The sequence below is a fragment of the Rutidosis leptorrhynchoides genome, chromosome 3 (assembly GCF_046630445.1).
Source record: "Rutidosis leptorrhynchoides isolate AG116_Rl617_1_P2 chromosome 3, CSIRO_AGI_Rlap_v1, whole genome shotgun sequence".
Taxonomy (NCBI): domain Eukaryota; kingdom Viridiplantae; phylum Streptophyta; class Magnoliopsida; order Asterales; family Asteraceae; genus Rutidosis; species Rutidosis leptorrhynchoides.
The window spans coordinates 492,561,073-492,633,161 of NC_092335.1; the positions used below are offsets into that span (position 1 = coordinate 492,561,073).

General features: G+C 33.4%; 7 protein-coding genes across 7 annotated transcripts; 4 read left to right on the forward strand and 3 right to left on the reverse strand.

The window, feature by feature from the left end:
- Window positions 1-1,205: 1,205 nt before the first annotated feature.
- Window positions 1,206-3,055, forward strand: LOC139898200 (psbP domain-containing protein 1, chloroplastic). The gene is made up of 3 exons (XM_071880927.1): window positions 1,206-1,388; window positions 2,015-2,446; window positions 2,669-3,055. Exons 1-3 carry the CDS (start codon window positions 1,248-1,250, stop codon window positions 2,888-2,890), a joined length of 795 nt encoding a protein of 264 aa, XP_071737028.1. The 5' UTR covers window positions 1,206-1,247; the 3' UTR covers window positions 2,891-3,055.
- Window positions 3,056-3,177: 122 nt separating this feature from the next.
- On the reverse strand, window positions 3,178-5,601 carry LOC139898201 (Golgi apparatus membrane protein-like protein ECHIDNA). Its single transcript, XM_071880928.1, has 6 exons — window positions 5,481-5,601; window positions 4,807-4,863; window positions 4,512-4,715; window positions 4,327-4,386; window positions 4,024-4,150; window positions 3,178-3,462 (listed from the first exon to the last, which is right to left on the reverse strand). Exons 1-6 carry the CDS (start codon window positions 5,493-5,495, stop codon window positions 3,374-3,376), a joined length of 552 nt encoding a protein of 183 aa, XP_071737029.1. The 5' UTR covers window positions 5,496-5,601; the 3' UTR covers window positions 3,178-3,373.
- Window positions 5,602-10,382: 4,781 nt separating this feature from the next.
- Window positions 10,383-11,005, reverse strand: LOC139901765 (uncharacterized). The gene is made up of 2 exons (XM_071884443.1): window positions 10,492-11,005; window positions 10,383-10,402 (listed from the first exon to the last, which is right to left on the reverse strand). The coding sequence occupies exons 1-2, from the start codon at window positions 11,003-11,005 to the stop codon at window positions 10,383-10,385; spliced, it is 534 nt and encodes a 177-aa protein (XP_071740544.1).
- Window positions 11,006-11,158: 153 nt separating this feature from the next.
- Window positions 11,159-13,049, reverse strand: LOC139901766 (uncharacterized). Its single transcript, XM_071884444.1, has 4 exons — window positions 13,031-13,049; window positions 11,758-12,180; window positions 11,414-11,670; window positions 11,159-11,299 (listed from the first exon to the last, which is right to left on the reverse strand). Exons 1-4 carry the CDS (start codon window positions 13,047-13,049, stop codon window positions 11,159-11,161), a joined length of 840 nt encoding a protein of 279 aa, XP_071740545.1.
- Window positions 13,050-13,058: 9 nt separating this feature from the next.
- Window positions 13,059-15,598, forward strand: LOC139898202 (SUN domain-containing protein 1-like). The gene is made up of 2 exons (XM_071880929.1): window positions 13,059-14,232; window positions 15,140-15,598. Exons 1-2 carry the CDS (start codon window positions 13,180-13,182, stop codon window positions 15,407-15,409), a joined length of 1,323 nt encoding a protein of 440 aa, XP_071737030.1. The 5' UTR covers window positions 13,059-13,179; the 3' UTR covers window positions 15,410-15,598.
- Window positions 15,599-33,470: 17,872 nt separating this feature from the next.
- LOC139898203 (transmembrane emp24 domain-containing protein p24beta3-like) lies at window positions 33,471-36,345 on the forward strand. Its single transcript, XM_071880930.1, has 4 exons — window positions 33,471-33,744; window positions 34,895-35,081; window positions 35,256-35,363; window positions 35,999-36,345. The coding sequence occupies exons 1-4, from the start codon at window positions 33,535-33,537 to the stop codon at window positions 36,130-36,132; spliced, it is 639 nt and encodes a 212-aa protein (XP_071737031.1). The 5' UTR covers window positions 33,471-33,534; the 3' UTR covers window positions 36,133-36,345.
- A 10,226-nt stretch (window positions 36,346-46,571) lies between these two features.
- LOC139901767 (uncharacterized) lies at window positions 46,572-47,882 on the forward strand. Its single transcript, XM_071884445.1, has one exon. The coding sequence runs from the start codon at window positions 46,572-46,574 to the stop codon at window positions 47,880-47,882; it is 1,311 nt and encodes a 436-aa protein (XP_071740546.1).
- Window positions 47,883-72,089: the final 24,207 nt, after the last annotated feature.

Here is a 72,089-nt window from a genome sequence, read left to right on the forward strand (position 1 = left end):
TTCAAACTTCATATCTATATATTATATATTATAATAGTACAAATATTAATAATAATAATATTAATATTAATGAATAATGTTGAGGGTAATAATAATAATATTGATATAATACAATATTTAAACTTGTAATCATATATTATTAATTATGTAATATTTAATAATAATATAATATATATGTAATAACTTTTATTGAATGTTTAATATTTATAAATTTTATATATTATAATATACATATAATACATAGAAATTTTATTTTATATATATATATATATATATATATATATATATATATACATAGATTCATCTTTAATTCCACTAAATTATTTTGTATCTTATTTTACATATTTAAATCTAATATTTAAATTATATTTTATAATTTCAAATTATTATAAATACATATCTATACTATATACACATAAATGTTCGTGAATCGTCGAGCACAGTCAAAGGGTAATTAATTACATGAATATAGTTCCAAAACTTTTTGAGACTCAACATTATAGACTTTGCTTATCGTGTCGGAATCATAATAAGATTAAGTTTAAATTTATTATGTAATATGTTTCATTTGTACACAGAGTTTATCAAATTCAAATATGTGATTGAGCGCCCTTGTTTTTATTTTCTTTATCGTAACTTGTTTTTTCATTTTTTATTTGTCGTTCCTTTAAGACTGTTTAGAGCCTTAGTTGTGGTGTTGTGAGTTCAAATTAAGTATTTTGTTTAATTGAACTCGGAAGTTCTTTTCGGTTCTTTGTATTTTTTTTAGGCTTCATTGTTTTGATGAAGTTTTTCAAGTGGTTATAAGAGCTTATGGTTTTAGGTTTCTTTGTATTTCTACTTATTGGCCGAATGTTCATTCGGAAGCAATCTCTTTGTCTGTCAAAGAAAGAGAGATAACTTTCTCTACTTCTTAGAGTGTATCACTCTGGGTGAATAAATGACTTCTCGTTATTCAAAAGGGAAATGATTGTCTACATCTCACATTTCCATACACCACGCATGTGTTATTGGGTTTTGTTGTTGTTTTAAAAATATAATACAGAGTAATAATTTCTATTATTTAATTTATTATTTAAGTAAAAAAAAAAGTTTAGTTAAAGAAACACGTACACAAAAAAAGTCAAGACTCCGGTTCAACCGGTCAGACTTTAGAATGCGGTTTAAAACTTTCATTGTTGTACTAGTACTGCGAGTAGAATACAACAGAATTGATCCGGGTTCTTATCCTTACACAATCCACTCGGATGGCTACAGTCACCCATCTCAGTTTCAAAACTCCGGCCACCGTCCACCGTTCATTTCCGGCTCACTTCCTCTCCTCCACCGCAGCGCTTCCACCTTCCTCTCGTCCCTGTTTTACTATTTCTTGCAATCACATGCAATCCGTAAGTTCTGTCTCTTAACCATACAATTTTCCATCATTTATCTATTAGTATTAATATATTTGAATAACTGTATTTAGTATGAATGCACATTACGGTTGATTGGGCAGGCTAATAGGTGAAACATAGTGTTATTATTTTATCAGCTGATTTAGTTACTAGTGCTAGAATGTTAAGACTGAAAATTAAGTTACTGAACGCTGACCAAATTATTGATTTAAAATTTGAGCTGAACCATGATTTGTGATTGTGAAATTGTTAAACATTTGTAGGGATCATATAGACAATTTTGCTTTCCTGTGTATTAGTTTTTGTGTTAGTTTATCTGAGTAGAGGATTCAATCGTTTTCGCTTTAGATAAAATGCGTGAAATATATGTCAATCAATAACTGCATCAGGCATACTTTAAGGCTTATGTTTGAGGCATATACCGATATACAGCAACAACAACAACAACAACGTTACTTGATCGTTGTTGTTATGCCTCACTAGCTGTTTGGATTTGTCTGCCATTGTTAATCGGAGTAAAAATTTAAAAAATCTTGATGTGTTGATAAAAATATAATTTATGATAATAAAATCTCTGCAATAGCTCTTCATTGTTTTCTATTATTCTAATATATAATCAGGCTAAAGCTTTTGCAGTTCCGAGGAGGAGTATAATGGCGTTGATTCTGTCTAGTTGTGTTTTATCACAAACCGAGCAAAATATTGCTTTCGCTCAACAATCCGTAGAGTTCAGGGAGTTTATCGATACTTTTGACGGGTATTCGTTCAATTATCCTAAAAATTGGATTCAAGTTAAAGGTGCGAATGCTGACATATTCTTTAGAGACCCTTTTATTCTTGATGAGAATCTTTCGGTTGAGGTGTCCTCTCCTTCATCGTCGAAATATAAAAGTGTTGAAGATTTGGGCCCACCAGAAGAAGCAGGGAAAGCAGTTGTTAGACAGTATTTGACTGAGTTCATGTCTACTAGACTTGGTGTGAAACGTGAATCGAGTATTCTCTCTACGTCTTCTAGGACCGCTGATGATGGGAAGATGTACTACCAAATTGAGGTATAAGTCTTAAAATTTCAAGTTCACATATGATAGTAGATACAAATGTACTTTGTTTGACATTCATAAGGTCAGATTGACCTCGAAAGTAGAGGAACTGGCAAGATGGGTGTGTTAAGGCTCAAATGGGTACTTTATGTATGGGTCAAAATGGGTACTTTTTTGTATGGGTCAAAGGTATTCTATTTTGGTTACTGATGTTTTTTGGTTGATGGTTTGCAGGTGAACATAAAGTCATTTGCTAGCAACAATGAGTTGGCTGTTAACCCACAAGACAGAGTAGTACGTATGGAATGGAATAGGCGATACCTTTCTGTTCTAGGAGTTGAAAATAACCAATTGTACGAGTTGAGACTACAAGTACCTGAAAATGTATTTGTAGAAGAAGAGAATGATCTTCGTAAAGTCATGGAGTCGTTTAGGGTTAACAAGTTATCTGCTTGATGACATTTTTAAAGTTTCTTTTTTTGTAATACTATTGTGGTTATGCTCTATTGAGTTTTTGAATTTTCTTATCATATGATAAAACTGTATCCTTTTGTAACTAGGCGTTGTATAATGAAGGGAAAAACAAATAAAAAGGAACTAAAAAAACTTGGTTGGCAATTTGGCATATGTAGAGTTTTAAGCGTACGACTATAATTTTTGACATTTGTACATTTAATTAATTTTCAGAATTAAATTATATAACTTCATTATTAGTGGCTGTGGAATTATATTTATATATAACTTCATTATTGTGAATGCAGTTAACAAGTTATAATTTGGTATGATTCAAACAATAAAATGAATTGTTCATCTCAAAACCAAACAAGAACAATTTTAAGTTCCGACTAATTATATCTAACACTACAATCGCGTTCAAGTTGTTTTCATATTAGTATATCACGTATACAATAACAAACCAAGGTCCCGTCTGTATCAAAATCAGACAACGCTAAATGCAGACTGCAGTGTTGATGAAAACCGGTTCGCAATAGTCTGGGAGGCAAACTGTTGAATCTGCTTCTTTGCATCTGAAAGAAGACAAATGCCCAAAAATAAATTCACAACCATACCAAATATACCATTGAAGATAGTTGTAACCTTATAATTATAATAAGTTATTACAATACAACTAAAAAAGAGTTTGACATAATAATTAAATTAATTATCCATAATTCTGTATTTTTTTACTTTCATTGAATTGGTTAAAAGCACGTGTTGTCCAACTAATCTACTGGGAACATAAAAAACACCCAACTAAAACAGAAACATGGATTGGGGCCATTGGGCAATTGTTAAAAATGGTCTGGGGTCAAATTGGGCAACTTTGAATAAGGGCCAGGTTGAGATGGAAACGTTTTCTATCTCCTGGAATAAAATGATTCAAGATTTTCAACACTTAACAGTAAGCATTAGGGAAGGTAGAATTGGGTGCTTTTAACCCATTTGACCCGGTAAAGAGAAAAACATATACCAAATGAAACGGATCATGTGAAGTCCATATGGGTATAACACAAAACATTCCAAAAGTTACACAGACAATATCACGATTTCTAGGGAACGTCTAATTATGTCAAAAGAGTTATACATACCTTTGCGGCATTTTGTAAAGCCCACAATATTTGCAATGCTGAGGGTCAAACAAACTCCAACAACTAGAAGATAATCAGCTTGAAACCTTACCAGAGAGAATATACCAAAGAAGATCCATACAACCGCCTGCAAAAAGACAATTGCTTAAATGCACTCTTTCAACTTCTATTTTTAAATGCACTCATCTTATTTTTAGTACAACAAGCATTGTTAGTATGATCTTTTTAGCTTGTTATCAAATTTTCTACATTAGACTGACTGTATTGTGTTGATTTTGCATTTCAATTCAATTTTCTACTTACAGTCAAGTAAAGAGTCCACCAGAACAGCCATGAATCCTTCTTGTTCATGCGAGCTAATGTCTGTTAAAGAAAGACATATATGAGACACAAACCACTGATACTATATGACCATTGATTAAGATTGTGTTTGGTGTTAGAATAAAAAACAAAACGTAAAATTACTAAAATAAATTGTAACTGCTCACCTCTTGGTCAAGAGATTCAAATTTCCACACACTCTCTCCATTGTCGTCAATTTCGTTCCACCACCTCAAACCAACTAAGATGCGACCACTGACATTTTTCACGACCCAGAAATCGAGAGCAGCCAGAAGAACAGTCACCACGAAAATTATGACAAAGCTATCAAAAAACAGAGCGGATAGTATATAAAATGCCAAAGCTCCAGCCTGCAATACCACAAAAGAATCAATATTCAATGTTATAAATGAAATGTAGTAACAAATGATAAAAAGAAAGAAATTCATATAACGATTTGACCTTAAAGAGCACGTGAAAGAAGCATATCCTTGGGTTCGCATAGTTTTCTCCTTGAGACTGAGAACAAGAAAACAATAAGCATAAAACTTGTAGCACATAAAGCAAAAATAAATTTTTTTTGTAAAAAAATCTACAAATTTTACACTGAGCTTTCAGATTTTGACTACTTGCAGATGAATTTTCACGCTTACTTTTCAGAAGGCACACAAAATGATACGAAATTATTTTTACGATCCAAAATTTAAAAACCAAAAAGTACAAGTTTTTGAGTATATGGCATATTATAATTACATTCAAAAATCTTAATCACTTTTCACCCCTTTTTTTCTACAACATGATGTTCATAAACCAATACAACATTCAAAATCAGTAATACATCATTACCTAAAACCGATTCTCGCAAACTTATCAGTGGTATTCATAAACCAATACTGCTTAATAAAAGATCTAGGGCTACAAAATTGAAATGACAACAAAGAAGAAACCTAGATTTTATTATTTCAACAACTCAGCTCATAAATTTAGTGAATCGCATGCTAAAAAATCAACACGTTATAGAAAATTAACATACATTTACCCTAACAATTTTGGATCTAACAGACAGATATTAACAATTAACAATAATATTATTACATGATTCTTAAGACAGTTAACTAGAGATTGTGAAATCAAACCGTATTCAGATCCATGATAACGAAGAATCAGCCTTCGATCCTCAGCAATTTCGCGGGATTTTAAACGCGTCTTCAACTACGATGCCAGAAAGAAATAAGGTTTTGGGGATGATATTCGGGGTTACGGATCTAGTTTTTGGATTTTTTAAAAAGGAGCTTTATTTTTTATTATTTACATCTACAGTCCTTCTAGTCTAGGTGAAGTATATTTTTGGTCCTTTGCACTTCAATCAAATGTTTGTATAATTCTGTTTTAGATTAACATTTACACTTGTGTAATAATATAAAAATTTTGACCCTTCAACACAAAAAAACTCATATTATAAATAGAATATGTCATGTGTAGCAACTTGAGTGTATGATTATGAGGTTAAAAAGGTAATATCACTTATATAATTTAGTAGAGTAACAAAAAAATGTGTCTAGATACGTATAAAAGTTTTATGTGTAGCAATTAATTATTAGTTTTAAAATAATGAAATTCAATTGTACAATAATTTTTGCATATTAATGAAATAAAAATCATCTAAATAATACGAGTGATTGTTAAATTTTAATTATAAGGAAATAATTTAAGAATGTAATATAAATGAAATTTATTTTTTATATACAACTTTATTAAAGGTTATGAATAACAACTAACAAATTAATATGGCTAGTAATACTTATGAAAAAATGGTTAATTTATATTTGTTAATGTTAACAATTTAATAATATATATGACGATTTATGGTAGTTAACAATTACTTTGGGAATGTTATATAAATAATAAATAATAAACATTAAAATGACCCGTGAAATCACATGTTTATCTAAACGAAACAGTTTAATAAGATATGTTTTAGGTATTAAGTGAACGTAAATGCTAATGTCATTTAGTTTAATGACCCGTGAAATCACGAATTCCGATAAGAAACTTGTCGTTATTTTTACAAACATATTGACGTACTTAACTTGATCAGAATAAATGAACTACATTTATTCTCTCACCACAATCTTTCAATTTTCATCACAATTACTATTTTTCTTGTCATAAAAGCATACACTACATCTTTTTTTAAAACATGTATTTCGTATATATATATATAACATAATTAATCCCTTAAAGAGAACTCACATTTCAATAATACTCCGTAACATAATAATAATTATTATAATTATTATGAGGTATTTTGTAAAAGATTGTACTATTTGTTTTAAAGTTTATACATATGGTCATGCATGTGTTTTATCATAAGGTTGTACATAATGCCTCAAATATTGTACATACGGTAATGAAGTGTTTTATCATAAAGTTGCACATTATGCTTCATATATTATACAATTAACATGTTAATTTTTTTATTAAATACAATTAATTATTTTAATGACATCATCACAGGGGTTTAAAATTTTCTCTATTATTTATGAATTTTTTAAAGCTTAAATAAGATTTATTTATGACATCATCATTTTAGAGATATAAATTAAATGTACAACACATGTCCTGTCAAACTTTTGATAAATATTCTCATATGAAAATTTAAAAGACAAATGTCAAACAGAGCTAAAAATCAATGGATTTAATAGCACTTGCACTAAAATCAAAATCATACTACACAACGGTATGCTTCTTTTTATATTTCAAAACAAAATTAGTAAAAACTTTTAAGCTTATGGAGTGTAAGTCTCATTTTAAAATTTAATTATTAATGTCTAAAGAAAAAAATGATAGATTTAGAAGCTTGGGTTTTTAATTATGGTAATAATCAATTCCTAAATTATTTTATTTATTTATTTAAGTTATTAAAATATTAATGACATCACCATGATTATTGTGAAGATGACATGTGTCAAATGATGAGTTAAAATAGAGTTAAAATGACATCATCATTTTAGCAATTTAATAGAAAGTATAGATCTTAATCATAAAATCTTATGTTATGATAAGAGCACTGGGTGTGGATCCAGTCAGCTCAGTGTCGGTTAACCCGCCGACGGTCGGACCACACCATCTCGGTGTCGGTCCGGCGTCTCAAGGGCCGAAGTCGTCTGCACGACGGTGGAGGTGTGAGTTTTGTGGGTCCCACTATTTGAAATCCTGAACGTTATCCGTCGACGATTTTTTTTTTTCAAACTTACTAATTTCATATATAAATTGAAGGAAGATATACAAGGAGATGATTATCTTTGGACGAGAATGGAGGCTGAAATTTGAAGAAGATGAAGTATCGTTTTCAATTTACATATTATAACCCTCAACTTACATGACATTTTCAAATCTTACACTCACTTATTCTTTGCAAAAAGTTTCAGTAACTTATTATTATTTTTTTTATATAAAAAGTAGACAATACATTTAATATAATTTTATGGTTTATATGAAAATAAATTGTCATTGTTGAGTATTTTACGTACATAGTAATAAATAATTTTTTTTAATTTTATTTTTCTTTTATATCATCAAATAGTGTTTCAATATATTCATGATAAATTAAAATAATAATAATAATAATAATAATAATAATAATAATAATAATAATAATAATAATAATAATAATAATAATAATAATAATAATAATAATAATAATAATAAATATAATAAAAATAAATATATTCTCTCTCCAAGACACTGAACTGCCCATCTTCCAAATTCCCCTGTTTTTTCACCAATGTCAGTTTTCAGTGTCAGTCCAGTCAGCGTCCAGTCATCAGCAAGACACTGAACTAACACTGAACTGACGCGTCACCACACTCAGTGCTCTAATGGCTTATAGTTAGACAAATCTAATAAATAAATAACTTGAGTACGATTATGATTAGGATTTATTAATGTTAATTAATTACTTTTTATTTTAAATGAAGGAACCCCATTTTTGGGAGGTGATCACACAACAACAACAACAACAACAACAACAATACACAATCCCACGAATGTAGGGTATGGGGGGGGGGTGTAGACAATCATTCCCCGAGCCCTAGATTAGAAGAAAGTCCCTACTCCACCCACGGGTATAGAACCCGTGGCTAGATAAGATCGCCCCTCCCTCTTCTCGAAGAGCCAAGAGATTGCTTCCTAAAGGACCTCCGGCCATGAATGCTCCTCCAAACGGAATAGTGCGGGCATACGTACCTATAAGAGTTATGTGCAGAAATAGCAACCATACAAAGTATCCATAAAATAAAACACATATAGCAGTCATGCACAACAGTAGGACAAAAAGCATGGATAATATAATGCGCACAAATATGTAAAACCAAGTAGACATGCAAACAATCAAAATACACAACCACCCAACCCATATTCCCACCCACACATAAGCATGTATAAATAACTATACCTAAATATGTATACATATAGAGCCATTCACAGGTATATATACCTAGGCACAGGTACAAGCATACAAATATAAAACTTAGATACATGCACTTAGATACATACATTCATATATATACAGATACAAACATATACACAGAACCTATATATAACCTGAATAAAAACATATAGATACAGAGGCATATACACTTATACATAATATATATTGAAGCTATATAATATATAGATATAATTATATAAGTGGTGGTAAAAAAATATATACTACACATTGAATATATACTACACATTGAATATATATATATATATATATATATATATATATATATATATATATATATATATATATATATATATATATATATATATATATATATATATATATATATATATATATATATACAAATTACTCAATTATACTAATTCTACTCCTCCACAAACTCCTATAAGAAGCCATGTCCTCCGTCAGTATAAGCTCTTTCATGTCGAGCTTCAATCTATCCTCCAATCTACGTTTGGGTCTACCCCTTCTCCTTACGCCCCCAACAACGAGAGTCTCGACTCTCCTAACCGGGGCTAAAAGTGGGCGCCTCATAACATGCCCAAACCATCTATGTCGACCTTCCCTCAGCTTGTTGGTTATGTTCCCAACTTTCAAGTTCTCCCTAAAAACTCCATTTGGTATCATATCTAGCATGGTCTTACCACACGTCCACCTAAGCATCCTCATTTCTGCCACCTCCATCCTCCTCTTTTGGTCTTTCGTCATTGGCCAGCACTCTGAGCCGTACAATATGGCTGGTCTAATTGCCACCTTGAAGAATTTCCCTTTCAATTTAAAGGGTACCTTCTTGTCACACAACACCCCTTTCGCTACCCTCCACTTCAACCATCCTACTCGTATACGATGCGTCACGTCCTCATCCATCCTTCCTGATTTGTGAAGCATCGAGCCTAAATATCTAAAGGACTCTTGTGAAGGTAAAATCTGATCCCCAATTCGGACATCCACTATATCCTCTTGTTCCTCTTCGTTCGTCTTAAAATCACATCTAAGGTACTCCGATTTAAGTCTGCTAATCCGTATGCCCTTTGATTCTAGGGCCATCCTCCATTGCTCTAGTCTTCTGTTAAGCTCATCCTGGGAATCTGAAACTAATACAATATCGTCTGTGAATATTAGGCACCATGGGATGTTATCTTGTATCCCGTGAGTTAGTTCGTCTAAGCTCAAAGCGAAAAGATATGGGCTAAGGGCCGATCCTTGATGTAAACCTACCTCTACCGGGAAAAACTCTGTGTTTCCTACCGTCGTACGTACCCGAGTCTTCGCCTCCTCATACATATATCTAATGGTTCTTATATATCTACTTGGGATGCCCCTAACATTAAGAGTCTCCCAAATCAGCTCCCGCGGGACACAGTCATAGGCCTTTTTCAAGTCTAAGAACGTCATGTGTAGGTTCTTTTGTTTTTCCCTATACTTCTCCATAAGGCTTCTAACGATGTGAATCACCTCCATCGACAAGCGTCCTGGCCTGAAACCGAATTGGTTCTCTGAAACTATTGTCTCGCGTCGTAGCCTCGTCTCAATCACCCTCTCCCAAAGCTTCATAGTATGACTAAGTAACTTTATGCCTCTGTAATTACTACATATTTGCGCATCTCCCTTATTCTTGTAAATGGGAATAACCTCACTGAGTCTCCATTCCATAGGCATCTTTGCACTTCTAAACGTCGTGTTAAAAAGGTTTGTCAACCATCTAACCCCATCTCCTCCTAGGCACCTCCACGCCTCAATCGAAATTTGGTCTGGTCCTACTGCTTTGTTTCTCCCCATCTTTCGTAGGGCAGATCTAACTTCCTCCTGGTTAATCCTCGTGCAGAAACACTTGTTTTGATATTCCTGAACCTCGTGGAGTTCCATGTTCCGCTCCGTTCTTTCCCTACCGAAGAGGGATGCAAAATACTCTTCCCATCTTTTCCTAATAAGGTCTTCTCTTACTATACTTTGACCTGCTTCATCCTTGATATATTTGACGTTAAATAAGTCCCTACCTCTTCGCTCCCTAGATTTAGCTATTCTACATATGTCATTGGCTCCCTCTTTAGAGTCTAGTTTCCTATATAAATCTTCATAAGCTTTATCTTTTGCAATTGCTACGGCCTTCTTTGCTTCTCTTTTAGCTTCTTTATATCTTTCTTCTACCATACTTCTCTCTGCAGGTGTCCCTTCCACAAAAGTAATGAGCTCCCTAAACCTCGTCTGCTTTAACGCGACTTTCGTTTGGACATCGTCACTAAGCCACCATGACTCTCTACTACTCTTATGGGCTCTCGACGTCCCTAATGCCACCCCTAAAGCTTATTTTGCCACCTCCCTGATAGTGGACGCCATGCGGTTCCATATCTGGTCTACGTCAGTAGGGGCTACATTATCCCCTTCTACACTCAATCTATCAGTCAAGGTCGCTCTAAAAGTCTCTGCCTTCGCTCCATGTAGATTCTTCCAAAGGATTCTATGTTACACAACCCTGGCCCTTCTGCCAACTCTTCCCCGGGTGACTAGGTCCATGACCAACAATCTATGCTGGGAGGAGCACGTCAAGGCCGGAAGGACCTTACAGTCCCTACATGTCCTAAGTTCCCCTTTACGAAGGAGAAAAAAGTCAATCTGTGTGCGACGACCCCCACTATGAAAAGTGGCTAACTGAGCATCCCTCTTCCTGAAGAAAGAGTTTGCTACAACCAACTCGTGGGCAATGGCAAACTCAAGAATTGAGCGCCCTTCTTCATTTCTAGGACCAAACCCAAAGCCCCCATGGGCTCCCTCGTAACCTTCTGCCTCCGCTCCTATGTGTCCATTCAGATCACCCCCTATAATCAGTCGATGATCCGTTAGGCACCCCCTCACTACCTTATCTAACAATTCTCAAAAAATCTTCTTTTCCGTATCACTTAAACCCGCATGAGGTGCGTATGCGCTAATTACCGTGAAAGTCTCCTCCTTAATAATTAGACTAACATACATAATCCTATCGCTAAACCTACCCACGTCAACAACGTTATCCTTATGTAGATTTCCCAAAAAGATACCTACCCCGTTCCGTGCTATCCTAGAACCCGAGTACCACAACCTATAGTCCTTAATATCTACCGCCCCTTCACCCTTCCATCTAGTCTCTTGAACACGCCCTATGTCCACATTACTCTTAAGGAAGGTATCCACGAGCTCAATCCTCTTGCCCGTCAAGGTTCCTATATTCCAACTACCCACTCTAATCCTACCAAGGGTGGCTACCCCACTACCGCCTCTAACCCGTCTGGGCCTACCCACCCCTAAACTAGGAGGACATGACCTCAAGTGATCATAGGTATGCGTAAGATCTATATTAACTTATACACCAAAAGATGACCAAGTACAATCTAAAAATAAGAAAAATATGGTTATGATAAATAAGTACTTATTGTTAATTATAATATTAAACACAGGAAATAAATAAAAATAGATGTATGTTATAGATACAATGGATTTCAAAAAGACAAGCAAGTATAATATGGATATAGTTATAATATATAACACTGATATGAATATAGTTATAATTATATGAATATAAAACAGTTGTATATATAATGGTTTACTCCTAATAAATATATATATATAAATATAGACAGGAATCAGAAATCAGTTAACACAAACGAGAGATAGAATTTTAACCGGCCGGAAAGATTAATTTCCGGTAAACAGGAAGCGTCGGCGGCGGCGTTGGGCGGTGGAGGTATTGCGGTGAAGCAAAGGGTGATAATTTCTTATGCGAAAAAACGTTCTTGGGCCAGGTACGAGGTCTGTGATTGTTCACTCGCCGGGATTTGGCCAGAAAAGCTTGTAAATTGGCCAAAAAAACCCAACTACGACTGTTGTTCTTGGCGGCGCGTGGGTTCTCCGATGCCGACGATACAGGTCTCGTTCTGAACGTTAGCTCTAATCAAGTTAAATAAAAGTGGCAGTGCCTTCTTAAAATCAATAGAATTGATGAATTTTGGAGGTGATCACACACAACTTTTTAATTAAATTTACAATTATGTCCATGCATTTATCTAGAAAGTTAAACTTCTATTATTATTATTATTATATTATATATTATTATATATTATTATATTATTATTATTATTATTATAAACATAAATAAGGGTATAATAGTCAATTAGTATCCCTCCCTTTTCAAAAAAGTATTACCATCCACTTTTCCTTTCATTTTCTACGGAGTAATACTTTAGTCGTCTCTGAACTTCAATTCAAATCTCCAAAATTAGGTTTCCATTTCATTACATTTCCCCAAATCACACAACTCAAATTCACCTAATCAAATTCAACCAATCAAATTAATGTCATCATCTACCGTCTCTGTCACCGCAAACCCTACCGGTGCTTCATTACGCAGACCAACCGAGAAAAAAACCGGTAGCGACGGAATCGATGCATTTCCGGCCAGTGGCGGAGATACCACCAGAGCAAATGATCCCGACCGTTCAATCAAACCAGGTACTGAAACAACTGCTGTAGAAAGATCTAAAGATACTGCTCAAAAAATTAGTAATCAGTTACCTACAAATTCAACTACCACTAAATTACGTAAACGAAACGTTGCGAAAAAGGTTACATCGAAACCGGCATGGAAAACTGCAGTGAGTGTGATTGTTAAAAATTTCGGTATTTTGGTTATATTGCTGCTTTTAGCTCAAATGATTCGTAGATTAGCCTTTAATCAAGGGAGTGGTTTGGATTTGGTTTTGAATCCTGGATTGGCTAGTATGGATTACGAAAGACGGATTGCGGAAGTGGAGAAGTTTTTGAAAACGACAACGAAAATGATGCAAGTTCAGGTTGAAGTTGTGGATCAAAAGATTGAGAAGGAGATTGCTGGATTGAAAAGTGAGTTGAGTAAGCGAATTGATAACGACCGTATTGAGTTTTCGAGTAAAGTTAGCGAAATAGATAAGAGGGTTGAAGGTGTGGAGAGATTTATGAGTGGTAATGAGTGGTTATCGAGAGATGAGTTCGATAAGTTTGTGGAGGAATTTTTGGTGAAGAAAAAGGGTGGTGATGGTGAGATGAAACTGGATGAAATTAGGGCTTTTGCTAAGGAAATTGTTGAGAAAGAAATTGGGAAACATGCTGCTGATGGACTTGGTAGGGTTGATTATGCAGTGGCAACGGGTGGTGCGTTTGTTTTGAAACATTCTGAAGCGTTTGTTGGTTCAAGTAGGATTAGTAGTTGGGTGACTGGAAATGTTAGAAGTGATGCTGTGAAGATGTTGCAACCGAGTTTTGGTCAGCCTGGTGAATGTTTTCCATTGAAAGGAGATAATGGTTTTGTTGAAATTAAGCTTAGAACTTCCATTGTTCCCGAGGCTATAACCCTCGAACATGTTTCTAAGGTATGATTTTTGACAAACTAGTAAGCTTATTGTTATTGTTTCTTGACTGCTTGTTTGTCCGTTTCATTTGATGATAGCTGTTGAGTAATTTGTGTAGACTGTGACTTGTGCTAATGCATTGTGCTGTTTTACTTAAGTGGTATGCCTTAGACAATTCTTAGGGGCTGTTTACTTTTTTCTGAATTTGCCTTTGTCTCCATTTGCCTCTTATTCTGGAGGTATGTCTGATTTTATGTCTCCTGGAAACAGACCAATTTTCACAGACCAATTTTAATTTTCAGATTAAGTGACAGATTAAGTGACAAAGAAACAACAATTTTACTTACTAAATTAAGAGTTGGACAGAAACAGACCATTAACTTATTAAGTGGTAAGTAAACAGGCCCACTAGTCTCTCCAAGTAATATTTTTTATTAAGATATTTCTTTAGTCAAATCTTAAAATAGGGATCTGGAATTACTATGCTTATAACATTGAATGAGAGATGAAAGATTTAAATGATTGGAGTTTTGAAATTAGAGTGTAATGCAGGATAGCTGGCTTATTTTCATAATCTTCTATGTTTGCATAATTTATAGCTGAATCTGATCAGTACATGCTTTTGGTGTATGATAATTGAACCAAGTTGAAAGACCTAAAAGAAATTTGCAAATGACGGTTCTGAATATCTGATCGGTACATACTTCCAGTACGCTTATTATTGTTTCTTGACTGCTAGTCAAGATCAAGATCATGATTATAATGAACTAGTAATACTGTAATCTTAAATTTCTATAATCATCTTAACAAAAATGTTTCTATACTTGTGGACTTGTGGTAATGCTTGTTGTACTAAAAAGTAAGAATCAATACTCTGGCTTTTGAAACGTACTTTGACTTTTTGTTGTTTTATTTTGACCTTGAACAGAGTGTGGCATTTGATAGATCAAGTGCTCCCAAGGACTGTAAAGTTTTGGGATGGTTGCACAATGAAGAAGATAAGCATCATTTACTGACGGAGTTCACATACGACCTTGAAAAGAGCATTGCCCAAACCTATAACGTGCTGGACACAGAAGCCTCCAACCCAACCGTTATCGATACGATTAGGCTAGAGTTCATGTCCAATCATGGTAGCCCTACACATACGTGCATATATCGTGTTAGGGTCCATGGTCATGATGCCAATGTTCAGTAACCAATCTTTCTGTTTGTACTTTGTTTATGCAGTTCTTTTACCTTTTGAGGTTCGATGGTGTCTATGTAAACTCATTTCATCGTTCGTTGATTTTTTTCGTTGTTTGAAGTTTTTTGAACTGATGGTACTGAGTGGCTAGATTAGTTCTTCTTTCTTAGATTGAAGTTGTGTATCATCTTCTGTTATTTTAGTTATGTGTTGCTGCTGTCATCTCACTTTAGAATATTTGTGATGTATATTTGAGTATTTGACATGGCAAATATTAAACGTGATACTTTATAAATTAGAGGAAACCATTACAAAATGGAAATTGAAGAGAAAAGGACTTGCAGAAGTTTTTTTAACATCACATATTCACATGTTACAAAGAGATGGAAAGTCAAATGTATATTAGGTTTATATTCACATGCAACAAAGAGATGGAAAGTCAAATTTATATTAAGTTTATGCCGTTACAAAAATGTATAATAGGTTTATATTGTTTACGTTTTTCAAAGACAATATTTTACTTAGTTTTATGTTGTATAATTGGATTACTTTGTAACCGTTATGTTGTATAATTGGATTACTTTGTAACCGTTTTTATTTTTTTTTCACTAATCATCTCAAAATGTGTAACTAATAACAATTCTTTGAAGTATATTAAGATGCCAATCGATGATGCACATAGTGTCATGGGCATGGCGTGCCAGTTCTTCAGCTTTGATGAAGAACAAGTCCACTCATCTTATTATCTTAATAATCTCCATGTTGGTTGGGATCATGATGGATCCGGGTCGAATGTTTCCCCATAAATCCGTGCAACCATAAGCTATAGGTCAGGTCCATGAACAACATGACTTTCACAACAATGATCATAGCTTTTTGTAACGACCCGGATTTTTTGCGATAGTTTTACACTTATAAGATTAATATCTACATAAATTAAACCTTACCAACATGATAAGCAATCCAAATTGTTGAGACGTATGTTTTCAAAGAGAGTTTTACACAACGATTGACCGTCTAGTTTGACCGATGATATCACGAACTATACAATATATGATAATTATACGTTTGTGTATATATATGTATATATACATATTTAACATGATCTAAGGATCTTTTAATATCTCATTTTGTATTAATAACAATAAGTTATAAGTATATTTTGAAACTACTAACTTAAGTTTTCAAAACGATAACCATACGTAACGTTATTTGACATAAATAAATATGACCTATAATGTTTATACATATATCGTATATATAATGTATTTAATCACTTTTAAAGGACTTAAATACATAAAACAATATAAGTGTATTCACAAAAGATAGCTATATTTGAATCCTCGTTCCGTTTTCACAAGATTTTCTATACGTATATCTAGAGTACATGTACTCGTATCATACCTAGCTTCTATACGTATTTACTATTGGTATATACACATCAAATCACCACCAACCAGCCCTTGTTCATGCCTTATGTATAAGGTAACTACTTTTGTTATTTAGTATGACAATTTCACATGATTAAAAGATCTTTTCACAAAATTACAAACTTATACACCTTTTACACCACCATAAATACATGCATCCATTTTCAATTTTTGGAATATTATTTCTCTAGCTAAACACACACACTTACTAGCCTCATGTCTCTCTAAGAACTCCAGCAAAAATCCTCTCAAGAATCACCTTAAACACCACCATAAAAAGATCAACAAAAACACTACAAAAATACAACTTTCAATTCAAGTTTATGTCTTAAGTTGCTTCCAATCTTTCATCCAATTTCATCACTCTTTTGGTTCTAAGTTTTTACTCCTCTTTTACAGCAATCTTGTCCAAGTAACTTGAGGTAGTAACTTTGTTCATAACCTTATTCGATTCATATATATATAGCTATCTTATTGTATGGTATACAATTTTAACAACAAGAACATAGTTTGAATGTTTTCAAACTTGTTTGCAAACTAAATAGATCCTTCTAACTTAACTTTTAAAATACTTCAAGACCTGTAATATAACATAAATATATGCTAATTTAACAAGGTATAACTTGGTTTTTCAAAAGAACACCTTAAAAACTGTTTTTACGACGTCGGAGTGCAACCGGGGGCTGTTTTGGGTTGGATAATTAAAAACTATCTTGAACTTTGAATTGGAGGTTTATATTCTGGAAAAATGATATTTCTTATGAATATGTTAACACATAAAAATTTCATGATTTAATTCAAAGTATAAGTATTTTTAGAAAAATGGTTATTAAATGATATTTTTGTAACAAAAATGATTAACTTCATAAGTTTCACTAAAGTTTGACCTATGACCTGTGATTTCGAATACAAACTAAGGTATTTACAGTTCATAGTCTTAAAGAGGGACTCGATCCAAGGAAGTGGCAAGTTGAACCAACGAAAATGGAGTTGTAACGAAGAAACTATGACCAAAACGAGATCGGATATCTAAGACTAGTTTAGCCACGAAAATAATTGGAGAAAAATTATATAAATCACATTTTTTTAAAATAACATGATATTTTATATATATGTACTCATAATTTAATTTTATATGGTTCAGGATCACCCGTAAACAATACGAGAAGATTAATCATAAGATCCCATGATTGTACGCAACACGTCATTTGACAACACCGGTACTTTATGTACGCAACACGTCATTTGACAACACCGGTACCGTGGGTCAAGATTAATCCCGACCAATACATATACGATGGGGGTTTTATTTATTTCATTGGGGGTTTATTAAACATCTAAATATGAGCCATTAAAATTGAATTACTAACATCGGACTGCTAACTACGGACTAAGGAATTATTAAAAGTATTAAAAGTATAACAAGTATATATATGTGACGATTGTTTTAAAAAGAAAAGGTATTGATATATTATGTATGGATAGGTTCGTGATATCAATCGGAGACCAAGTCAAAATATATATCTTCAAGGCAAAGTGAGTATATAGTCCCACTTTTAAACTCTAAATATTTCGGGATGAGAATACATGTATTTTATGTTTTACGTTATGGACACAAGTAACTGAAAAATATATTCTACGTTGAGTTGTACCACTGGCATACTTCCCTGTAGCTTGGTAACTAATATTTACAGCGGTATTGTAAACGCGAATCCTGTTGATAGATCTATCGGGCCTGACAACCCCAACCGGACTGGACGACCAGTATTCAACGGTTGCACAGTACTTCGTTTCATGACTACACTTGGTACAGTGTAGTAAGATTTCATAATAAAGGGAATATGCGACGTGATTAAATGTTAAGTATGGTTACCAAGTGCTCAACCACTTAGAATATTTTTATTAAAATGTTTATATATGAAATCTTGTGTTCCATTGTTATAACGCTGCTAGCATCAAACCTATATATCTCACCAACTTTATGTTGACGTTTTAAAGCATGTTATTCTCAGGTATGAATTAAGTCTTCCGCTGTGCATTAGCTCATGTTAAGGATACTACTTGGGACCTTTTAAGCCATGATACAAAGACATTGCATTCGAGTCATTGGAGTTCAATAGAGAATATTAATAAGTAAATGACAGATTAGGTCATTTGGATATTATGAAATGTTAGACGAAAATGTCAAATATTGATGTAATGATAGGTTTCCTTTTAAGAATAAATGCAACGTTTGTAAAATGTATCATATAGAGGTCAAGTACCTCGCAATGTTATCATATGTTATTGTATTCGTCCCTATGGATTGGGTCGGGTCGTCTCATGTGGTATCAGAGTGTTGGTCTTAGCGAACCAGGCCTTGCATTAGTGTGTCTAACTGGTAGTTGTTAGGATGCATTAGTGAGTCTGGACTTTGACCGTGTCTACATGCCAAAAGTTTTGCTTATCATATCTAGTCGAAAATCATCTGCTTATCTTCCTTAGGAATTGTCTGCTTAGTATTCTTAAGTCTAGACACGTCTTACTGCATTTAGTGCATCGATAGTGTATAGACAAAATTCGTATCCTAGCGTATCTGTTGCTATAGACATTGCCTGACGAATTTCAAAGATTCTCCGTAATTCACGGGATTTTGAGTATTATAAATACATATGTAAATTATGTATTGAAGAATACCAAACCCAACTCCTATAATCTATTCCAAACCAAAAATTCATTTCCCCGACTATACAAGATGAACTCCGCATCCAATTCGAATTCCTCCGACTCCGACAGCTACGCTGATATGGATTTCCATTCGGGCTTCGAAGGCAGCGTCATTGGAATGGATCAACCAATTTCTCATCATCTATTCTGGATGAATTGGGGATGGGTTCGTAGTATACTAAATTATTGGAGACAAGAAGAAGGTGATCCCTTTCACCCACCGAATTGCCCCATTGGCGACGAACCTGAAGCACTTACCGGCGAACCTGTTCGAGAAACCATTTTCTCTCTCATTTCTCGAGTATCTCGTCACGATTATATCCTATCCCATATTTCGGATCTTGTTCATTCGCTCACTCCAACCGCCAATCATCCTGGTGTACTAGCAGAAATTAACGAACTTCGCGCTCGTGTGACGGCTTTGGAGAACACGGTGCGAAGGTTACAAACACCAGCAGCAGCACCAGCAGCATAACCAGTACCGTTAACAACATCAACCTCGCAATCTTAAGTACCAGTAGCATCATCGACGTCAACAACATCATCAGCATCAACACCAACCGTATCATTACCACCACCAACAATCACATCCGCACCACGTACCTCAACATCATCATCTGAACTTCGAATATGATCTTTATTCTACATATCATTCTACACCGATTACCTCTTCTTTACGTATCGTTCTTCGTTCGACATGACGATTATGTAATCTCTAATGTTTTGGAGATTATGTAACCTAGTAATAACGATAAATCAAATGAGTTGAATATTTTATTGACTCATTAAATTCATAGTTACATCCGAAGAAAATATATATGCAAATATATTTTCATAAAGATTGTAATTAAAAATTTCTTTCGTACAAACTGTTAATGATGAAAATATTTTAACGGGTGGGTAGTACCCAAGGAATATTTAGAATTCACATTAACAAGTTACACTGTACATTCTTCGAATATGATTCAACGATCATTTATTATCCTACTTACAATTACCGATATACGTATCCGTTCACCCCAAATTAACCATTTCCATTTAAATTTCATATTTGGATTTTTACCTATCCGAATCCAACAAGTGGCATAATGAAGAAACATTGGCAAAATAAAAATTGTTAGAAACAGATGAATTAATTAATTGAAATTGTGATAGGATTACACGCTAACTGTTCCGGCTAACTGTTCCCAGCTAACTGATTAATATTTAATTTATCGCAATTTACATTCTTGCAATTTTAATTTCTGTACTTTACATACCGTCGGGACACATGTACAACAACACGTCGGATTAATTCTGAGACAACACGTTGTATAATGGGTCATGATATATATTTATTTATTTTACGCATTTTAAATAACGGGACACGTATAAAAGGTTTCGACTTATCATATTGACCCATCTATATATATATTTCAGAATAACCATAGACACTCTATATGTGAAGGTGGGAGTTGGCTATACAGGGTCGGAGTTGATTCCAAAATATATATATACTTTGAGTTGTGATCGACACCGAGACCGGTACACGGGTCACGATACGTATTAAGTAATTCGAATATTATATATTTAGTTCATATATGAATTTATTGAACCATTGGACAATCGGACTATTGGACTGCTAACTTTGGACAATTAAAAAATGAGTTAAAATGATGATTATTACATATGAAACTAAACAATCCTTCAAGTTTGCCACTTGATTCTATTTTAAACCTCATTTGTATCTTGACGATTACAATTCGCATTCACAACTTTTCATGATTCTTGAAAACATCTCAATCGAGAAGTTGAACCAGACGCACCTCATCTACGGAAGAAAGATTTATGCATACAGTTATGCACCTGAAAATTTTCGAACCCGAAGTTATAGTTAAAACGTATCCGCATCGAATTCCTTATCATCCATTAGCAAAAACAATCACGCGATTCCTTTTCAATTAACTAATTTTGTCACAGCTCCACTTCGATATCTCAGTAAGACTACTCTTATTACAATCTCGATATATATATATACGTTGTTCTTTCGCCATCGTTACCGGAGAACCTTTTATATTCCATCATATTACCATCAGCGTTTAATCATCTAAAAATACAATTCTCCTTAAACCATCTTGGTTTGATAACCAATGACCCAGATCCGATAACTTTGAAAATACTGACGAAGCAGCATGTTGTAGAAGGTCTTAATGACCAAAAGTTGATGATAAAAGAAGGAAGTGTTAGGAACGCTTGATAGAAAATTGGTACTGAAAACCGGATTGAGCAAACCATGAAGGAGACTCTGAACAAGTTACAAGGACTAAACTTGTACATAAAGAATTATGACGATTCTGTGAATCAAACACCTTGCTTCTGAATCAAACCCTTACGGGTCAATCTTCATCATCATCCTTCGACATTAGAAATTCCAAGATATTATCATATCTTTCATTATAAATATCCTCAATATTTCTGAAGATATTTTCACCACTATCCTTATCTGAAATCATTTATCTCTCTGTAATATCTGCGTTACAATATAAAGGAAACTGTGTTAGTTTCTAAATCCTTCAAGTTTAAAATAGGAATGTTCTGAAGCAGTGTTGGGAACTGATGCATGAATTAGTATAATATAATGAAACTTGATCAACTTCATTATATTACAGTAAGTCATGTTAAGTTTCTAATGGAATGTGATGATTCACAGTACCATCATCATGTGCCATGTTACACGGCTTTTACATTCTATCCAATTCCAAAACGTATTAAGAACAAATCATCTTGATAGTTCTATTTTCCTGGATATTCTGGTAATTTGACAAATCAAAATCGTGCCATTACCATTCCTTTCTTAGAGCATTAGCTATGTTCATTCTGAATTTTATACCTACGAATTCCGAACTATTGATCGCTTGACTCAAGGATGGGAAGAAGAAACGAAGGGACAAAGTCCCAAAATAGAAATTGGGGTATAGATCACAGCAAATAGGAGAGAGTATTAACTATGGATGCCAATGATTATGGAAAATAGAAGTAGGAGCATCGAAATATAAGGAAAGATATCAAACCCAATAACCATCCAGAAACTACAAACCGTGTATATCAATACGTATGGCGACGTAAAGACACGGGAGAATTAGAAACATTATAATTCCAAGAAAATCATAAAAGTGAATAGATTCTTCTAGCGGTAGATGAAAGAGAAGAATGAAAGATATGAAAGTTAGAAGTATAACAAAAATCAGAACGGGATGAAGCATTTTAAAGGATACCTTAAGGTATGAATTAGAGGAGGAAGAGTAAGAGATGTGAGGTATGGAAGTAAGAAAGGGAAGGAGGTGGATTTATAGTGAAATATCCGACAAAGAAATCGAAACAGATTATCGCATTAAATCAAAGGAGATCCTGTTTTCTAAATCATCGAAGAACCAAATCTTATTACATAAGATTTTCTTTAAATCCCTTAAATTCTGGAAATCAATCCTAATCTCGACATTGGTTAAAACAATTCCATATTCACTCATTTCATTCTTTTGTGATAGCTTCGCTCGTGCGCTTCACATGATCGAATCGTTTTATCCATATCTTCCAATAATTATAAAACCCTATCAATACCTCATATTCGTCATGAAAACATTCCTATTGTTATTTATGACAACCTCTACCAAATTTCGGGACGAAATTTCTTTAACGGGGGGGTACTGTAACGACCCGGATTTTTTGCGATAGTTTTACACTTATAAGATTAATATCTACATAAATTAAACCTTACCAACATGATAAGCAATCCAAATTGTTGAGACGTATGTTTTCAAAGAGAGTTTTACACAACGATTGACCGTCTAGTTTGACCGATGATATCACGAACTATACAATATATGATAATTATACGTTTGTGTATATATATGTATATATACATATTTAACATGATCTAAGGATCTTTTAATATCTCATTTTGTATTAATAACAATAAGTTATAAGTATATTTTGAAACTACTAACTTAAGTTTTCAAAACGATAACCATACGTAACGTTATTTGACATAAATAAATATGACCTATAATGTTTATACATATATCGTATATATAATGTATTTAATCACTTTTAAAGGACTTAAATACATAAAACAATATAAGTGTATTCACAAAAGATAGCTATATTTGAATCCTCGTTCCGTTTTCACAAGATTTTCTATACGTATATCTAGAGTACATGTACTCGTATCATACCTAGCTTCTATACGTATTTACTATTGGTATATACACATCAAATCACCACCAACCAGCCCTTGTTCATGCCTTATGTATAAGGTAACTACTTTTGTTATTTAGTATGACAATTTCACATGATTAAAAGATCTTTTCACAAAATTACAAACTTATACACCTTTTACACCACCATAAATACATGCATCCATTTTCAATTTTTGGAATATTATTTCTCTAGCTAAACACACACACTTACTAGCCTCATGTCTCTCTAAGAACTCCAGCAAAAATCCTCTCAAGAATCACCTTAAACACCACCATAAAAAGATCAACAAAAACACTACAAAAATACAACTTTCAATTCAAGTTTATGTCTTAAGTTGCTTCCAATCTTTCATCCAATTTCATCACTCTTTTGGTTCTAAGTTTTTACTCCTCTTTTACAGCAATCTTGTCCAAGTAACTTGAGGTAGTAACTTTGTTCATAACCTTATTCGATTCATATATATATAGCTATCTTATTGTATGGTATACAATTTTAACAACAAGAACATAGTTTGAATGTTTTCAAACTTGTTTGCAAACTAAATAGATCCTTCTAACTTAACTTTTAAAATACTTCAAGACCTGTAATATAACATAAATATATGCTAATTTAACAAGGTATAACTTGGTTTTTCAAAAGAACACCTTAAAAACTGTTTTTACGACGTCGGAGTGCAACCGGGGGCTGTTTTGGGTTGGATAATTAAAAACTATCTTGAACTTTGAATTGGAGGTTTATATTCTGGAAAAATGATATTTCTTATGAATATGTTAACACATAAAAATTTCATGATTTAATTCAAAGTATAAGTATTTTTAGAAAAATGGTTATTAAATGATATTTTTGTAACAAAAATGATTAACTTCATAAGTTTCACTAAAGTTTGACCTATGACCTGTGATTTCGAATACAAACTAAGGTATTTACAGTTCATAGTCTTAAAGAGGGACTCGATCCAAGGAAGTGGCAAGTTGAACCAACGAAAATGGAGTTGTAACGAAGAAACTATGACCAAAACGAGATCGGATATCTAAGACTAGTTTAGCCACGAAAATAATTGGAGAAAAATTATATAAATCACATTTTTTTAAAATAACATGATATTTTATATATATGTACTCATAATTTAATTTTATATGGTTCAGGATCACCCGTAAACAATACGAGAAGATTAATCATAAGATCCCATGATTGTACGCAACACGTCATTTGACAACACCGGTACTTTATGTACGCAACACGTCATTTGACAACACCGGTACCGTGGGTCAAGATTAATCCCGACCAATACATATACGATGGGGGTTTTATTTATTTCATTGGGGGTTTATTAAACATCTAAATATGAGCCATTAAAATTGAATTACTAACATCGGACTGCTAACTACGGACTAAGGAATTATTAAAAGTATTAAAAGTATAACAAGTATATATATGTGACGATTGTTTTAAAAAGAAAAGGTATTGATATATTATGTATGGATAGGTTCGTGATATCAATCGGAGACCAAGTCAAAATATATATCTTCAAGGCAAAGTGAGTATATAGTCCCACTTTTAAACTCTAAATATTTCGGGATGAGAATACATGTATTTTATGTTTTACGTTATGGACACAAGTAACTGAAAAATATATTCTACGTTGAGTTGTACCACTGGCATACTTCCCTGTAGCTTGGTAACTAATATTTACAGCGGTATTGTAAACGCGAATCCTGTTGATAGATCTATCGGGCCTGACAACCCCAACCGGACTGGACGACCAGTATTCAACGGTTGCACAGTACTTCGTTTCATGACTACACTTGGTACAGTGTAGTAAGATTTCATAATAAAGGGAATATGCGACGTGATTAAATGTTAAGTATGGTTACCAAGTGCTCAACCACTTAGAATATTTTTATTAAAATGTTTATATATGAAATCTTGTGTTCCATTGTTATAACGCTGCTAGCATCAAACCTATATATCTCACCAACTTTATGTTGACGTTTTAAAGCATGTTATTCTCAGGTATGAATTAAGTCTTCCGCTGTGCATTAGCTCATGTTAAGGATACTACTTGGGACCTTTTAAGCCATGATACAAAGACATTGCATTCGAGTCATTGGAGTTCAATAGAGAATATTAATAAGTAAATGACAGATTAGGTCATTTGGATATTATGAAATGTTAGACGAAAATGTCAAATATTGATGTAATGATAGGTTTCCTTTTAAGAATAAATGCAACGTTTGTAAAATGTATCATATAGAGGTCAAGTACCTCGCAATGTTATCATATGTTATTGTATTCGTCCCTATGGATTGGGTCGGGTCGTCTCATGTGGTATCAGAGTGTTGGTCTTAGCGAACCAGGCCTTGCATTAGTGTGTCTAACTGGTAGTTGTTAGGATGCATTAGTGAGTCTGGACTTTGACCGTGTCTACATGCCAAAAGTTTTGCTTATCATATCTAGTCGAAAATCATCTGCTTATCTTCCTTAGGAATTGTCTGCTTAGTATTCTTAAGTCTAGACACGTCTTACTGCATTTAGTGCATCGATAGTGTATAGACAAAATTCGTATCCTAGCGTATCTGTTGCTATAGACATTGCCTGACGAATTTCAAAGATTCTCCGTAATTCACGGGATTTTGAGTATTATAAATACATATGTAAATTATGTATTGAAGAATACCAAACCCAACTCCTATAATCTATTCCAAACCAAAAATTCATTTCCCCGACTATACAAGATGAACTCCGCATCCAATTCGAATTCCTCCGACTCCGACAGCTACGCTGATATGGATTTCCATTCGGGCTTCGAAGGCAGCGTCATTGGAATGGATCAACCAATTTCTCATCATCTATTCTGGATGAATTGGGGATGGGTTCGTAGTATACTAAATTATTGGAGACAAGAAGAAGGTGATCCCTTTCACCCACCGAATTGCCCCATTGGCGACGAACCTGAAGCACTTACCGGCGAACCTGTTCGAGAAACCATTTTCTCTCTCATTTCTCGAGTATCTCGTCACGATTATATCCTATCCCATATTTCGGATCTTGTTCATTCGCTCACTCCAACCGCCAATCATCCTGGTGTACTAGCAGAAATTAACGAACTTCGCGCTCGTGTGACGGCTTTGGAGAACACGGTGCGAAGGTTACAAACACCAGCAGCAGCACCAGCAGCATAACCAGTACCGTTAACAACATCAACCTCGCAATCTTAAGTACCAGTAGCATCATCGACGTCAACAACATCATCAGCATCAACACCAACCGTATCATTACCACCACCAACAATCACATCCGCACCACGTACCTCAACATCATCATCTGAACTTCGAATATGATCTTTATTCTACATATCATTCTACACCGATTACCTCTTCTTTACGTATCGTTCTTCGTTCGACATGACGATTATGTAATCTCTAATGTTTTGGAGATTATGTAACCTAGTAATAACGATAAATCAAATGAGTTGAATATTTTATTGACTCATTAAATTCATAGTTACATCCGAAGAAAATATATATGCAAATATATTTTCATAAAGATTGTAATTAAAAATTTCTTTCGTACAAACTGTTAATGATGAAAATATTTTAACGGGTGGGTAGTACCCAAGGAATATTTAGAATTCACATTAACAAGTTACACTGTACATTCTTCGAATCTGATTCAACGATCATTTATTATCCTACTTACAATTACCGATATACGTATCCGTTCACCCCAAATTAACCATTTCCATTTAAATTTCATATTTGGATTTTTACCTATCCGAATCCAACAAGTGGCATAATGAAGAAACATTGGCAAAATAAAAATTGTTAGAAACAGATGAATTAATTAATTGAAATTGTGATAGGATTACACGCTAACTGTTCCGGCTAACTGTTCCCAGCTAACTGATTAATATTTAATTTATCGCAATTTACATTCTTGCAATTTTAATTTCTGTACTTTACATACCGTCGGGACACATGTACAACAACACGTCGGATTAATTCTGAGACAACACGTTGTATAATGGGTCATGATATATATTTATTTATTTTACGCATTTTAAATAACGGGACACGTATAAAAGGTTTCGACTTATCATATTGACCCATCTATATATATATTTCAGAATAACCATAGACACTCTATATGTGAAGGTGGGAGTTGGCTATACAGGGTCGGAGTTGATTCCAAAATATATATATACTTTGAGTTGTGATCGACACCGAGACCGGTACACGGGTCACGATACGTATTAAGTAATTCGAATATTATATATTTAGTTCATATATGAATTTATTGAACCATTGGACAATCGGACTATTGGACTGCTAACTTTGGACAATTAAAAAATGAGTTAAAATGATGATTATTACATATGAAACTAAACAATCCTTCAAGTTTGCCACTTGATTCTATTTTAAACCTCATTTGTATCTTGACGATTACAATTCGCATTCACAACTTTTCATGATTCTTGAAAACATCTCAATCGAGAAGTTGAACCAGACGCACCTCATCTACGGAAGAAAGATTTATGCATACAGTTATGCACCTGAAAATTTTCGAACCCGAAGTTATAGTTAAAACGTATCCGCATCGAATTCCTTATCATCCATTAGCAAAAACAATCACGCGATTCCTTTTCAATTAACTAATTTTGTCACAGCTCCACTTCGATATCTCAGTAAGACTACTCTTATTACAATCTCGATATATATATATACGTTGTTCTTTCGCCATCGTTACCGGAGAACCTTTTATATTCCATCATATTACCATCAGCGTTTAATCATCTAAAAATACAATTCTCCTTAAACCATCTTGGTTTGATAACCAATGACCCAGATCCGATAACTTTGAAAATACTGACGAAGCAGCATGTTGTAGAAGGTCTTAATGACCAAAAGTTGATGATAAAAGAAGGAAGTGTTAGGAACGCTTGATAGAAAATTGGTACTGAAAACCGGATTGAGCAAACCATGAAGGAGACTCTGAACAAGTTACAAGGACTAAACTTGTACATAAAGAATTATGACGATTCTGTGAATCAAACACCTTGCTTCTGAATCAAACCCTTACGGGTCAATCTTCATCATCATCCTTCGACATTAGAAATTCCAAGATATTATCATATCTTTCATTATAAATATCCTCAATATTTCTGAAGATATTTTCACCACTATCCTTATCTGAAATCATTTATCTCTCTGTAATATCTGCGTTACAATATAAAGGAAACTGTGTTAGTTTCTAAATCCTTCAAGTTTAAAATAGGAATGTTCTGAAGCAGTGTTGGGAACTGATGCATGAATTAGTATAATATAATGAAACTTGATCAACTTCATTATATTACAGTAAGTCATGTTAAGTTTCTAATGGAATGTGATGATTCACAGTACCATCATCATGTGCCATGTTACACGGCTTTTACATTCTATCCAATTCCAAAACGTATTAAGAACAAATCATCTTGATAGTTCTATTTTCCTGGATATTCTGGTAATTTGACAAATCAAAATCGTGCCATTACCATTCCTTTCTTAGAGCATTAGCTATGTTCATTCTGAATTTTATACCTACGAATTCCGAACTATTGATCGCTTGACTCAAGGATGGGAAGAAGAAACGAAGGGACAAAGTCCCAAAATAGAAATTGGGGTATAGATCACAGCAAATAGGAGAGAGTATTAACTATGGATGCCAATGATTATGGAAAATAGAAGTAGGAGCATCGAAATATAAGGAAAGATATCAAACCCAATAACCATCCAGAAACTACAAACCGTGTATATCAATACGTATGGCGACGTAAAGACACGGGAGAATTAGAAACATTATAATTCCAAGAAAATCATAAAAGTGAATAGATTCTTCTAGCGGTAGATGAAAGAGAAGAATGAAAGATATGAAAGTTAGAAGTATAACAAAAATCAGAACGGGATGAAGCATTTTAAAGGATACCTTAAGGTATGAATTAGAGGAGGAAGAGTAAGAGATGTGAGGTATGGAAGTAAGAAAGGGAAGGAGGTGGATTTATAGTGAAATATCCGACAAAGAAATCGAAACAGATTATCGCATTAAATCAAAGGAGATCCTGTTTTCTAAATCATCGAAGAACCAAATCTTATTACATAAGATTTTCTTTAAATCCCTTAAATTCTGGAAATCAATCCTAATCTCGACATTGGTTAAAACAATTCCATATTCACTCATTTCATTCTTTTGTGATAGCTTCGCTCGTGCGCTTCACATGATCGAATCGTTTTATCCATATCTTCCAATAATTATAAAACCCTATCAATACCTCATATTCGTCATGAAAACATTCCTATTGTTATTTATGACAACCTCTACCAAATTTCGGGACGAAATTTCTTTAACGGGGGGGTACTGTAACGACCCGGATTTTTTGCGATAGTTTTACACTTATAAGATTAATATCTACATAAATTAAACCTTACCAACATGATAAGCAATCCAAATTGTTGAGACGTATGTTTTCAAAGAGAGTTTTACACAACGATTGACCGTCTAGTTTGACCGATGATATCACGAACTATACAATATATGATAATTATACGTTTGTGTATATATATGTATATATACATATTTAACATGATCTAAGGATCTTTTAATATCTCATTTTGTATTAATAACAATAAGTTATAAGTATATTTTGAAACTACTAACTTAAGTTTTCAAAACGATAACCATACGTAACGTTATTTGACATAAATAAATATGACCTATAATGTTTATACATATATCGTATATATAATGTATTTAATCACTTTTAAAGGACTTAAATACATAAAACAATATAAGTGTATTCACAAAAGATAGCTATATTTGAATCCTCGTTCCGTTTTCACAAGATTTTCTATACGTATATCTAGAGTACATGTACTCGTATCATACCTAGCTTCTATACGTATTTACTATTGGTATATACACATCAAATCACCACCAACCAGCCCTTGTTCATGCCTTATGTATAAGGTAACTACTTTTGTTATTTAGTATGACAATTTCACATGATTAAAAGATCTTTTCACAAAATTACAAACTTATACACCTTTTACACCACCATAAATACATGCATCCATTTTCAATTTTTGGAATATTATTTCTCTAGCTAAACACACACACTTACTAGCCTCATGTCTCTCTAAGAACTCCAGCAAAAATCCTCTCAAGAATCACCTTAAACACCACCATAAAAAGATCAACAAAAACACTACAAAAATACAACTTTCAATTCAAGTTTATGTCTTAAGTTGCTTCCAATCTTTCATCCAATTTCATCACTCTTTTGGTTCTAAGTTTTTACTCCTCTTTTACAGCAATCTTGTCCAAGTAACTTGAGGTAGTAACTTTGTTCATAACCTTATTCGATTCATATATATATAGCTATCTTATTGTATGGTATACAATTTTAACAACAAGAACATAGTTTGAATGTTTTCAAACTTGTTTGCAAACTAAATAGATCCTTCTAACTTAACTTTTAAAATACTTCAAGACCTGTAATATAACATAAATATATGCTAATTTAACAAGGTATAACTTGGTTTTTCAAAAGAACACCTTAAAAACTGTTTTTACGACGTCGGAGTGCAACCGGGGGCTGTTTTGGGTTGGATAATTAAAAACTATCTTGAACTTTGAATTGGAGGTTTATATTCTGGAAAAATGATATTTCTTATGAATATGTTAACACATAAAAATTTCATGATTTAATTCAAAGTATAAGTATTTTTAGAAAAATGGTTATTAAATGATATTTTTGTAACAAAAATGATTAACTTCATAAGTTTCACTAAAGTTTGACCTATGACCTGTGATTTCGAATACAAACTAAGGTATTTACAGTTCATAGTCTTAAAGAGGGACTCGATCCAAGGAAGTGGCAAGTTGAACCAACGAAAATGGAGTTGTAACGAAGAAACTATGACCAAAACGAGATCGGATATCTAAGACTAGTTTAGCCACGAAAATAATTGGAGAAAAATTATATAAATCACATTTTTTTAAAATAACATGATATTTTATATATATGTACTCATAATTTAATTTTATATGGTTCAGGATCACCCGTAAACAATACGAGAAGATTAATCATAAGATCCCATGATTGTACGCAACACGTCATTTGACAACACCGGTACTTTATGTACGCAACACGTCATTTGACAACACCGGTACCGTGGGTCAAGATTAATCCCGACCAATACATATACGATGGGGGTTTTATTTATTTCATTGGGGGTTTATTAAACATCTAAATATGAGCCATTAAAATTGAATTACTAACATCGGACTGCTAACTACGGACTAAGGAATTATTAAAAGTATTAAAAGTATAACAAGTATATATATGTGACGATTGTTTTAAAAAGAAAAGGTATTGATATATTATGTATGGATAGGTTCGTGATATCAATCGGAGACCAAGTCAAAATATATATCTTCAAGGCAAAGTGAGTATATAGTCCCACTTTTAAACTCTAAATATTTCGGGATGAGAATACATGTATTTTATGTTTTACGTTATGGACACAAGTAACTGAAAAATATATTCTACGTTGAGTTGTACCACTGGCATACTTCCCTGTAGCTTGGTAACTAATATTTACAGCGGTATTGTAAACGCGAATCCTGTTGATAGATCTATCGGGCCTGACAACCCCAACCGGACTGGACGACCAGTATTCAACGGTTGCACAGTACTTCGTTTCATGACTACACTTGGTACAGTGTAGTAAGATTTCATAATAAAGGGAATATGCGACGTGATTAAATGTTAAGTATGGTTACCAAGTGCTCAACCACTTAGAATATTTTTATTAAAATGTTTATATATGAAATCTTGTGTTCCATTGTTATAACGCTGCTAGCATCAAACCTATATATCTCACCAACTTTATGTTGACGTTTTAAAGCATGTTATTCTCAGGTATGAATTAAGTCTTCCGCTGTGCATTAGCTCATGTTAAGGATACTACTTGGGACCTTTTAAGCCATGATACAAAGACATTGCATTCGAGTCATTGGAGTTCAATAGAGAATATTAATAAGTAAATGACAGATTAGGTCATTTGGATATTATGAAATGTTAGACGAAAATGTCAAATATTGATGTAATGATAGGTTTCCTTTTAAGAATAAATGCAACGTTTGTAAAATGTATCATATAGAGGTCAAGTACCTCGCAATGTTATCATATGTTATTGTATTCGTCCCTATGGATTGGGTCGGGTCGTCTCACTTTTGGCATTTATATTCTAACAATATTATAGTTGGTATACCCCTTGTCAATGACGTGCCAATCTTTAGACCCCCACCGATCAAACTCTTACCATCAACTTCTAGATCCTCCTAGAAGGTAAGGTTCGCCAAACATCATTTGATATCAAGAAAAGTGTTGTGAATTTTAACGCATTCATAAACTTGTAAAATTATACAACGTATTATAAGAGATCAATCCTCTTACCCATCCTCGAGAAATTTTAATCGGAGTGTTGATGAAAATTTTACACGAAATAATCTTGAACTATCTTGTGACGTTAAAAAGAAAAATGTATAAATAAGTGAAAAAAGTTATAACAAAATTATTTACTGTGGTCATTCAGTCAATTTGGACGAAGTTACGTATAAAGGGGTAAAATAGTCTTCACGTGCCGTTTCTGAAAACAAGCCCTTGAAAGTTGAAACACGTCTCGTTGCAAATTCTGTGTGAATCTGAAACAAATCTCAGTAGACAAGATGGAGAAAACAATTAAAGTATATGCAATTTTAGGGTTTCTATTTCTTTCTGCTTTTACCGGCGATGTATCGGCGCTTTCCGTCACCGTCAACGACGTTGAATGTGTATACGAATATGTATTATATGAAGGCGATACGGTTTCAGGCAATTTCGTTGTGGTTGATCACGATATTTTTTGGAGCTCCGATCATCCTGGCATCGATTTTATCGTGAGTTTTTAGATCTTTGATTTTGATTTATTAGATTCACTTTTTATCTAATTATGCAATTTAGGTTTAGATTATTGAATTTTATGTTACAAGTTTGTAGATGTGAGCTGAAAATTTAGGGCTTTAGCTAACGATCTGCTCGGTTAGTTGTTAATTAAATAAAATTGTTACAAATTCTCATTTTTTTTTTTGTGTTATACATCTTATATATGAAGTAAAAATTGGATCTTTATATAAAAAATCATGCATATCAGGTCTTTTTAATTTTTGAAGCTGTTATTTATTTAATGAGCCAGCATAGGTTGGGAAATATAATTAATTTTTGTTTAGGGTAAGTGGATGTTTGCGATTGCTTATTGTTATGCAATCATCTGCTGAAAAAATAAGTTGGTGTCACCTTGCTGTTTTTTAAGTGCATATTTGCAAATAACCTTTTAAATGGTGTTTGGATCTGATTATCTGCTGTCAGGATAAGCAGATAAGCACTTATTTAAGCAATCTCAATTCCAAACACCCTAACTATTTCGTTCTAGACGCATATTATTTAGCTGTGTGAAGTTTATAAGAAACTTAATGGCAGCACAATCAACTATCTTATGCATATATTTGCTTGCTTGAAAATACAATGTCTGCTGAAACTAGTTTTCATACATGGTTCATGCAACTTCAGCTTGCAGATATGATTCTATAGAAGTTTAAAACTAGAAGAGTAGAATATTGCTACATCCTCCCAAACTTCCTCCAGGAAAAAAAGTGGGCTTGGATGTTTTAATTGTTTTGAATTTAGCCAAATGTTCATTAGGAAAGTTTTGTGGAAGTTCTGGAGATCACTAAAAATAAAAAATGATAACTATATCCATGGGAAAAAGACATTTAGGACTATGGAACAGTAACAAGTGTGATTGGTAATAGAAATTAGAAAATGAAATTTTAAAATGTTGTTGATTTGTAATTTGTAATTTGTAATTCCGGACTAATGTGACAGTAACAAGTATTATTATGTGTTGGATTTACCCTATACTTATCAATAGGCTTTGTAACAAACTCTTGTCGATTGGTACTTATAATTTGAATCCTTTGTATTCGTTTGTGTTGTGTCAAAGGAATTTAGTTTATACTCTCAATGGGTTGAGTATTTGGATTGTTTCAGGTGTCTTCTCCTGGAGGGAATGTAGTACAAACAATGAAAGGAACATCAGGGGAAAAATTCGAATTTAAGGCACCACGAAGTGGGATGTACCAGTTTTGCTTTCATAATCCTTACTCGACTCCAGAAACTCTCTCTTTCTATATACATGTTGGTCATATTCCAAATGAGCATGATCTAGCAAAAGATGGTTGGTAGAATACCTCTTATTTAGTACAACCTTCTTAAATTATTTGCAAATATGTTCATGCTATCATTTGTCATTATTCTGTATTGGTATTGACTTTTTTTATGTAAAACAATTAATTTGCGTTTGGGTAAGTTATATTATCTGATGTTTAAGATTATGTATTATTCTTTTCAGAGCATTTGGACCCTGTTAATGTGAAAATTGCTGAATTGAGGGAGGCATTGGAATCTGTCACAGCTGAGCAGAAATACTTGAAAGCACGTGATGCTCGACATCGTCATAGTAAGCTTCTTGAACTCATGAACACTAAATTTCTCTTTACTTTTTGGATTGTGAAATAAGCACATTTGTTTCATAAACAATGTGGTAACAGATGATATTTCTAATTAGTGAATCATCAAATTTGAAATGCATAAAAAAGGTTTGTCAACACTTAATAGTATACGCTTCTTATATGAAATTAAACTGTCCCGGTATTGGCTCATTGAGTATAATCATAAAGATCTGCACTCTGTTAAAAGAGAACCATGTGAAGTCATGCATATGTTTTGTTATTGTTATCAGTCTTGATGCTTAACGATTAAGCAAAAAATGTTCCTTAAACGATGTATCATTTACATGGAATTGCCTGCATGAGTAAAAAAGTCTAAATCTTGGAATTATAAAGTTATTAACACCATCAGTAATTCATGCCATATCATGAATAGGATAGTTAGAACATCAGTCTACACATGGGGCATTCTACATGATAAAGTTAAGACCATTGCTGTTAATGACATTTAACTAAAATACATATTATGCACCAATGATTATTCAAGACATGAAGAATGGCAGTATCAGGAAAATAAACTTGAACTGGTATTTTGCCCTTACAAAAATGGTTGATGAATGTTGGTTTGTGGTTTTATCTTTTGCAGCAAATGAGAGCACTCATAAACGGGTAATCTTTTACACAATTGGAGAGTACATTTTGCTGGCCCTTGCAAGTGGACTCCAAGTGGTTTACATACGTCGACTGTTTAGCAAGTCGGTTGCATACAACCGGGTCTGAGCTATAACCATAACACTGGCTCTGTACCTTTCTTATAGGATTAGAACTTGAGAAAACAATTCCTAGCATTTGTGTTGGTTCATTGTGATGTCATTTATCGCTATTAGATGTTTTTTTTATTTTTATCCTTTTGTTGTTTTAACTTATTTACAGACTCAAGTGAATGCAATATTACAAATTTAAAGTCAAAATCCCTCCTTCATTTTTACTTCAGATGGTTTGTTCTGTCTCTGTTTTGCTTGTTGAGGTGATTCATGTGCAACTGTCAATACCATCTTGCTTTCTGCAGCAATCTGAAAAGTGAAACTTTAAAAAAACTGTAGGTGGCAATATGGGTTATGGCAGAAAGTACAAAATTATAATGGATGTAACCATACTTTAAATGTGGTGGGAACTAGGATCCATAGTAGCAAGGAATATAAATTTGAGTAACCGTTTTTCTTCAGTGTTTTCTACCAAAAGGGTTTGTGGCTGCCTTGCAACGGACTGTTTTTTCTTGTTTTTTTTTTTTTCATTGTTTTTTTTCTTTTCTTGACAACAACAATACTCAATCCTACGAGGGACGTGATGTATAGACAACTTTTCCTCGTATTTTAAATTAGAAGCCACTATTCCACCCGCGGGTATAACACACGCGGCTAGGAAAATGGTATGTATGGTGCGTGTTTGGTTTCTAGAAAATTGTATGATGAAAAAATGATAAGAATTCTCTCCATTTATATAATAACACGAATGATTGATCATGTTTGTGAGAGGAAAATAAGGGCTCCATTTTGTTTATTCTCTACATTTTGGCCGGAATTGTACTTTCGCCGGCAACTGATACCGGAAAATTATTTTTCTGACTGGTTCTTGTTTCTATCCCTTTATACGCTCTTTTAAATTGTTTAACCCTTTTGTTTTTGGTACATCCTTTAAAGTCGAAGGTGATTACAATTTATATTATTATTATTATCATCTTTATTTAAACATAATAGTCTCCATTATAGTCTTTCCTGGTGTTTAATTTTTTATGCTACTTATATACTCCGTATTATATTAATTTTTATTATATTATTAGTTTTTAGAGCTAGTAAATTTGTATAACTTTAACGTAATTATTATCTGTATTATTAACTTTTATTTATTATTATTAAGTATTATTATTGTTATTCTATATTTTGTGTTTGTTTTTTTATTTATTTATTATTATTGTTACTGATATCCATAACACTAGTTGTATTAATTTATTATTATTTTTATCTATTCAACTACTTTGCCGGATTTGTCGTTTCATAGGGTAAGATAGACACTAGTCGTTTTCATGGTTACTTGAGGTCATGTCCTTTGGGCTCTGGGTCGGGTAGGTGTATAGGATCTAGAAGCGGCAATAGGTTAGTTGTAACATCCCGCATTTTTCCGTTAAATTATTTTAACGCCCGTCTTTTTCTTTTTAAATAATACCCTTCGTATCTAGATTCGTATCCTTTGTTAAGTAACATTTTAAATATTCTCGTTATCGGATTTTAATATCTCCCGTACTCCCGTGAAGTTTAAAATAATTCGTTCGGTTAATTCCCGCACCCGATTCATAGTTGAGGGACCAAACTTGCCAAGGGTTCAAACCTTTGACTAGGTCAAAGGGTCAAACCCTTTCCACCCTTTCATTATCACCTCCTCCATTTTATTACTTCCTCCATTTTCTCTCTAACTCCAAACACAAAGATTCATCATCCATTTATGATCTAGCGGGTATTTTGCAAAACAAATTACATATTTGAGCTCCTTGCAACTTTCTCTTCGTTTTGGTACCAACTTCATCTCATTTGGGTAACATTTCTAAAACACTAGATTTCTTAAATTCGTGTTCTTGACTTATAAAGTTGTTAATTAGCGTCTATGGCTCATTGTGATGTCGTGTATATAATTTGTATGCTCGATTCGTTGTTTTTGGTGTAACTAGTTCAATATGAAAATTACTTGCTAAATCCTTGATTTTGGATGGTCAAATGTTGTTAGATTGTTAAAGTGCATGTTTTAAAAGTGTTACTAGTATCATTAGCTTCGTTTTGATGTATATGTTGATTTAGGAAACTCCAAGAACATGATTAGTGATTTTGTGAACTTGGATTAGGGTTTGATAAGCTTTACATGAACTTTTGATGCGTCAAATGCTATGAGATATTGTTGTTAAGTGTTTTGTTGCAATGTGTGTTTGATTACCTTCGAAACGGCATAACATACATGTAAATTGGTTGCCCGAATCATAAAATGCGTTTTTGGAACTTGAACTTTGATTATGAATGTTTAATTGTGGTTTTTGGTTGTTATAAGTGGAAGTTTGATTGATGATATGTGTTTAGTTGCATTCCTCGTCAAAATACCTTTCCAACGATGTATGATAGGCGTTATAAGTGTTTGCGGGTCAAGAGTTGTGTTAGAATTGGTTTTGGCTCGTGCATAGTTTGAAAGACAGAAAAATAGCTGAACTACAGGTCGCGCGGCGCGCACCCTACCCCGCGCGGCGCGCCAAATGGCCTGGACAGATTCTGACCTCCATGTCCCTTTTAACGTGAAATGTTTGACTAGCTACCGACCTCCGATTCACATGAAACTTGTTTTAATATACTTGTATATGAATAATTAGCATGGAAAATTTGTCCGGGACCCGACCCGAACATGTTGACTTTTTCGTTGACTTTGACCCGACCAAGTTTGACTTTTTGTCAAACTTAACCAATTAATTATGCAATCTTCCTAACATGCTTTTATACTTGTATCTTGCATGAAATTGACAATTTGCTTCACATGCTATATTAATCGAGTCGTATTGAGCCATAGGACTAATTGAACATCTTTGACCCTTCGTGACTATCGTTATTGATACAACCTAATTGTTTAGGTCGAGACTAGCATTGTTCTTTGCACGTTTACTTGTTGAAGTACTATTTCACTCTTGCAATCAAAGGTGAGATCATAGTCCCACTTTTACTCTTTTTGAACTTATATTTGGGATGAGAAAACATAAACGATTCTTTTGAACTAAGTGAACACAAGAACGGGAAAACAAACATTCTACATACGAGTTTAGAACAAAAATCCTCAATTCGATTATCATTAGTTACACTTGCCGGGTGTAAGCGAGAACTTATGTTATATGGCCATATGGGTTGACAACCCTCATCTTTGACGGTTCGCTACCGTCTACGGATGAAATATATTTTCGAGAATCAGTGTTTGTTCTAGCACTATGGATGGGGTATACAATGGATGAAATGTTAAGCTTTGATAATTGGGTGCTCGTGAATATTAACTTTTAGAATGTATTACTATTATTTCAACTTTGCAAACCTTGTGGTTCGACTTACTTACTTTTACTCACTTACTTACTTAAACCTATGATTTCACCAACGTTTTCGTTGACAGATTTCTATGTTTTTCTCAGGTCTTGCACGATATGTGATACATGCTTCCGCTCATTATTTGATACTTGCATTGGATGTCGAGTATACATGCATTTCATGGAGCGTCTTATGACTTTACTTTAAACCGTGTCGCCTAGATTTCATTTGTACTTATAACCTTGTAACTTAACTTTTGGTGGAACAATTCTTTTAAACTTTGGAAACAATCTTTATATTGAAATGAAGGCGACATATTTTGGTCAAACGTTGTCATAAAGACTTATGACAAGGTAATGGGACCCATGTAGACGACGCCGTCACTTGACGATTTGTCGGGGTCGCTACAAGTGGTATCAGAGCTTTGGTTGTAGGGATTTAGAGTTCATTTGTGTCCACCCCGAGTCATAGGGTACATAGGTGGATCTAGACTACAACCGGCATATAGACTGAAGTAGGAATTATTTGACTAATTGTGCATTTATACTCGAACTCTTCTATCATATCTAACTCGTATTCGATCTTGATCTTACGTTGATAAATTTTGTTGATGCGCTACCTTGACTTTATGAAGTAATGTTAAATGCACATGAGAATCAGGGTAATATAATTTCCGGGATTATATTACGGTGATTCACATGGACGTTCCGACATTATGACATAGAGAATTTAAGGCGAGTCAAGGAAAATTTTCTCTCTATCCTTATTCCATGCCACGTTTAGTATTGTTGAAAATACTAACCAACGATATTCTTGTCTCATGAAGGAACAATGGCTCACCAAGGTCAACACAATACTCCTCTCGAAACTCTAGAACAAGCTCTTCAACGAATGATAACCACCGCCGTGGGTACGGCCGTGGCCGATCACTTTTCTAACAACAACAATCATGGAGCCGGTAATTCAATCGAAGGTTGCTCCTATAAGAACTTCATGAAGTACAATCCTCCCACTTTCGATGGAACCGGGGGACCGGTTGTTCTCACCCGATGGTTTGAACAAATGGAGATCGTTTTTAACACAAGCGGTTGTCGAGACCAAGATAAGGTCAAGTTTTCCACCCTCACTTTCACCGGTATTGCTCTCTCATGGTGGAACACGTATGTACAATTAGTGGGAAGCGATGAAGCCCACACACTCTCTTGGACCGAATTAAGAGAAAGAATGATCACCGAATACTTCCCGCGCGACGAGACTCGAAGGCTCGAACAGGGTCTAAGGAATTTAAAAACGGTCGGAAATGACCTCGAAGCTTATAATCAACGGTTTACCGAACTAGTCTCGATGTGTCCAAATCTCATGACTCCCGAATCCCTAAGAGTCAAACTTTACATGGATGGCCTCCCTAAGAGCATACAACACGGGGTAATGGCATCCCAACCCACTAACCTACAAGAGGCTTTAGCAAAGGCCCACCAAACTTTGGAAACGGTGAATGAAATGGAAGCACCGGCACCAATGGTCGAGAACCACCCGAGTAACAACAACAGAACATGGGGAGCCTCTCAATTTAGCAACCACAACAATAACAACAACCCCGCCAAGAAGCCTTTCACCTCCAACGACAAGAAAGGCTATGTCAGAAAACTACCTTTTTGTAACGAATGCCACAAGCATCACTTTGAAGGATGTGGCAGGTTTCGCCACCGGCGCCAAGGAAGTGGTCACGTCGCCAAACGTTGTAGAAGTACCACCCCCGTCGCTCGAATGATGCCCAACGCACACAGGACGGGTGCTTGCTTCGAATGTGGTCAACTGGGTCATTTTAGGAATGTGTGCCCAAAGAAGAAATCAACCCCAACGCACGCCGTTGAACTTTCAACATCAACGCTTAGGATGCCCGAGACGACGATGGACTAGTCACGGGTACGTTTCTTCACAACAAACCGTATATTTCATACTTATTCGATTCGATTACCGCTAGACGTTTTACAACCGAGACCTTGACTTGTACTCTTTACATTCCACCTTTTTCCCCTAGATACTACTTAGGCAATGTAAGCGACCAACGGAAAGATATTGTGTGTCTATAAATTTTATCGGAGGATATGCGTTAAGAAATTGGACTCGACACCTATAGAACTAAGGAGCTCAGAACCTATTCGTTAAGGAGAAATTATTCCCCTATAGTTATGTATAGAATATTGTGAACTAAGTAATTTTCGGTTGGAAACCGATACCCTCTTCCTCGTATCCATTACCTCCTGATTATTTGCGTGGATCCCTTGTATTCCAAATCGACTTCCGTTCCGGTTATCATCAATTGGGTGTTAAGGGAGACGATGTCTCCTAAGCCATTTTCTGAACTCGCAACGTTAGTTGTAAATCTCTCTTAGTACCGTTTGATTTATTTAGGACTCCGTCCGTATTCATGAACCTCCTAAACCACGTATGCAACTTATCTAGACGAATCTGTTATCGTATTTATATATGACATCTTAACTTATTTAAGTAAAGAAGGAAAACGAACAACATCACCATCTTACGCTCGAACTTTTGAGAAAAGAGCAACTCTATACCAATTTCTCCGAGTGAGAATTTCTGTTGAACGAAGTCCAATTTTCTAGACCATGATGTTAATGGTCAAGGCATTACAATCAATCTCGAAATCAAGCCACATGTAATCAGGAAACTCTACCAACTCGGACTTGTATTCGTAAAAATCTTAGATCTTGTCTGTTATTACCGAAGATTCATTTCTGACTTTTCTCGTGTTACACGACTTTTAAACTCGTTAACTCACTAAGGAAAACTTTAAACCTCTCCGTGTTCGAACCTTGAGCATGATTCTTCACACCAACAATTCTAGTTAAAATCGTATAGCAACAGATGGAACTCAAACATGGAAATATTTCTACTTGAACGCCGAAAGGCATACTCTCTCGTCTCAAAAATCAACATAACTAAAATTCGTTATTTTGCACGAAGAATTCGAATACTAAATTGTGGATCCGATCAATTTTCTCGTCATCCCGTACCACACTACCTACCTCTGTTATTTCACCGTCACCGTCTAATATTACTGGAATTTAAGATAACACACAATCCAACGATACTTCACTCTTCTTTGACTTAACGCCCTTGTGTTTCTGATAATCGGTCAACTATTATTCAACCCCGAACTATACAACTACGTGTACTACCTCGTTTCTCTTTCAGACTTCAACTTTTGACAACTAGAGGCACGTTATGGCAACCCCGAGATGTAAACTCATCCTATTCTAGGTCCTCGTTTCACTCCTATCTTTATCGCTCGCACTTCCGTTTAAGGGAACTCCTTGTAACATTTCTCCATGGATAGAGAAATTCCTCATATTACCTTAGTATTCGCCACGAGGGTGAATAGTCCTAACGAACATTTTTTTTCGAACCCTAACTGACTTGTTCAAACATATCTTAAGAGATCCTATTCTAACACGGTGTACCATTGCCAATTACCTCGGATCAAAATACTCGTATCGCTTCTAGTTTTGCAAGAAACCTTGGAAACCCACTTGGACATACGTACCGCGTATCTCCCACAACCGACGAACCGAGCAAACGTACGATTCAATCTTGGAAAGACATGTTACAGACTGGTATTGTCACCTTTAGTAGTTCCTTTTACGACGACAGCTATCACTCGTATATTAACGCAGCACTTCCGAAACCCTATATGACCGCTAATGTCATACCCCTGTTCATTTAATCAAAGCATCAACCACCGAAATCTGAACTCCATCAAGAAACAACAATTGAGATCGTTCAAGTCCGAGGAGGGCTAGAGACAACCCATGGTCGCCAGAAGAGTTATACCAAACTTAGATGAAAACCTCACAAATCCCAGTGTGTAATCGCGTAATATTGAGAAACCGCACCTTGGAAGGGTGTAATCCATTTTGGGAAATCGAGAAAGGCTATATCCGCAATATTGAACCTTTTGAAACCTTGGGGCGTATTGGAACCGCTTCCTACCGTTTAGAACTTCCGACTCAATTAAGTTTCCGTTTACCCTACATTTCGTGTAACAAACTTAGAAACGTGTCCTGCGGAACAGGAACGTGCAATCCTGCTAGATACATCAACTATCGATGACAAACTACTCTTCATAGGAAAACCAGTTGAAACCAGGGATCGTAAAAAAAAAAAAAAAAAAAAAAAAAAAAAAAAAAAACCTTAATACAACGTGAAACCCTAACTATCCAAATTCATGAGAACACTCAAGGACGTACCTTCACTTATTCATAGCATTGACATCTCCGGTCTCGAGTGAGAGGCATCGATTATTACTTCCAACTAAATTTCGGGACGAAATTTCTTTTGAGGTGTGGATAATGTAACATCCCGCATTTTTCCGTTAAATTATTTTAACGCCCGTCTTTTTCTTTTTAAATAATACCCTTCGTATCTAGATTCGTATCCTTTGTTAAGTAACATTTTAAATATTCTCGTTATCGGATTTTAATATCTCCCGTACTCCCGTGAAATTTAAAATAATTCGTTCGGTTAATTCCCGCACCCGATTCATAGTTGAGGGACCAAACTTGCCAAGGGTTCAAACCTTTGACTAGGTCAAAGGGTCAAACCCTTTCCACCCTTTCATTATCACCTCCTCCATTTTATTACTTCCTCCATTTTCTCTCTAACTCCAAACACAAAGATTCATCATCCATTTATGATCTAGCGGGTATTTTGCAAAACAAATTACATATTTGAGCTCCTTGCAACTTCCTCTTCGTTTTGGTACCAACTTCATCTCATTTGGGTAACATTTCTAAAACACTAGATTTCTTTAAATTCGTGTTCTTGACTTATAAAGTTGTTAATTAGCGTCTATGGCTCATTGTGATGTCGTGTATATAATTTGTATGCTCGATTCGTTGTTTTTGGTGTAACTAGTTCAATATGAAAATTACTTGCTAAATCCTTGATTTTGGATGGTCAAATGTTGTTAGATTGTTAAAGTGCATGTTTTAAAAGTGTTACTAGTATCATTAGCTTCGTTTTGATGTATATGTTGATTTAGGAAACTCCAAGAACATGATTAGTGATTTTGTGAACTTGGATTAGGGTTTGATAAGCTTTACATGAACTTTTGATGCGTCAAATGCTATGAGATATTGTTGTTAAGTGTTTTGTTGCAATGTGTATTTGATTACCTTCGAAACGGCATAACATACATGTAAATTGGTTGCCCGAATCATAAAATGCATTTTTGGAACTTGAACTTTGATTATGAATGTTTAATTGTGGTTTTTGGTTGTTATAAGTGGAAGTTTGATTGATGATATGTGTTTAGTTGCATTCCTCGTCAAAATACCTTTCCAACGATGTATGATAGGCGTTATAAGTGTTTGCGGGTCAAGAGTTGTGTTAGAATTGGTTTTGGCTCGTGCATAGTTTGAAAGACAGAAAAATAGCTGAACTACAGGTCGCGCGGCGCGCACCCTACCCCGCGCGGCGCGCCAAATGGCCTGGACAGATTCTGACCTCCATGTCCCTTTTAACGTGAAATGTTTGACTAGCTACCGACCTCCGATTCACATGAAACTTGTTTTAATATACTTGTATATGAATAATTAGCATGGAAAATTTGTCCGGGACCCGACCCGAACATGTTGACTTTTTCGTTGACTTTGACCCGACCAAGTTTGACTTTTTGTCAAACTTAACCAATTAATTATGCAATCTTCCTAACATGCTTTTATACTTGTATCTTGCATGAAACTTGACAATTTGCTTCACATGCTATATTAATCGAGTCGTATTGAGCCATAGGACTAATTGAACATCTTTGACCCTTCGTGACTATCGTTATTGATACAACCTAATTGTTTAGGTCGAGACTAGCATTGTTCTTTGCACGTTTACTTGTTGAAGTACTATTTCACTCTTGCAATCAAAGGTGAGATCATAGTCCCACTTTTACTCTTTTTGAACTTATATTTGGGATGAGAAAACATAAACGATTCTTTTGAACTAAGTGAACACAAGAACGGGAAAACAAACATTCTACATACGAGTTTAGAACAAAAATCCTCAATTCGATTATCATTAGTTACACTTGCCGGGTGTAAGCGAGAACTTATGTTATATGGCCATATGGGTTGACAACCCTCATCTTTGACGGTTCGCTACCGTCTACGGATGAAATATATTTTCGAGAATCAGTGTTTGTTCTAGCACTATGGATGGGGTATACAATGGATGGAATATTAAGCTTTGATAATTGGGTGCTCGTGAATATTAACTTTTAGAATGTATTACTATTATTTCAACTTTGCAAACCTTGTGGTTCGACTTACTTACTTTTACTCACTTACTTACTTAAACCTATGATTTCACCAACGTTTTCGTTGACAGATTTCTATGTTTTTCTCAGGTCTTGCACGATATGTGATACATGCTTCCGCTCATTATTTGATACTTGCATTGGATGTCGAGTATACATGCATTTCATGGAGCGTCTTATGACTTTACTTTAAACCGTGTCGCCTAGATTTCATTTGTACTTATAACCTTGTAACTTAACTTTTGGTGGAACAATTCTTTTAAACTTTGGAAACAATCTTTATATTGAAATGAAGGCGACATATTTTGGTCAAACGTTGTCATAAAGACTTATGACCAGGTAATGGGACCCATGTAGACGACGCCGTCACTTGACGATTTGTCGGGGTTGCTACATTAGTGAAGACGGTTAGGATTAGAGCGGGTAGTTGGAATGTGGGTACTTTGACCGGCAAACGTTATGAACTAGTGGAAACTTTACGTAAACGTAAAGTGGACATCTTGTGTGTTCAAGAGACTAGATGGAAGGGTCGTGAGGCGGTTAAGATCAAGGACTACAAGCTGTGGTTCTCGTGATCGAGAGTAGCTAGAAACGGCGTTGGGATTATTATTGGCCAACCCCATAACGAGAATGTCGTGGATGTGAGCAGACGGTGCGATAGGATTATGTCAGTTAGGTTGGTAATCTAGGAGGTGACCTACAGGGTCATTAGCGCTTACGCACCTCATGCGGGCCTTGGCGCAGCTGAAAAGAGACACTTCTGGGATTCGTTAGACGAGGTTGTGAGGATGTGCCCTCCGGACCATCGATTACTTATTGGTGGGGACCTAAATGGTCATATAGGAACGAATATCGAGGGATATCCGGGGGCCCATGGGGGCTTTGGGTACGAAGTAAGAAATGAGGAAGGGCTCTCTATTCTCGATTTTGCTGTTGCTCACGATTTGGTTGTTGCGAATTCGTTCTTCAAGAAGACGAACGCTCAGTTAGCAACCTTTCATAGCGGGGGTAATAGTACCCAGATTGACTATTTGTTACTTCGCAGAGGGGATCTTAGGACATGTGGGGACTGTAAGGCCCTGACTGACTTGACATGCTCCTCCCAACACAGATTGTTGGTCATGGATTTGGTTCTCAGGAGACGGGTCAATAGGAGTGTAAGACCCGTCCAACCTACAATCCTATGGAAGAAGTTGAACGGTGAGAAGGCAGAGACTTTTAAGACCGTAGTTGTAGAAAGAGTTGAGGCAGAAGTGGAAATGGTATCTCATGATGATGCGGACCAGATGTGGAATTGTCTGGCGTCCACCATTAGAGAGGCGGCCAAGAAAGCCTTGGGTGTGGCAGTAGGAACTTCGAGAGGACATAGTTCGGATAGAGAATCATGGTGGTTTAGTGACGAAGTTCAAAGCAAAGTCGCGCTTAAGCAACTAAGGTTTAGGGAGCTCATCACTTGTCGGGATTGGACCCCGACGGGTAGATCTAGGGTTGAAGAGAGATATAAAGAAGCCAAAAGAGAAGCTAAGAAGGTTGTAGCACGAGCAAAAGATAAGGCATATGAAGATTTGCATAGGAAACTAGACTCCAAAGAAGGAGTTAATGATATCTACAGGATAGCCAAAGCTAGGGAGCGAAGGCGTAGGGACCTAGATAACATCAAGTTTATCAAAAATGAAGATGGTCAAACCTTAGTAAAGGAAGACGAAATTCGGAAAAGATGGGAAGGGTACTTCTCATCCCTTTTCGCCGGAGGAAGACCTGAATGTCTCGAAGATCCGCAAGATTATGAGATAGAACAATCCCAGAACAACATAGATTGTGGGGGGATCAACCAAGAGGAAGTAAGATCGACACTACAAAAAATGGGGAGAAATAAAGCTGCGAGACCGGACCAGATCCCCATTGAGGCGGGGCGGTGCCTTGGCGACAATGGTGTTAGGTGGTTGACTTTCCTTTTCAATAAAACGTATCGAAGCTCCAAAATGCCTATGGAATGGAGAGTGAGCGAGACTATTCCCATTTATAAGAACAAGGGGGATGCTCAAACCTGCGGTAACTATAGAGGCATAAAATTACTTAGCCACACAATGAAGCTCTAATGACCCGTCCTAATCCATCCGGACGAATACATTACAATTGATTACATCGCGAGGTACTTGACCTCTATATGATACATTTTACAAATATTGCATTCGTTTTTGAAAAGACAATTTTCATTACATCAAAAGTTGACGGCATGCATACCATTTCATAAAATATCCAACTATAATTGACTTAATAATAATCTTGATGAACTCAACGAATCGAATGCAACGTCTTTTGAAATATGTCATGAATAACTCCAAGTAATATCTCTAGAATGAGCTAATGCACAGCGGAAGATTTCTTTCATACCTGAGAATAAACATGCTTTAAAGTGTCAACCAAACAGGTTGGTGAGTTCATTAGTTTATCATAACAATCATTTCCATTAATTTAATAGACCACAAGATTTTTATTTCATTTATCATAAACATCATCTCATAACAGGCATTTCGCAAACTGCATAGAGATAAAAATCATTCATACGGTGAACGCTTGATAACCGAACTAACAGGATGCATATAGAATATCCCCATCATTCCGGGACTCTCATCGGACATGATAATCGAAGTACTAAAGCATTCGTAACCCGAATGGGACGTGTCAAGGTCCATAGATCTATCTTTAGGATTCGCGTCAATTAGGGGTCATTTCCCTAATTCTTAGGCTACCAAGCTAAAAAGGGGCATATTCGATTCGATAATCCAACCATAGAATGTAGTTTCGATTACTTGTGTCTATTTCGTAAAACATTTATAAAAGCAGCGCATGTATTCTCAGTCCCAAAAATATATATTGTAAAAGCATTTAAAAAGGGAGAAAATGAAACTCACCTAATGTATTTTGTAGTAAAAATACATATGACTATATTGAACAATGCAGGGTTGGCCTCGGATTCACGAACCTATATCCTTTGTGTATATATTAATACATATCCTTGTAATCGAACATATATATATATATATATATATACATATATATATATATATATATATATATATATATATATATATATATATATATATATAGATACATATACATATACATATACATATATATATATATATATAGATATACATATACATATATATATATATATATATATATAAATATATATATATATATATTATTAGTGATAAAAATTTTATATTATTAATTTATATATCTCATTATTACTATATAGAAATGTACTTTTGTTATGTTATATATCAAATATTTTATATGTATGTATTTCATTAGTTTGTTAAAATAGTAATTATATTAATACTAAAATAATATTAGTAGTGATTAAGATAATGATAATGATAATACTAGTGTTAATAATAATGATAATAATATTAATGATTTTATTAATAATGATAGTTTTAATGATAATTCTTTTAAAAATGATAATATTAGTAGTTTTTAATAAATTAAGTAACTTAATAATAATGATAATGAAAATTATACTTTTTGATATTAGTACTTAGTACTTAGTAATACTAATTGTAACAATCTTATTACTTATGGTAATCTCTAAAAGTAATACTTTTGTAAAAATAATAATTTTAAAATGATACTAATATTACTACTAATAAAGATGATAGTAACTTTTATTATTTTCATTAATAATGATCCTCATATTACCTAATGACATTACTTACTAATAAAATGATAATATTATTAATCATAGTATTTCTGTGTACATAATAATCATGATAATTGATAATTAATACATATTAGTAATAATAATAATAATAACGGTAATATTTAGTACTAATAACGATAATTAATAATAACCTTAACAATAATAATAATACTTGTACCAATATTAATAATAATAATACTAATAGTACTTAGTGATATTAATTAGTAATAACAAAAATGAAAATAATATTAATCCTATTATTTGTATTAACCTAATCAATCAACAATCACTAATAATAATAACAATCACAATAATAATAATAATAATAATAATAATAATAATAATAATAATAATAATAATAATAATAATAATAATAATAATAATAATAATAAAATTTGAGAACTACCTCAACAAAAATAGATTCCAAAAACATAGCAGCCCCTGGACTCGAACCCGTGACCACATGCTAACTCGACACACCCTTAAACCATTCTTCCGTTTATTTCATTCTGATTTAATAATCCAACCAAAATATATAACCCGTTTGATAAGCTGTTCATCTTCTTCTTCCTTACAAACAGACCAGACCCAATAATCATAACGGCGAGTTTACAGGTTTGGTTTAGATGTGTTAATTGAATCTTATACGACCCTCAAACATTTCCAAATTAATAGCAAATTAAATTAAAACAAATTAAACAGAAACAACAGTCGCTGTTAACGAAAAGAATAATGAAGAACATAGAATTTGATTTCGATAATGAGACCGTTTTAGAGGAAATTTTCTAAATGAATTAGTTTTTAAATCGTGCATACAAACTTTAGAAACCGTCAATTGAACCAGAATCGTTAAAACCAATTCGAATATTACAATAAACAAAATAGTTGACTTTTAAAATTTCAATTTTGACTCGATAATTCGTGATCACTAGAAAGAATTGGGAGATCAAATCTTGCAGATAGTTTACACAAACGACTTCTAACATAACTACATTTTTTTGATTTTGGAAAAACGATTCATAATCAAGTTTGGTTAAAAACCAGACGGACAGAGGAGAAAGAAAAGAAAAGAGCTGCGTTCATCATTTTTTTTTCACTCGCTAATAAATAATGATAATTGATATAGAATTTGAATGTGTTAAATTAAATTCCCAAACTGAATGATTCATATATATTGAATGGATGAGTGTCGACAGTCTCTCACGAGCGTAACAGAAGTTCAGGAAGAAAAAAAAATTAAATAAATATAAAACAGTTTGATTGTACGCGTTTATCTGTCATTTATATGATATACAAATACAAATTAAATTATATTATTAGTTAATAAATATATTAATAAATATAATCCCATTAATATTAGTAATAATAATAATAAAAATAATAATAATACCATAATAATAATTATGAACATGATAATAATATTATTATTGATAATAATAATAATTCTAATTATATTATTAATAATGATAATAATGATATAAGTAATAATAATATATTAATTTATATATATATATATATATATATATATATATATATATATATCAAATTTCATATTTATATGTTGTATACATTAAAAATAATACTATTAATAATACAGATTTAATATTAATATTAATATTGACAATAATAATGACAGTAATAATAGTAATATTAATATAACAATCATATTTTTAATGTGTAATTATGTTTAACATATTAATAGTATATAATTGTACCATATATAACATATGTTGAATATTATTTATTCATTACATTATAATATATGTGTTTATATATTATATGTAATTGTCATATTTATTTATTTATATATATCTACTTGATATGTTATATTCATTTATTATAAAAATAATTTCAACATATAATATTTATAGCTCATATATATATATATATATATATATATATATATATATATATATATATATATATATATATATATATATATATATATATATATATATATATATATATTCTAATATACATATGATAATAATTATTATAGAATTCATATATATCTATACATAGTTTTATTTAAGTAACAACTTATTTTATATAATATTTACTTATTTAATATTTAATGGATGAATAATATTTTATCATTTCCAATACATACATTTATATGTAAATATATTTTAATTTAATTTCATATTCATTTATCAAATTGTTCGTGAATCGTCGAAAGCAGTCGAAAGTCAATTAAATATATGAACATCGTTTTAAAATTTTCTAGACTCAACATTACACACTTTGCTTATCGTATCGAAATCATATATAAAGATTAAGTTTAAATTTGGTCAAAAATTTCCGGGTCGTCACAGTACCTACCCGTTAAAGAAATTTCGTCCCGAAATTTGAGTGTGGTCGTCATGGATAACAATAAAAATGTTTTCATGACGAATATGAGTTGATAAATAGAGTTTTATCACCATTGAGTAATAAGGATAAAACGATTTGATTACTCGAGGCGTACAAGTGAGGAAATCACAAAAGAATGACATGAGTAAATGCAGATTCGCCTTAACTAGTGACGTAGTCATGGTCGATTTTCGGAAATCAAGGAATTTAAAGAAAAAACTTCGAAATCTATAAGATTTGATTCTTCAGCGAATATGGAAATTAAGATCTCTATAATTAAATGCGGTGATCTGCCTCGATTACTCTGTCTGATATTTTCATTATAAATTAAACTTTTTCCGTTCCATTATTCTCACCATTCCTATACTTTCCTTCTTAGTTCGTACATCCAAAAGATTGTGAAAATGATTAATTCAGTTTTAATCCTTGATATTTTCCTAATTATCATTTCTGTCATCCTTCTTTTTAATCTTTCACCAGAAGAATCTGTTTACTTCCACTATTACCTTGGGGTGATACTATTCTTAATTATACCGTATCTTTATATTGCTATTCGTATTAATATCTACGGTTTGTAACTTCCGTGTTGTTATTGAGCTTTATATTTTCTCTTATATTTCGAAGCTCTTTGCCTTTTTATTATCCTCTCAACCTCTAGTAAAGCGAGTAACGGTCCAGAATTCGTAAGTATGGAGGTTCGAATGAACTTAATGTTCTAAACAAGAAAGAACGTAATCGCTCGATTTGATTTGTTAAATTACCTGAATCACTGAGAATAGAACTATCAAGAATATACTTTCTTGATATGTTCAGGAGTTGAGCAGAATGAAAGAGTTATGTAACATGACACATGATGACGTTATAATCTGTGAATCATCATGTTCCATTTAGAAACTCAGCATGACTTACTGTAATATAATCACATTGATCAAGTGTCATTATATTATACTAACTCATGCATCAGTTCCCAACATTACTTCAATAACATTCATATTTTAAGCTCGAAAGTTTACAGAATATAGAAACTAACAGTTTCTATATGATGTAGCACTGATAGCACGAAGAGATTAATGATTTCAGATAAGAATAGTTATGAAAATATCTTCAGAAATATGGAGGATATTTATAATGAAAGATACGATGATATCTTGGAATTTCTAATATTGAAGGATGGTAAAAATAAAATAAAAATTTGTCCGCAAGAGTTTGGAGTCAGAAGCAAGGTATTCGCTAAAGATTTCATCAGAAACAGAATCATCAGGATTCTTAATGTACAAGTTTAGTCCTTGTGATTTGTTCAGAGGCTCCTTCGTAGTTTGCTCAATCAGTTTTTCAGTTTCAAACTTTTTCTGAGCTTTGCCAACATACAATTCTTTATCATCAACTTTTGGCTGTTGAGATCGTTTAAAGTTTTTGTTACTTCATTCAACTTTTCAAAATTCAGAGTATTAATTCGCAGACTGGGTGCTTTTCAGAATTTCAGAATGGAAGATCATAGTTCTAAGAGATAAATCTTATATGGATACATATAACTGTTGATGTGGAAACGTTGCGAGACTCACAATGCAGATTTTGCTGATTCCCGGTAATTGGTATGGCAATTCCTGTTACAAGATGCAGATGTGTACATGATGAGACTTCAATAGATAAATATAGTGATTTGTCAGAGGGATTTAAACCAAGGAGCGACGAGGTTGCTGGTACATCTGCTGGTTATATGGTGGAATATAAAAGGTTCCCCGGTAACAATAAAAGAGCACACATATATATCAAGGTTATAGTAAGGCTAATCCGACTGAAAAGTCGAAGTTGACTTGCTGGAGCTGTGACAAAATTTGCTACCTTGAAAAGGAATTGTAAAGTTATTTTGGGTAATAATAATGCTAAAGGAGCTAACACATATACGGGTTAAACGTTTTACTCAGGTTTCGAGTGTTTTCAAATGTATATCTATATTCATCATTCTTTTCTTCCGTAGATGGAGTGCGGTTGGTTCATCCTCTCGATTGAGGTGTCTTCAAGAATCATGAAAGTTTTGAACGCAGATTGTAATCATCAAGACACAAATGAGGGTTAAGATGAAATCAAGTGGCAAACTTGAAGAATTGTTTAGTTTCGTATGTTATAATTAATATTTTAATTCATTTTAATTGTCCAATGTTGGCAGTCCACACTTGATAGTCCACAGCTACTAACTCAATAATTCATATATAGTTTATAATATTCGAATTAATTAATACGTATTGTGACCCGTGTACATGTCTCAGACTCGATCACAACTCAAACTATATATATTATTGTAAAATCAACCTCAACTCTGTATAGCTAACTCCAACATTACTGCATATAGAGTGTCTATGATTATTCCAAATAATATAAATAGATGCATCGATATGATATGTCAAAACCTTGTATACGTGTCCCGATATTTAAAGTGCGTAAAATAAATAACAGAAATTAAATGACGATAAATAAAGTGCGTAAAGTAAATAACAGAAATTAAATGACGATAAATAAAATTGCGAGAATGTAAATTGCGATAATTAAATTGCGATAAATAAAATGTAATCAGTTAGCTAGGAACAATTAGCTAGGAACAGTTAGCGTGGATTCTTAACAAAATTTCTCATAGCTAATTTGTTTGTTTCTAACAAATTTTATTTTGTCAAATGTTTTCTTCATTATGCCACTTGTTGGATTCTGATAGATAAAAATCCAAATATGAAATTGAATAAAAATGGTTATTTTGTGGTGAACGGATTCGTATATCTGTGGATGTAAATAGGATAGTAGATGACCGTTGAATCAGATTCAAAGAATGTACAGTGTAACTTATTAATGTGAAATCTAAATATTTCTCGGGTACTACCTACCCGTTAAAATATTTTCATCATTAACAGTTTATACAAAAGAATTTTCAATTATAACCTCTATGAAAACATATATACATATATATTTTCTTCAGATGTAATCATGGATTTAATGAGTTAATATGATATTAAACTCATCAGATTTAAGGCTAGAACTATAGTACATAATCTCTAAAACATTAGAGATTATATAATCATCATGAAGGACGAAGATAGTTTATGTAGAATGATTTGTAGAACGATGATTATGCTTGAGGTATAGATTGCGAGGTTGAGACGTGTGATGATGTTGTTGTTATTGGTACTGGTTTATGCTGCTGGTGCTACTGATGGTGGTACTGTTGCTGTTGGTGCTACAAGTGTTGTTGGTGCTGAGGTTGGTGATTGAAATGTCCCGTTCTTATTGATTAAAAACGTTCCATATTAATTGATTTTGTTGCGAGGTTTTGACCTCTATATGAGACGTTTTTCAAAGACTGCATTCATTTTTAAAACAAACCATAACCTTTATTTCATAAATAAAGGTTTAAAAAGCTTTACGTAGATTATCAAATAATGATAATCTAAAATATCCTGTTTACACACGACCATTACATAATGGTTTACAATACAAATATGTTACATCGAAATCAGTTTCTTGAATGCAGTTTTTACACAATATCATACAAACATGGACTCCAAATCTTGTCCTTATTTTAGTATGCAACAGCGGAAGCTCTTAATATTCACCTGAGAATAAACATGCTTTAAACGTCAACAAAAATGTTGGTGAGTTATAGGTTTAACCTATATATATCAAATCGTAACAATAGACCACAAGATTTCATATTTCAATACACATCCCATACATAGAGATAAAAATCATTCATATGGTGAACACCTGGTAACCGACATTAACAAGATGCATATATAAGAATATCCCCATCATTTCGGGACACCCTTCGGATATGATATAAATTTCGAAGTACTAAAGCATCCGGTACTTTGGATGGGGTTTGTTAGGCCCAATAGATCTATCTTTAGGATTCACGTCAATTAGGGTGTCTGTTCCCTAATTCTTAGATTACCAAACTTAATAAAAAGGGGCATATTCGATTTCGATAATTCAACCATAGAATGTAGTTTCACGTACTTGTGTCTATTTTGTAAATCATTTATAAAACCTGCATGTATTCTCATCCCAAAAATATTAGATTTTAAAAGTGGGACTATAACTCACTTTCACAGATTTTTTACTTCGTCAGGAAGTAAAACTTGGCCACTGGTTGATTCACGAACCTATAACAATATATACATATATATCAAAGTATGTTCAAAATATATTTACAACACTTTTAATATATTTTGATGTTTTAAGTTTATTAAGTCAGCTGTCCTCGTTAGTAACCTACAACTAGTTGTCCACAGTTAGATGTACAGAAATAAATCGATAAATATTATCTTGAATCAATCCACGACCCAGTGTATACGTATCTCAGTATTGATCACAACTCAAACTATATATATTTTGGAATCAACCTCAACCCTGTATAGCTAACTCCAACATTCACATATAGAGTGTCTATGGTTGTTCCGAAATATATATAGATGTGTCGACATGATAGGTCGAAACATTGTATACGTGTCTATGGTATCTCAAGATTACATAATATACAATACAAGTTGATTAAGTTATGGTTGGAATAGATTTGTTACCAATTTTCACGTAGCTAAAATGAGAAAAATTATCCAATCTTGTTTTACCCATAACTTCTTCATTTTAAATCCGTTTTGAGTGAATCAAATTGCTATGGTTTCATATTGAACTCTATTTTATGAATCTAAACAGAAAAAGTATAGGTTTATAGTCGGAAAAATAAGTTACAAGTCATTTTTGTAAAGGTAGTCATTTCAGTCGAAAGAACGACGTCTAGATGACCATTTTAGAAAACATACTTCCACTTTGAGTTTAACCATAATTTTTGGATATAGTTTCATGTTCATAATAAAAATTATTTTCTCAGAATAACAACTTTTAAATTAAAGTTTATCATAGTTTTTAATTAACTAACCCAAAACAGCCCGCGGTGTTACTACGACGGCGTAAATCCGGTTTTACGGTATTTTTAGTGTTTTCAGGTTTTAAATCATTAAGTTAGCATATCATATAGATATAGAACATGTGTTTAGTTAATTTTAAAAGTCAAGTTAGAAGGATTAACTTTTGTTTGCGAACAAGTTTAGAATTAACTAAACTATGTTCTAGTGATTACGAGTTTAAACCTTCGAATAAGATAGTTTTATATATATGAATCGAATGATGTTATGAACATCATTAATACCTCAAGTTTAGTAGGTAAACCTACTGGAAGTGACAAGAAATGATCTAGCTTCAAAGGATCTTGGATGGCTTGAAAGTTCTTGAAGTAGGATCATGACACAAAAACAAGTTCAAGTAAGATTTTTACTCGAATTAAGATAGTTTATAGTTATAGAAATTGAATCAAAGTTTGAATATGAATATTACCTTGAATAAGAAAGATAACCTACTGTATATAACAAAGGTTTCTTGATCTTAGATGATTACTTGGAATGGATTAGAAAGCTTGGAAGTAAATTAGTAAACTTGAAGGGATTTTTGAAGTGTTCTTGAAGTGTTCTTCCTATGATGATTATAGCTTGATTCTTGAAGTGATTTTTGATGAAGATGATGATTAACTACTGTAAAAATACGTTCATAATAGTGTGTGTGTGTTGAGAGAGAATTAGAAAGAGAATTGGAAGTGAAATGGAGTGAATGATGAGTGGTAATTGGTGAGTGGTGAGTGGGGTTAAAAGGAGTTCTAGTTAGTTGACTAGCTCATGGTAGAAGTTAAAATTGATTAGTCATACATGACATAATCAAGAGTGGAATCCCATGCTAGTTCCTATTGGTATATACCCATAGTAAGTACGTTTTGAAGCTGTGTATAATACGGGTAAGAATACGACTAGAATTCTTGATGAAAGAAAAGAATGGGAAAGTAACTGTAACCATTTTTGTTAAGTATGAGTGTTTTGATATATGTCTTGAAGTCTTCCAAAAGTATTTTAATACATCTAAATACACTACATGTATATACATTTTAACTGAGTCGTTAAGTCATCGTTAGTCGTTACATGTAAGTGTTGTTTTGAAACCTTTAAGTTAACGATCTCAATTAATGTTGTTAACCCATTGTTTATTATATCTAATGAGATGTTAAATTATTATATTATCATGATATTATGATATATTAATATATCTTAATATGATATATATACATTTAAATGTCGTTACAACGATAATCGTTACATATATGTCTCGTTTCGAAATCCTTAAGTTAGTAGTCTTGTTTATATGTATATAACTCATTGTTAATATACTTATGGAGATACTTACTTATCATAATCTCATGTTAACCATATGTATATCCATATATATATCGTCATGTCATTTTTACAAGTTTTAACGTTCGTGAATCGCCGGTCAACTTGGGTGGTCAATTGTCTATATGAAACATATTTCAATTAATTAAGTCTTAACAAGTTTGATTGCTTAACATGTTGGAAACATTTAATCATGTAAATATCAATCTCAATTAATATATATAAACATGGAAAAGTTCGGGTCACTACAGTACCTACCTGTTAAATAAATTTCGTCCCGAAATTTTAAGCTGTTGAAGGTGTTGACGAATCTTCTGGAAATAGATGCGGGTATTTCTTCTTCATCTGATCTTTACGCTCCCAGGTGAACTCGGGTCCTCTACAAGCATTCTATCGAACCTTAACAATTGGTATCTTGTTTTGCTTAAGTCTTTTAACCTCACGATCCATTATTTCGACGGGTTCTTCGATGAATTGGAGTTTTTCGTTGATTTGGATTTCATCTAACGGAATAGTGAGATCTTCTTTAGCAAAACATTTTTCAAATTCAAGACGTGGAAAGAGTTATGTACAGCCGCGAGTTGTTAAGGTAACTCAAGTCGGTAAGCTACTGGTCCGACACGATCAATAATCTTGAATGGTCCAATATACCTTGGATTTAATTTCCCTCGTTCACCAAATCGAACAACGCCTTTCCAAGGTGCAACTTTAAGCATGACCATCTCTCTAATTTCAAATTCTATATCTTTTCTTTTAATGTCAGCGTAGCTCTTTTGTCGACTTTGGGCGGTTTTCAACCGTTGTTGAATTTGGATGATCTTCTCGGTAGTTTCTTGTATAATCTCCGGACCCGTAATCTGTCTATCCCCCACTTCACTCCAACAAATCGGAGACCTGCACTTTCTACCATAAAGTGCTTCAAATGGCGCCATCTCAATGCTTGAATGGTAGCTGTTGTTGTAGGAAAATTCTGATAACGGTAGATGTCGATCCCAACTGTTTCCGAAATCAATAACACATGCTCATAGCATGTCTTCAAGCGTTTGTATCGTCCTTTCGCTCTGCCCATTGGTTTGTGGATGATAGGCAGTACTCATGTCTAGACGAGTTCCTAATGCTTGCTGTAATGTCTGCCAGAATCTTGAAATAAATCTGCCATCCCTATCAGAGATAATAGAGATTGGTATTCCATGTCTGGAGACGACTTCCTTCAAATACAGTCGTGCTAACTTCTCCATCTTGTCATCTTATCTTATTGGCAGGAAGTGTGCTGATTTGGTGAGACGATCAACTATTACCCAAATAGTATCAAAACCACTTGCAGTCCTTGGCAATTTAGTGATGAAATCCATGGTAATGTTTTTCCATTTCCATTATGGGATTTCGGGTTATTGAAGTAGACCTGATGGTTTCTGATGCTCAGCTTTGACCTTAGAACACGTCAAACATTCTCCTACGTATTTAGCAACATCGGCTTTCATACCCGGCCACCAAAAATGTTTCTTGAGATCCTTGTACATCTTCCCCGTTCCAGGATGTATTGAGTATCTGGTTTTATGAGCTTCTCTAAGTACCATTTCTCTCATATCTCCAAATTTTGGTACCCAAATCCTTTCAGCCCTATACCGGGTTCCGTCTTCCTGAATATTAAGATGTTTCTCCGATCCTTTGGGTATTTCATCCTTTAAATTTCCCTCTTTTAAAACTCCTTGTTGCGCCTCCTTTATTTGAGTAGTAAGGTTATTATGAATCATTATATTAATAGATTTTACTCGAATGGGTTCTCTGTCCTTCCTGCTCAAGGCATCGGCTACCACATTTGCCTTCCCCGGGTGGTAACGAATCTCAAAGTCGTAATCATTCAACAATTCAATCCACCTACGCTGCCTCATATTCAGTTGTTTCTGATTAAATATGTATTGAAGACTTTTGTGGTCAGTATATAATACTTTTGACCCCATATAAGTAGTGCCTCCAAGTCTTTAATCCAAAAACAACCGCGCCTAATTCCAAATCATGCGTCGTATAATTTTGTTCGTGAATCTTCAATTGTCTAGACGCATAAGCAATCACCTTCGTTCGTTGCATTAATACACAACCGAGACCTTGCTTTGATGCGTCACAATAAATCACAAAATCATCATTCCCTTCAGGAAATGACAATATAGGTGCCGTAGTTAGCTTTTTCTTCAATAACTGAAACGCTTTCTCTTGTTCATCATTCCATTCAAATTTCTTCCCTTTATGCGTTAATGCAGTCAAGGGTTTTGCTATTCTGGAAAAGTCTTGGATGAACCTTCTGTAGTAACCAGCTAGTCCTAAAAACTGGCGTATGTGTTTCGGAGTTTTCGGGGTTTCCCACTTTTCAACAGTTTCTATCTTTGCCGGATCCACCTTAATACCTTCTTTGTTCACTATGTGACCGAGGAATTGAACTTCTTCCAACCAAAATGCACACTTTGAAAACTTAGCGTACAATTCTTCCTTCCTCAATACTTCTAACACCTTTCTCAAATGTTCACCGTGTTCTTGGTCATTCTTTGAGTAAATAAGTATGTCATCAATGAAAACAATGACAAACTTGTCAAGGTATGGTCCACACACTCGGTTCATAAGGTCCATGAACACAGCTGGTGCATTAGTTAAACCAAACGGCATGACCATAAACTCGTACTGACCGTAACGTGTTCTGAAAGCAGTCTTTGGAATATCATCTTCTTTCACCCGCATTTGATGATACCCGGAATGTAAGTCAATATTTGAATAAACAGACGAGCCTTGTAGTTGATCAAATAAGTCGTCGATTCTCGGTAGTGGGTAGCGGTTCTTGAAGGGAAGTTTGTTCAACTCTCGGTAGTCGATACACAACCTGAATGTACCATCTTTCTTCTTGACAAACAAAACAGGAGCTCCCCACGGTGATGTGCTTGGTCGAATGAAACCACGCTCTAAAAGTTCTTGTAATTGGCTTTGCAGTTCTTTCATCTCGCTGGGTGCGAGTCTGTAAGGAGCACGAGCTATTGGTGCAGCTCCTGGTACAAGATCTATTTGAAATTCAACGGATCGATGTGGGGGTAATCCTGGTAATTCTTTCGGAAATACATCGGGAAATTCTTTTGCAATGGGAACATCATTGATGCTCTTTTCTTCAGTTTGTACTTTCTCGACGTGTGCTAGAACAGCATAGCAACCTTTTCTTATTAGTTTTTGTGCCTTCAAATTACTAATAAGATGTAGCTTCGTGTTGCCCTTTTCTCCGTACACCATTAAGGGTTTTCCTTTTTCTCGTATAATGCGAATTGCATTTTTGTAACAAACGATCTCTGCTTTCACTTCTTTCAACCAGTCCATACCAATTATCACATCAAAACTCCCTAACTCTACTGGTATCAAATCAATCTTAAATGTTTCGCTAACCAGTTTAATTTCTCGATTCCGACATATATTATCTGCTGAAATTAATTTACCATTTGCTAATTCGAGTAAAAATTTACTATCCAAAGGCGTCAATGGACAACTTAATTTAGCACAAAAATCTCTACTCATATAGCTTCTATCCGCACCCGAATCAAATAAAACGTAAGCAGATTTATTGTCAATAAGAAACTTACCCGTAACAAGCTCCGAGTGAAAGGACCCGTTCATATACATTATAAACGATTCACAATAGTTGATTACATCGCGAGGTATTTGACCTCTATATGATACATTTTACAAACATTGCATTTGTTTTTAAAAGACAAACTTTCTTTACATCGAAAATTGACAGGCATGTATACCATTTCATAATATCCACTATTCAACTATAAATTGACTTAATAATAATAATCTTTAATGAACTCAATGACTTGAATGCAACGTTCTTCGAAATATGCCATGAAAGACTCCAATTAATATCTTTAAAATGAGCAAATGCACAGCGGAAGATTTCTTTAATACCTGAGAATAAACATGCTTTAAAGTGTCAACCAAAAGGTTGGTGAGTTCATTAGTTTATCATAATCATTCATTTTCATCATTTTAATAGACCACAAGAATTTCATTTCCAGTTCTCATAAATATACGTCCCATGCATAGAGACAAAAATCATTCATATGGATTGAACACCTGGTAACCGACATTCACAATATGCATATAAGAATATCCCCATCATTCCGGGATCCTCCTTCGGACATGATATAAATTTCGAAGTACTAAAGCATCCGGTACTTTGGATGGGGCTTGTTGGGCCCGATAGATCTATCTTTAGAGTTCGCGTCAATTAGGGTGTCTGTTCCCTAATTCTTAGATTACCAGACTATATAAAAAGGGGCATATCCGGTTTAATAATCCAACTATAGAATGTAGTTTCGATCACTTGTGTCTATTTCGTAAAGCATTTATAAAAATTGCGCATGTATTCTCAGCCCAAAAATATAAAGGGTAAAAAGGCAAATGAAACTCACCATACTGTATTTCGTAGTGAAAATACATATAACGTCATTGAACTAGTGCAAGGTTGGCCTCGGATTCACGAACCTAAATTAATTATATATAATTATATGTTGGTCAATATTTGTCTAACAATTAGGTCAGGTCATAGTGTACCACAATCCTAATGCTCGAGACTAATATGCAAAAGTCAACAAAAGTCAATTTGACTCAAAATGATTTCCAAAATTTATACATGATTATAATATATTTTAAATATCGTCGTTTTATATTTTTAAATATTTTTAAAAGATTTATTAGAGTAAATAATATAATTCATTTATTAATAAATAAAATTTTATATTAAAATTTATATAATAAAATATACTTTTATATATATTAAGTAATAAAATTTATAGGGTTCATTTAATATCATAAAGATAATATAATAGGTATTATTAAAGTAATTTATTACACGTAGTAAAATATGTTTGTGTTACATATTTATTTGATAAAATAATATCTATAATGTTAGTAAGTAAAAGTTGTATTATTTTGTAATAATAATTATTATTATAAAAATATCAATATTTATAATTACTAAGGTGATATTATGATAAAACGATAATTCTAATTATGATAACTTTAATATTTACGATAATTTTTAATATTATCTTTAAAATAATAATTCTATTTAAAATGATAATAAAAATGATATTTTATAGTAACAATGACATTTCTATTAAAATGATAATTTTTGTTAAAATGATAATTTTTGTTAAAATGATAGTTTTGATACTAACGATACTTTTAATAATAATAGTAATGATAAAAATAATAAGAACGCTAATTTTATCTAAATCAATATCTTATAATATTTTAATTTCATCATGATACTCTTACTCATTATTTCCTAATCGTTTCGTTTAATAGCTTTTAATCGTCTTTTATATCGTGCTCATAATAATGATAATAATAGTAATCAAAATAATTAGGTGTTACTAATATTAGTTTTAATTACAATAATACTAATAATGATAATTACTATGACATTATTAACGATAATGATAATATAATAATAATAATAATAACAATAACCATTTTTAAATAATGATATATATATTAATAATGATAATAATAATAATGATAATAATAATAATAATAATAATAATAATAATAATAATAATAATAATAATAATTAGATAATAATAATAATAATTAGATAATAATAATAATAATAATAATAATAATAATAATTATAACTTTAATGATAATAACGATAGTAATAATAATAAAAAAAAACAATTTTTAATGATAAATCCTTTTATTGATAAAGATAATAATAATAATAATAATAATAAGATAAAACTAGAACGACGATAATAATGACGATAATAATAATCATTTTTAATAATAATACAAAAATTCGATGGACTATAACTTCAAATCCGTTCATCGAAATCATTCGATATCTAAATAAAAAGTTCTTAATTTTTCGCTAGCTTTCCAACGACATGCATATCTTATACCTTATCTCAGTCGCATATATAACTAATTCAGGATTCAACATAATCTAACTAAAGGCAATATCAAAAGTACAAACATGCATAATCCTATATACTCGAGCACTAGTCAGGGATACACTATTAGTATGTAAAAGTTAAATTATGAGTACTCACGTATCAATATTGAGATTCAATATTGCAGGAAAGGTACGTAGACGCAACAGAGATGATAAACACTATATTGACCTCATGAGCATACCCATGAACCATACCCAATCACCTCCATAGCTATAACCCATAATTTTCTTAATCCAATCCCACTCGAAAAACAATTTCGAAATCACCCGGACCGCACTCCGACGTAATATTTTATGTATACTAATAATATCTTGAAATAATACGGAGTAAATATATATATATGTAAATCGATTGAGAGAGTTTAGAGAAAAACATTTTCAAGTTTCTATGAAATAATGAAACCTATTGAATTCTATTTATAATAGATTTTTGAATTATTAAAGTGAATTATTAAAGTATGAATTATTAAAGTGAATTATTAAAGTATGAATTATTAAAGTGAATTATTAAAGTATGAATTATTAAAGTGAATTATTAAAGTATGAATTATTAAAGTGAATTATTAAAGTGAATTATTAAAGTCAAAGTAAAGTAAAAAATAAAGTAAAGGTAAAGTTTAAGTATAGTAAAAGTATAAAACTATGTACATATAATACGCGTATAAATATATATAATATTAATTTAAATCGTTATATATATTTAATAAAATAAAATATAAATATCGTTATCTTTATCATACTGGTTAAGTAATGAGTTGTCAAAAGTGGTTCTAGATATTTATAAAAGTTATATACGTTTTAATAATAAAGTTCTTTTTAAACTGAAAACGTTTTTGTACGTTTGAAACTAAATCAAATAAATATAATAATTTTGTTTTCCAAAACCAAATATATTTTTAAGAATCATTTTGTTTAAAGGTTAAAATAATGGAAATCGTTATATCATAAAACGTTTTAGAAAAGTAGAATCATATATATTCATAATAGGTTTCAAGTTTTTAAATTACAGTCTGTTGGTGAAGCATGTGATAAAGTTCAAAGGTTAAATAAACGTATGAAATCATCTTAATGAAAAATGTCGAGTTACTTACTTGTCGATATCCAACATCTAAGTTAGTTACACTTCACGTTCTTACTTATAAATCACTTTACCATTTTCCGAATGTTGTAAAAAAGAATAGATTTCTTAAATCACAGTGGACCTCATAACATAGACCCGTAATCATATCACAATGTATCTGATAAATTAATCATTTGATATTATCTTCTAATTCCATCGATAAACATATTGAAACAAATACGTTCATGTAAAGTATTATACGTTTAATACTTTATTAATATTCTCAAGTTATAATATATATACATATATATACATATTTATTTATATATAACGGTTCGTGAATCGTTGGAATTTGGTCGAGGTTATAATGAATGCATGAACACAATTTAAAATTCTTGAGATTTAACTTAACAAACTTTGCTTATCGTGTTGGAATAATATAAAGATAAAGTTTAAATTTGGTTGGAAATTTCCGGGTTGTCACACCGGGTCTTCCTGTGCCTCTGCCGCATTAATATTGAAAACTCTTCCGCGGCCTTGTCCATTCGTGTTCTCCTGGTTCGGGCAATTTCTAATAATGTGGCCCGGTTTTCCACATTTATAACAAACTACATTGGCATAACTTGCTCCGACACTACTTGCTCTGCCATTACTCGTTCTGACACCATTTGTTCCTTTTGTTCTATTAACCCCTGGTCCGTAGACCTCACACTTCGCCGCGCTATGACCATTTCTTTTACACTTGTTGCAAAATTTGGTGCAGAACCCCGAGTGATACTTTTCACACCTTTGACATAGCTGCTTCTGATTGTTGTTGTTGTTGTTGTGGTTATTATTGTTGTTGGGATGATTGTTGTAGTTGTTGTTGTTGTTGTTGTTGTTGTTGGGCCATTTGTTGTAGTTGCGATTGATGTTGCGATTGTTGGGATAATTGTTGCGATTATTGTTGTAATTGCTGTTGTTGTTGTATTGGTGATTCTTATCACCGTTTTCCTCCTACTTTCTTTTGACTTGCTTCACATTGGCCTCTTCAGCAGTCTGTTCTTTAATTCTTTCTTCAATCTGGTTCACTAGTTTGTGAGCCATTCTACATGCCTGTTGTATGGAGGCGGGCTCGTGTGAACTTATATCTTCTTGGATTCTTTCCGGTAATCCTTTCACAAACGCATCGATCTTCTCTTCCTCGTCTTCGAATGCTCCCGGACACAATAGGCACAATTCTGTGAATCGTCTTTCGTACGTGGTAATATCAAATCCTTGGGTTCGTAACCCTCTAAGTTCTGTCTTGAGCTTATTGACCTCGGTTCTGGGACGGTACTTCTCGTTCATCAAGTGCTTGAATGCTGACCACGGTAGTGCGTACGCATCATCTTGTCCCACTTGCTCTAGATAGGTATTCCACCATGTTAACGCAGAACCTGTGAAGGTATGCGTAGCGTATTTCACTTTGTCCTCTTCAGTACACTTACTTATGGCAAACACTGATTCGACCTTCTCGGTCCACCGTTTCAATTCAATCGGTCATTCAGTTCCATCAAATTCCAAAGGTTTGCAGGCAGTGAATTCTTTGTAGGTGCATCCTACACGATTTTCTGTACTGCCAGATCCAAGGTTATTGTTGGTATGTAGCGCAGCCTGTACTGCGGCTATGTTTGAAGCTAGAAAAGTACGGAATTCCTCTTCATTCATATTCACGGTGTGTCGAGTAGTCGGTGCCATTTCCTTCAAAATAGTCAAATGGAACAAGTTAATCATACAGAATATTAAGAGTAGTTAATAGTATTTCGTAGCATAATATGAACTCATTTATAAAAGCTTTTTCTTCATATTAGCGTTTTATAAGTTTAAATTCGGGTAGTACCTACCCGTTAAGTTCATACTTAGTAGCTAATATACAATTCAACTACTACAATTCTATATGAAAAACTGATTGTAATAATATTTCGCGTTCAAACTTTTATACAATATTTTACAAACTTACAATACCGCTTATTTTACATAAAGCATGAAATATAGCACACAATAACTTTGATACAAGATAGTTGTGAAGATAATTCTAGCTAGTACACAAGTCGTTCAGCAAAGGCAATAAAGACACGTAATTCATACGTCCAGAAACAAGTCATGCATTCTGGTTTTACTAGGACTACTTCCCATCCTTGGTCTTGTGGAACATAACCGTTATGGCCGTTGATAAGACAGCGTGTTGTAACGTCGTCAAAGGGACGAGGGTTACGTAATGACCAACAGTCTAGTAATAACCTAAAAACCTCATTTCTTACCCCAATTACCGATTCCGTCACTTGTGGGAACGTTTTGTTTAATAGTTGTAGCCCGATGTTCTTGTTCTCACTTTGGTGAGAAGCGAACATTACTAACCCGTAAGCATAACATGCTTCTTTATGTTGCATGTTAGCCGCTTTTTCTAAATCACGAAGTCCTATATTCGGATATACTGAGTCAAAATAATTTCTTAACCCGTTGCGTAAAATAGCATTTGGGTTCCCCGCAATATATGCGTCAAAGTAAACACATCGTAACTTATGGATTTCCCAATGTGATATCCCCCATCTTTCGAACGAAAGCCTTTTATAAACCAAGGCATTCTTGGAACGTTCTTCGAATGTCTTACAAACTGATCTCGCCTTAAATAGTTGTGCCGAAGAATTCTGACCGACTCTAGACAAGATTTCATCAATCATGTCTCCGGGTAGGTCTCTTAAAATATTGGGTTGTCTATCCATTTTGTGTTTTTATACTGTAAAATAGACAAGAGTTAGATTCATAAAAAAAATACTTATTAATACAAGCAATTTTTACATATATCATAAAGCATAAGCACACTATATTACATATATTACACCACACGAATACAACTATCTTATTCCGACTCGCTCGTTTCTTCTTGTTCGGTTTTGGTTCGTTTTGCCAAGTTTCTAGGGATATATGATGTTCCCCTAATACGAGCCGTCGTTGTCCACATTGGTTTAGAAAAACCTGGTGGTTTAGAGGTTCCAGGGTCATTGTTACAACTTAAGGACTTCGGGGGTTGACGATACATATAAAGTTCATCGGGGTTGGAATTAGATTTCTCTATTTTTATGCCCTTTCCCTTATTATTTTCTTTTGCCTTTTTAAATTCAGTTGGGGTAATTTCTATAACATCATCGGAATTCTCGTCAGAATCCGATTAATCGGAGAATTCGTAATCCTCCCAATATTTTGCTTCCTTAGTGGAAACACCATTGACCATAATTAACCTTGGTCGGTTGGTTGAGGATTTTCTTTTACTCAACCGTTTTATTATTTCCCCCACCGGTTCTATTTCTTCATCCGGTTCCGATTCTTCTTCCGGTTCCGATTCTTCTTCTGGTTCCGACTCTTCTTCCGGTTCCTCTTCGGGAACTTGTGAATCAGTCCACGAATCATTCCAATTTACATTTGACTCTTCATTATTATTAGGTGAGTCAATGGGACTTGTTCTAGAGGTAGACATCTATCACATAATATCAAACGCGTTAAGAGATTAATATATCACATAATATTCACATGTTAAAAATATATAGTTTCCAACAAAATTTGTTAAGCAATCATTTTTCAAGTAAACACGGTCGAAGTCCAGACTCACTAATGCATCCTAACAAACTCGATAAGACACACTAATGCAAAATTCTGGTTCTCTAAGACCAACGCTCGGATACCAACTGAAATGTCCCGTTCTTATTGATTAAAAACGTTCCATATTAATTGATTTCGTTGCGAGGTTTTGACCTCTATATGAGATGTTTTTCAAAGACTGCATTCATTTTTAAAACAAACCATAACCTTTATTTCATAAATAAAGGTTTAAAAAGCTTTACATAGATTATCAAATAATGATAATCTAAAATATCCTGTTTATACACGACCATTACATAATGGTTTACAATACAAATATGTTACATCGAAATCAGTTTCTTGAATGCAGTTTTTACACAATATCATACAAACATGGACTCCAAATCTTGTCCTTATTTTAGTATGCAACAGCGGAAGCTCTTAATATTCACCTGAGAATAAACATGCTTTAAACGTCAACAAAAATGTTGGTGAGTTATAGGTTTAACCTATATATATCAAATAGTAACAATAGACCACAAGATTTCATATTTCAATACACATCCCATACATAGAGATAAAAATCATTCATATGGTGAACACCTGGTAACCGACATTAACAAGATGCATATATAAGAATATCCCCATCATTCCGGGACACCCTTCGGATATGATATAAATTTCAAAGTACTAAAGCATCCGGTACTTTGGATGGGGTTTGTTAGGCCCAATAGATCTATCTTTAGGATTCGCGTCAATTAGGGTGTCTGTTCCCTAATTCTTAGATTACCAGACTTAATAAAAAGGGGCATATTCGATTTTGATAATTCAACCATAGAATGTAGTTTCACGTACTTGTGTCTATTTTGTAAATCATTTATAAAACCTGCATGTATTCTCATCCCAAAAATATTAGATTTTAAAAGTGGGACTATAACTCACTTTCACAGATTTTTACTTCGTCAGGAAGTAAGACTTGGCCACTGGTTGATTCACGAACCTATAACAATATATACATATATATCAAAGTATGTTCAAAATATATTTACAACACTTTTAATATATTTTGATGTTTTAAGTTTATTAAGTTAGCTGTCCTCGTTAGTAACCTACAACTAGTTGTCCACAGTTAGATGTACAGAAATAAATCGATAAATATTATCTTGAATCAATCCACGACCCAGTGTATACATATCTCAGTATTGATCACAACTCAAACTATATATATTTTGGAATCAACCTCAACCCTGTATAGCTAACTCCAACATTCACATATAGAGTGTCTATGGTTGTTCCGAAATATATATAGATGTGTCGACATGATAGGTCGAAACATTGTATACGTGTCTATGGTATCTCAAGATTACATAATATACAATACAAGTTGATTAAGTTATGGTTGGAATAGATTTGTTACCAATTTTCACGTAGCTAAAATGAGAAAAATTATCCAATCTTGTTTTACCCATAACTTCTTCATTTTAAATCCGTTTTGAGTGAATCAAATTGCTATGGTTTCATATTGAACTCTATTTTATGAATCTAAACATAAAAAGTATAGGTTTATAGTCAGAAAAATAAGTTACAAGTCGTTTTTGTAAAGGTAGTCATTTCAGTCGAAAGAACGACGTCTAGATGACCATTTTAGAAAACATACTTCCACTTTGAGTTTAACCATAATTTTTGGATATAGTTTCATGTTCATAATAAAAATCATTTTCTCAGAATAACAACTTTTAAATCAAAGTTTATCATAGTTTTTAATTAACTAACCCAAAACAGCCCGCGGTGTTACTACGACGGCGTAAATCCGGTTTTACGGTGTTTTTCGTGTTTTCAGGTTTAAATCATTAAGTTAGCATATAATATAGATATAGAACATGTGTTTAGTTAATTTTAAAAGTCAAGTTAGAAGGATTAACTTTTGTTTGCGAACAAGTTAAGAATTAACTAAACTATATTCTAGTGATTACGAGTTTAAACCTTCGAATAAGATAGTTTTATATATATGAATCGAATGATGTTATGAACATCATTACTACCTCAAGTTTAGTAGGTAAACCTACTGAAAGTTACAAGAAATGATCTAGCTACAAAGGATCTTGGATGGCTTGAAAGTTCTTGAAGTAGGATCATGACACAAAAACAAGTTCAAGTAAGATTTTTACTCGAATTAAGATAGTTTATAGTTATAGAAATTGAATCAAAGTTTGAATATGAATATTACCTTGAATAAGAAAGATAACCTACTGTATATAACAAAGGTTTCTTGATCTTAGATGATTACTTGGAATGGATTAGAAAGCTTGGAAGTAAATTAGTAAACTTGAAGGGATTTTTGAAGTGTTCTTGAAGTGTTCTTCCTATGATGATTATAGCTTGATTCTTGAAGTGACTTTTGATGAAGATTGTCATAACCCGTCCTTAACCCTAAGAACGAGTTAGATAACGTATGATTTCATTGCGAGGTATTGACCTCTATATGAGACATTTTTAAAAGAAAACTGCATATATTTTACATTACAAACCACAAATCTTATTTTTGATACAAGCTTTAGACGATAGAAAGATGATTATCGTTTAGCGATAATCTTCGACTTACAAACTTTACAAATAATGATAACAACACGATTTCTAGTATATTTTACAACACAAATCCTCGGGTATGCAGTTTTATTTTTGACACAAATATGCGTACGCAAGATCCTGCTCAAATTCAACATAATGCAGCGGAAACTTCTAATTATCACCTGAGAATAAACATGTTTAAAACGTCAACATAAAGTTGGTGAGATATAGGTTTAGTGCCGGCAGCAATATATATATAGACCACAAGATTTCATATATAAACAGTTTAATAAAAGTATTCTAAGTGGTTGAGCACTTGGTAACCATACTTAACATTTTCACGTCGCATATTCCCTTTAATATGAAATCTTACTACACCGTACCAAGTGTAGTCACAAAACGAAGTACTGTGCAACCGTTGAATACTGGTCGTCCAGTCCGGTTGGGGTTGTCAGGCCCGATAGATCTATCAACAGGATTCGCGTTTACAATACCGCTGTAAATATTAGTTACCAAGCTACAGGGAAGTATGCCAGTGGTACAACTCAACGTAGAACATATTTTTCAGTTACTTGTGTCCATATCGTAAAACATAAAATACATGTATTCTCATCCCGAAATATTTAGAGTTTAAAAGTGGGACTATATACTCACTCTTGTCTTGATGATATATATATTTTGACTCGGTCTTCCGGTTGATATCACGAACCTATCCATATATAATATATCAATACCTTTTCTTTTTAAACAAACGTCACATATATATACTTG

Bases quoted from the DNA above. Each gene is read 5' to 3' on its own strand.
- LOC139898203 (XM_071880930.1), top strand. From the start codon at position 33,535: ATGGAGAAAACAATTAAAGTATATGCAATTTTAGGGTTTCTATTTCTT. The intron at 33,745-34,894 runs GTGAGTTTTTAG...GGATTGTTTCAG, and splicing joins ATCCTGGCATCGATTTTATC to GTGTCTTCTCCTGGAGGGAA. The intron at 35,082-35,255 runs GTTGGTAGAATA...TATTCTTTTCAG, and splicing joins GCATGATCTAGCAAAAGATG to AGCATTTGGACCCTGTTAAT.
- LOC139898201 (XM_071880928.1), bottom strand. The intron at 4,716-4,806 runs GTCAAATCGTTA...GTGGTATTGCAG, and splicing joins TCTTTCACGTGCTCTTTAAG to GCTGGAGCTTTGGCATTTTA. The intron at 3,463-4,023 runs GTATGTATAACT...GTCTTCTTTCAG, and splicing joins CTTTACAAAATGCCGCAAAG to ATGCAAAGAAGCAGATTCAA.
- LOC139898202 (XM_071880929.1), top strand. From the start codon at position 13,180: ATGTCATCATCTACCGTCTCTGTCACCGCAAACCCTACCGGTGCTTCA. The intron at 14,233-15,139 runs GTATGATTTTTG...GACCTTGAACAG, and splicing joins CCCTCGAACATGTTTCTAAG to AGTGTGGCATTTGATAGATC.
- LOC139901766 (XM_071884444.1), bottom strand. The intron at 11,671-11,757 runs GTTTAAGTGATA...GACTGATTATAG, and splicing joins CGCATACGCACCTCATGCGG to GGGGTGATCTGAATGGACAC. The intron at 11,300-11,413 runs GTCCTTCCGGCC...ATCCTTTGGAAG, and splicing joins GGACATGTAGGGACTGTAAG to AATCTACATGGAGCGAAGGC.
- LOC139901765 (XM_071884443.1), bottom strand. From the start codon at position 11,005: ATGGTAGAAGAAAGATATAAAGAAGCTAAAAGAGAAGCAAAGAAGGCC. The intron at 10,403-10,491 runs GTGAGGTTATTC...CATACTATGAAG, and splicing joins GCCTATGGAATGGAGACTCA to CTTTGGGAGAGGGTGATTGA.
- LOC139901767 (XM_071884445.1), top strand. From the start codon at position 46,572: ATGTGCCCTCCGGACCATCGATTACTTATTGGTGGGGACCTAAATGGT.
- LOC139898200 (XM_071880927.1), top strand. From the start codon at position 1,248: ATGGCTACAGTCACCCATCTCAGTTTCAAAACTCCGGCCACCGTCCAC. The intron at 1,389-2,014 runs GTAAGTTCTGTC...ATATATAATCAG, and splicing joins CTTGCAATCACATGCAATCC to GCTAAAGCTTTTGCAGTTCC. The intron at 2,447-2,668 runs GTATAAGTCTTA...GATGGTTTGCAG, and splicing joins AGATGTACTACCAAATTGAG to GTGAACATAAAGTCATTTGC.